The following is a 72089-nucleotide window of genomic DNA, read 5'->3' as shown; positions in this document are numbered from 1 at the left end:
TAAACTCAAAATGGATTAAAGACCTAAATTTAAGGCCAGACGCTATCAAACTCTTAGAGGAAAACATAGGCAGAAACTCTATGACATAAATCACAGTAAGATCCTTTTGGACCCCACTCCTAGAGAAATGGAAATAAAAACAAAACTAAACAAATGGGACCTAATGAAACTTAAAAGCTTTTGCACAGCAAAGGAAACCATAAACAAGATGAAAAAACAACCCTCAGAATGGGAGAAAATATTTGCAAATGAAGCAACTGACAAAGGATTAATCTCCAAAATTTACAAGCAGCTCATGCAGCTCAATATCAAAGAAATAAACAACCCAATCCAAAAATGGGCAGAAGACCTAAATAGACATTTCTCCAAAGAAGATATACAGATTGCCAACAAACACATGAAAGGATGCTCAACATCACTAATCATTAGAGAAATGCAAAACAAAACTACAATGAGGTATCACCTCACACCAGTGAGAATGGCCATCATCAAAAAATCTACAAACAATAAATGCTGGAGAGGGTGTGAAGAAAAGGGAACCCTCTTGCACTCTTGGTGGGAATGTAAATTGATACCACCACTATGGAGAACAGTATAGAGGATCCTTAAAAAATTAAAAATAGAACTACCATATGACCCAACAATCCCACTACTGGGCATATACCCTGAGAAAACCATAATTCAAAAAGAGTCATGTACCACAATGTTCATTGCAGCTCTATTTTCAATAGCCAGGACATGGAAGCAACCTATGTGTCCATCGACAGATGAATGGATAAAGAAGATGTGGCACATATATACAATGGAATACTACTCAGCCATAAAAAGAAAAGAAATTGAGTTATTTGTAGTGAGGTGGATGGACCTAGAGTCTGTCATACAGAGTGAAGTCAGAAAGAGAAAAACAAATACCGTATGCTAACACATACATATGGAATCTAAAAAAAATAAAAAAAATGTTTCTGAAGAACCTAGGGGCAGGACAGGAATAAAGTCGCAGACATAGAGAATGGACTTGAGGACACAGGGATTGGGAAGGGTAAGCTGGGGCAAAGTGAGAGAGTGGCATGGACATATATACACTACCAAATGTAAAATAGATAGCTAGTGGGAAGCAGCTGCATAGCACAGGGAGATAAACTAGGTGCTTTGTGGCCACCTAGAGGGATGGGATAGGGAGGGAAACGCAAGAGGGAGGAGATATGGGGATATATGTATATGTATAGCTGATTCACTTTGTTATAAAGCAGAAACTAACACACCATTGTAAAGCAATTATACTCTATTCAATAAAGATGTTAAAAAAAAAGATAACCAAGTAAACAAAATAAAAAATAAATAAATTACATAAATTAAATGGGGTGGCCAGGAAAGGTGTTGCTGAGAAGACAAGGCACGGAGTCAAGCATCTATCAGCACAATAGGTTTATTTTTTACTCACATGATGATTCTGATCCATATAGTAATTCAGGGCACGTAGTAATTCAGGGTCTTTTCCATCTTGTGGTCCAGCTCTCCCCCAGGTCCTCAGTGTTCTTCTCTGCATTTAGCTGGAGAATGTGGAAAGAGAAAGAGTGTGGGGGGGACACACACTCCTCCACCTGAGGAGGCTGGCCACATCTACTTCCATACCCATGATGAGAACCAGTCATACAGCTCTCCCTGGGTGCCAATTAGACAAGTGCTGTGCCAACCAAGAAGGGAAGAATATGCACCTACATGAGCATTAGCAGCTCCTGCCCGCAACCAGTTAGGAAGCTACTGCAGTTATCCAGGGGGAAGATCGTGCTGACTGGGGCCAGGGCCATGACAGTTGAGCTGGTGAAAACTGAAAGGATTCTGGATATATCCTGCGTTAGAGTTAAGTTTTATGGAGGAGGTGGAGGTGGAGTGCATGAGAATGAGAAGAGTGAAACTTAAAGCCGAGATAGGCGAACTGCTGATGTTTGGACATTCCTGCCCAGGGGCTCCTTGAGAGGACTCAGTTTGCCTGAGTTAACTCCCGTGGGGCTCTTAATTCCCATGTGGCCAGAGGAGGAGGAACACTTTATTCACAAACACCTGGGGAACAGAGGCAGGAAATATTGATAACAAGATGGTGGTGGCTCTCCCTAGACCACAAGTTCTTCTGAGAGATGGATGGAGGACTTGTTTTCCCAAACTGCCCTGGAGACAGAGACATACACAGGTTTTTAAATTCTTCAAATAGTAAAATGTGGCGTGGGAAAGTTGAGTATTCTCTCATGTACATCATAGCATCTAAGGGGGCAGCAGATACCATAGACACCTCTAGTGCATTGGCAGTGCTCTGCTGGGTTGAAGTTTTTGGTGAGGAACATAGACACAGAACATAAGACATACTCAAAGCAATACTTGGTATCAGAGACAGGGCATTTTGGTGACAAGGATCTGAAGTTTTGAAAAATAAATGTCTGGTGTTCCCCATTAAATAGCCTGAAAGAAGAAAGAGAAGAAAGAAAAAGAAAGAGAGAAAGAGAGAAAAAGAAAGAAAGAAAGAAAGAAAGAAAGAAAGAAAGAAAGAAAGAAAGAAAGAAAGAAAGAAAGAAAGAAAGGAAGAAAGAAAGAAAGAAAGAAAGAAAGGGAGGGAGGAAGGAAGGAAGGAAGGAGGGAGAAAGAAAGAAAGAAAGAGGGAGGAGGGAAGGCAGGAAGGAAGGAAGGAAGGAGGGAGGGAGGGAGAAAGGAAGGAGGGAGGGAGGAAGGAAGAAAGAAAGAGGGAAATTAACTTATGGTACCCTATTCCCCCATATACACATGTACACACACACAAACTACACACACACACTCACACATACCTCAGGTAGTAAATTCAATGCTCAGTGACAGAGAGAGGTGTGGCAAATGGAAGAAAATTCAAAGTTGCCCACTAAATACCTTTCTTCATATATTTTGCTTCCATAAGTCTAAGCCCATTTTGGGGATAGGGATAAGAGGAAATACTCCTGAAGAGATCAAATATGCAAGCCAAATATGCAATCGTTATGGCAAAAGGAGTTTTCTTGGATTAAATGAGATTTCTTCAACTAGAAGGCAGGAAGAAAATCCTGTGTTGCTAGAGAGGCTGTATTTCCCACAAAGAGAATGCTTGATGATGAAGGATATACAGATCCTATCTTTCTTTAAAATTTTGATATTGTTCATCATGAATTTTTTGCATTAATTTAGATTTGGGAATTTTGCATTAAAATATGACTTGTGTGGTAGCTGAATTTTGTGGCACCCCCTTAGCCCTAGTCCTGGTGACTTGGTGAAGCACAACACAGAAAGACACAAGTGCTCCAAGCGTCCTACACCACTAGACCCCAAGTGCCATCCTAATGGGAGGGTGGACACACAATGGTAACCTCAGAGGGCAGATGACCTACAAATAAAGAGGTACCTCTGATCCCCCAAATTTTGCATTATGTAACAACTTTGAACTATGGGGCGGGGTTAAGTAAACTGTAAGAAAGATTAGGTTAATAGCAAACTTGAGGTTAGGAATAAAAAATAGTTTGAGTTCAGTTTCTTGCCCATTTGCATTCGTAGAATGATATTCACATCCATTTTACCAATAATTCTCAACTATGGCTGCACATTAGAATCGCCTGGCGTGTTTTAATACATACCAAAGACAGAGCCCCACCACCAGGGGTTCTGACTTAATTGGTATGTTTTAAAAGCTCCGCATATTATTCTAACATGCGGCCAGCACTGAAAACCTCTGCCTTATGCTATTAAGTATCAATTTTTTTTTTTTTTTTTTTAGGAAGAATGAGGAGGCCAAAAGTTGCACATCCTATTTAAGAATAATACATCATGACTGTTTTTTGTTTTTGTTTTTTTTAATTTTATTTTTAACATCTTTATTGGAGTATAATTGCTTTACAATGGTGTGTTATTTTCTGCTTGATAACAAAGTGAATCAGTTATACATATACATATGTTCCCATATCTCTTCCCTCTTGCATCTTCCTCCCTCCCACCTTCCCTATCCCACCCCTCTAGGTGGTCACAAAGCACCGAGCTGATCTCCCTGTGCTATGCGGCTGCTTCCCACTAGCTATCTATTTTACGTTTGGTAGTGTATATATGTCCATGCCACTCTCTCACTTTGTCACAGCTTACCCTTCCCCCTCCCCATATCCTCAAGTCCATTCTCTAGTAGGTCTGTGTCTTTATTCCCGTCTTACCCTTAGGTTCTTCATGACCTTTTTTTTTTTTTCTTAGATTCCATATATATGTGTTAGCATATGGTATTTGTTTTTCTCTTTCTGACTTACTTCACTCTGTATGACAGACTCTAGGTCCATCCACCTCACTACAAATAACTCAATTTCATTTCTTTTTATGGCTGAGTAATATTCCATTGTATATATGTGCCACATCTTCTTTATCCATTCATCTGTCAGTGGACATTTAGGTTGCTTCCATGTCCCGGCTATTGTAAATAGAGCTGCAATGAACATTTTGGTACATGACTCTTTTTGAATTATGGTTTTCTCAGGGTATATGCATCAATGGTGTCTGCAGTGTACCCTCTTGACAGTTGAGCCTAGCAGAGGTCCAGCAGAAAGGCGGCTTCCCCCCCACTGTCTTCCCTATCTTCCCTCTTACATGGCTTCAAAACAAGTCTCAGTGCATACTGCAGTGAACCATAAAACAAAACCAAGCTCACTACAAAAAGTAGGAGGGCTTGAGAACATAATTAAAACAACAAATTTAAAAGAATGCCTTCATCTAAGACTCATAAAGCGTCAATTCTTTAAAAAGTGTGCTTGCACTTATGTGATTATTTCTTTCAAGATGCCAAAGTCATTTTATAGTTAGAGAAGTTAGGCAATAAAGAAAACACATTTAGAATAAAATAGCACAAAACTCATTTTAGTTCTTTTTTATGAAGTTAATTTATTGTCAGAGCTTAAATATTTTCTCTGTGCTACGTGACAGCAACATACACCACACCACCTTTACCTCTTAAAGCCTAGAGGTGAACCATACCTCTCTACCGCGTTGATATGGGCCTGGTTTACATGAGGTTTAACCCTGGTTTTCAAGGTGCTTATAATCTAGTAGACTATTGGTGGTTCAAAATTCAGGATCATGACACCATGATGTCCTGAAAATAGCTCGTAAACCAGGTTACAGCCTCAGACAGCTTTATTAACCCATCTGTTCACTCATAGGAATGAAATCATTCCTCTACAAACTACAAATGACTATCACCTCAAGTGACGGCACTGCACATGAGATGTTCAACTTGAAGAAGTATTTGCCTGCCCCTAGGGAAATGTTACTGCCAGGATAAGTAGAACCAAGAGCAAACTGCAAAAGAACTACTTCCTTCTGTTTGCCAAAGTATGCCTGGCTTATGAGTAGTCAAGAGAAATAGTCAAACAGGAAGCGACTGAAAGGTATCAGGAACAGCCAAATATATCCCTTTACCCATCTCCCCAGGTGCCAAAGAATCCAAAAATCCATCACCGGCACTGGATTCCTTTGGAATAAATAGTGCCTTCTCCCTGTAGACCATATGTAAATATACATACTTAATATGTCCGTGTAAAAGCTAAAGCATTGTCACTAACAATTACATCTAACTGAATGGTTCATATCACTCAGAAGCACGGAGCACCTGACTTGGAGGAAGATTATGTAGAAAGAACAGTGAATGAGCAGAAAAGAAAAACCTTATTACTTTATAATTCGATCTAGGATTCATCTAGCCTATGCTCTTACTGCAATCCTCTGCTAACTCCACTCAGTTCTCCTCCAATGAAGCCACCAGTTTGCCCCCTACTTGAAAATTTATTGGGAATCCCTATTTGAACACCATCCCAGAGAAGCAGGTGAAAAAAGATGACTTAGAAACCCAGAAGTTCTTCACTTTGACCCACAGAGAAGGGCCCAGGGATGGAATTCAAAGGATCTGTGAACTTGAATTTCTTATATTAAATGACATCATTTATTTTCACTAACATCTAACTGAAATTTACTGTTTCATTCAAATATAAATGCAGGTACCAAACCACCGTAGTATCAGCAGTATATGTAACTTTGTTATAGATAGAATATATTGATATTTCTATTTCTTGTTGCAGTCTTTACAGATATACTGAAATACTGTACATGTCACTACCTTGGATTTATGATGATTACTAGGCCAGCCATTAAATTCTGTTATTTAATGCATAAATAAGAAGCACACACATTACTCTGTGACAATTTTTAAATTATTTTGATAACTATTTCAGTGTGATGGGTTTTCCCTGAAGCCTTTGTATTTTATATTGTGCATTTCAAAATTATTCTGAGGAGGAGTGACAAGCTTCACCAGACTGCCAAAGCAGTCACAACACAAAAAAATTTAAGAACCCCTGAAATAAACCTCTCCTTTCATTGTAATTAGACTTTTGTGTATTCTTAACATGTATCCCAAGTGTGTCATTCTAAAATTCATATCAGCAAGGCAGACAAGAAACAAAATATTCTCTACTAGATTCTTTGCTACCCTCTCGGCTAGCCCTCTTGGCTTCATGGTGGGGTAAAGAAGGCAGATAACCTCTATGCTCCATTCCAAATATCACATTAAAGTTATTTTTTGCAGATGACCAAACTTCGATGATATGAAGTGCCCTTCCTTGCATTTCTTATAAAAGAAAAGAAATTGTCCACTACCATACATGGTACTTATCCCATGAATAGCGAATTCTATAGTGACTTGCTAGAGGACTATATCAATTAATTTAACCTTTTGGAACTTCTACTTCTCTATATGTAAAAAGCAAAAAGTTCTAGGTCATTAAACTATATAACTATGTCTAAAGGTTCTCTAGCCATCAAATGCTGCTATTGCTTATAACATATTTTGAGAATTCCAGATGATGAATGCTATACAATCATAACATGCTATAGCACAGAAAAAGAATTCTGGAAGGATAGTGAAGCCTAACTCTTGTCAATTGGCATGTTGGAATGGCTTCACCCTAAATTTGTAGCAGTCAACTTTGTTGGCTTCAGTCCTACCACAAGGTTCTTCATTACCAGCAACTCCTGATACCACAGTGTTGGTTGCTGCCAATGGCTCCGTTGCACTGTCACAAGCTCTGCTACTACCACCGCTAAATCTCCACTGAAGGCCCTGCTAAGTTAAGGAGGAAGAACTGAGTGGAATGACATGACTAGTCCTCAGGTTAATAGGCTTGAGGGAAGGCCTGGTCCTCCAAGAGGAAAAGGGCCCCCTGCAGAAGATTCCTCTTAGGAGGGAGCCATCCACAACTCCCCAGGGCTGTTAGATCTGCTAGAAGTGATCCCACATCTCTTTTTATGGGGGAATCGGTGGATACCTGGTGCCTTAATGGTGGTGGCGAATTGGTAACTGCCTACTGTCACAGGACACTCAGAACACCAAGGGGAACTAAATAAACCCACAGATATCAAATGCACACTTGCACAACTGATGCAATTCAAAAACATCCAACATTTAAATCATTTCTGCAGGAACTCAACACAGGCAGTAATTACATCATCCGAAGAAACAAAACACTCTCTTATAACCAATTAAACTCGTTCAAGTCAATTATTCAAACAATTGCTGCCAATACACAATTTAAACCTTCACATCAAAAGAATTTGTTTATAAACCGACTAATCGCCTCTAGAAACAGCTCTCTGGAAACACTGTAAGGTGCACCAGTCCAGAGCATCACAGCCCTCAAGGGGGGTTTCCAACTGTGCCCCACAATATTCTGCATCTTATAGATGAGCAATCCAGCGACCGAGGAGTTCTAAGGGACTTCTCCAAGACCACAGACTCTTGAGGTAGAAACATAACTGGAATCCCAAGTTGGGCTCTGTGGATTATATTGTTATTTCAGACACACAGGAAAAAATATAAACTGAGCTTTTTAAGAATTACATTAACAGACCAAGAAGTTCACTGTGTACACATGTATTGTGTGGCCCGCATTTTAGATGATAGTTTGATGGTGCAACAATTGGACTATCCCACTTTTAATTTTCCAAGAAATCCAGTTTTTGTTAATTATAGCCATGGCTCACCACTGAAAGAAGAGAGCCTCTCTTCTCACTTTTGATATACCCTGTCACCATTAATTAGGCCAGTAAATGCCCTAATCCCCACCACCTTCCACAAGTACTCTGAAATCCTATCTCTGCAGACACATTGCGCCTAACTCCACAAGCAGAAGAGGAGTTCAAGTTGCAGTGGCAAATTCAGATGTTAACATGCATCATTTTAAAATGTTCAATTCTGCAATAAAAATGCTATTGTACAATCACTTAGGACGTAATTCTCCATTTACTTATTAAAGTCATATGCACATATTAGGTGCAAGATTCTTTCTTACAACCAATGCTAAGACTGATCTACCAAAGTCACATAAACCCATGTAGAGAAACCCATCATGGCTGCGCAGGAGAGGAAAGAAGGGTTTATGCACAATTATAACCTATACTGGGGACAGTTTGTGGGTCAGAGGTAAGTCTATACATATCTCTGAGAATTATTACTGCTAGCAATAAGGCTCCAGTTCTAAGAGATTTCCTAAATGCTATTCAGAGGAGCAGAACAATGCTGATAACACTGTTATGTGCTGATAACACAGTTATGTGCTGATAACACAGCCCAGAGAATGCTGATAACAGCTGAATCACTCCCTAACTGAAGCAGGGCTACATATGAAGTTAAACTTTCTTTCTCTCTTTCTCTTTCTTTTTCCTTTCTTGCTATCTTCCTTCCTCCCTTCCCTCTTTCCTTCCTTCCTCTCTTTCACTCTTAGGATAGTATAAGGAAAAGAAAGTATGACCAAGGTTCTGTGATTGGTTTATGGCTCTGTCTCGCCATTTTATGATGTTTGACTTAAGCTAGATTTCCATATCTTTGATTGCTCCTTATCTAATATTTATTTACTTGCTCCTATGACCTCCACATTGGAAATATCAAAGTGCTAGCAGATAAGTATGCCAGGGAAGGGAAGTCTCTCTCCTGCTCACACGTGAAGTGCAGCAGCCTTCCTTCTGGGTCGCTCCACTGCTGTGGAGTCCATGTGCAGGGAGGATAGTGTTCATTCCTGAGATATGCCGCGAGTGAACCAGTGCCAACACACACGCACCTATACTGCACCCAACAAGAGATGTGCTCTGTCCTCTGAAAGTTCTGTAGCCAGAAATTCAAAGCAAAGTCAACAGCAGTTGAATACCTCACCCCTCAAGTCAAACCAGCCCTGGGTGCAAAGAGGGAAAGGAGGACCCCTTTCCCTTTAAATCCTGGAATAAATATTCTTCAGTCCTAAAAGGTAAATCAGACTAAAGATTTTCTTCTAGGGCTACTTGCTCGGATCCAGGCCTCCTCCAAACTTTCACATCATTCTATAAATTTGCAGCCTAGACCACACAATTTGTCAAATGTTAAAATAATAAGTTTCTTACCAAGCTCTCTAATGAACAAATAGCAATATTTCTTAATAATCTGTTGCATCTTTAATTTCCTAGATTTGTATGAAAGTAAGGATTAGAGGGATATACATGAAAAGTGTGAACCTGCAGTCCACTAAGATTTCTTCTAGATTTGCTAGGAAAATCTCAGTAAACGTACTTGGGCAAATTTTTTCACCTTTTTTTTTCTATAGAACATTAAAAAAATTAAACTTTCCATGATTTTTCTGGCTATTAATTGCAATTATAAATAAAAAAGTAAAAGGGATGAGGGAGTGGGAAAGGGGATGTAGGCACAGTTGTAAACACAAGTTTTAACTCCCAATTCCCAAGGGAAACTTTACTTTCCCAAGAAGAGATCTTTCAGTTATTGTCTGAAAGGTGGGTAGAATTTGTACAGTCACTAATAGATCCGTTGGTTTATTTCTGCTCACATGCACCCTTAATCTCTGAGGGCAATAGTACCTATACACACAAAACAATCACTACCACAGCAGGGCAGCAGGAGTGGATAGAAGGAACAGGCAGCATGCTAATAATGAGACTGTTAGAAAAAGCACAATGTGTCAAGCCCTGGAAACGAAATGTGGTCTTGAGCAATTCAGCCTGCAATCAGAGGCAGGGTTTTTATGGTAAGGGTCTGAATAAGGATGATGGGCCCAGACATACGTTGTCATCCTTCCTCACTTTTCAAATAGAAAGGATGTTTTTGCTTCCACTATGGCACTGGAGACATTATAATAACTCTTTGTGTTGAAAACTAGTTCATCTCCCATCTAAACCAGAGGAGGTGTGTCTTTTCCTCCAACACGAAAGGAAAGGTTCTACCTGTGATCTAACAAACAGTATGATTTAGTCCCGATTTTTTCTTTTCTTTTTCTTTCTTCTCTTTCAACCTTGGAGAATAGCCAACTTGTGCAGCCAAAAAAGAATAATGTAAGCAAGCCAAAGCAAAAGGTTGTCGAGCAAATCAGATATTTAATAAAGAAAGAAAAAGGCCATTTCAATGTAGATTCAATTAGTTTCAAGTCCAAAGGTTTCCCACAGGTCCCCTGTACGGACCCATGAGTTATACTGAGTGAGTTTCAGTTGCTCCTTTTTTTTTAAAGAACTAGGACATATCCCTATGGTCCCTGACACAGGCACGAAAGCTGATTTAATGGCCTAATTCCATTCTCAAAATTTGAAACTCCAGTATTGCATTGGTGCCTTCTGGGCATTTTCCTGACATTTCACTGGTGTTAAACTGTTCTCTATTTGGCTTTTTACAAATTGATATGTATGGCTGGGAGTACAGGCATGTGTAAAGGTAAATTTACTATCCAAACACTTGAATGAGGAAATACAAACTGTGGGGAAAAGAAAACAAAAAAAGAGAAATCAGACTTTGCTTTTAAAAAGGGGGTGGGAAGGTGGGGTGGTGCATCTCAATGTACTAAACAACGCCTAAGATAAACTTAAACATAAAGACAGCAAGTCACTCAAAGAATGCCAGTGCCAAGAGGTGGCTTGGAGGAACATTAATATAATTTCCATCAACTTCCTCATCGTTCATTCCTTCATACACACAATAGACTCTTTTTCTTTCTTAGGTAAAGTTTCTTGCAAATGCAGGTTCAGACAACCCCATTCTGTGTTCCACCCCATAAGACAGCTGCCTGAGCCACTCCCACATACAAATTATAGAGCTGCCACAAAATTCCAATGACTCAGATTGAATCCGTTGTATATTAGGGTCCATGCATGATTTGTACAGCTAGTTGTAAGACATAAGAATGCATATCCCTCTACTGAATATCTAAATGGCTAAGGTCAGAAAGATGACAATAGGCTAGCAGGAAGGAGGTTTGGAGGTGGAGGCACTACACCTGGAGCCACATGAAAGACAAGCGGAGTGGCATGTGGTTCAGTAGATCCTTCTGAGAAAGTAACGTACAGCTTCTTTAAGGAAAAAAGAGGGTAAAAGAAGGTTACGTATATTCTTGAGTTAGACTTGATTTCCAGAAATTTTAACTAGGGACAAACAAAGATGTGCTTCAGTGTACATTTTTGTGTGTGTATAGGGTAGGATTCAGTTAGAGAGTAAGGATTTAAAGCAAGCAAAAACAGTCACAGGCCCTGTGCTTTAGGTGTGGTTCCTGGAAACTGACTCAGAGAGAAACTTGCATGTAAGAAGTTATTGTAGAGTATCCTTTGGAATAAGAGCTGTGAAGAAGAGAGAAGGCAGATTGCAGACTGAGAAGCTGACCCATAATGTAGTCACAATAGAAGCCCTCGCCCATCCCATGGGGAGCTCTGGATCTAAGATGTCCCTTCAGAGTCATCCCAGATTGAAGCAAGGGTTCTGGGCACTTATACTCCCCCAAATGACCAGTCATTAGATGCTCTGCAAAGACAGTGTTAAGAAAATGAGAAGACAAGACACAGCCTGAGATAAAACATTTGCAAATCACATATCTGATAAAGGACTTGTGTCCAGAATATATAAAGAACTCTCAAAACTACTAAGAAAATAAACACCCTAATAAAAAGAGGGGCAAAGGAACTGAACAGACACATCACCAAAATAGACATATGGTTTGCAAGTAAGCATATGAAAAGATGTTTAACAGTGTTAGTAACTGGAAGAATGAAAAATAAAGGCATAATCAGATACTACTGCAAATCCACTAGGACGGCTAAAATTAAAGGACTGAACACACCGTGTGTCAATGAATATGTGGAGGAACTGGAACTCTCATACACTGATGGTGGGAATGAGAAATGGTATAGCCACTTTGGTGAACAGTTCATTCATTTCTTAACGTCAAACATACACTTTACATACTACCCACCCATTCCATTCTTAGGCTTTTACCCAAGAAAAGCAAAAGCGTATACCCTTACAAAGACTTGTACATGCTTCTAGCACTTTTATTTGTAAATAGCCAATAACTGGAGACAACCCAAATGTTCATGAAGAGGTGAATGAAGAAGCAAATTGTGGTATATCCACAGAATAGAATAAAACTGAACAATAAAAAGGATATTGATATATTCAATATGGATAAATCTCAAAATAATTATGCCAGGTGAAAAGAAGGCAGAGTACATACCATATAATTTCATATATATATAATCTAGAAAATGAAATCATTCTAGTACAGAATGATCACCCCTGCTCACTTTTATTTAGCTCACTGCTACACTTCCTTCTAGACTCGTCTCAGGTGTCACCTGCGAGGAAACCTTCCAGGCTCCCCCAGGTTGGGTTAGGTGCTCCAGCTATGATTTCCCACAGTTTCCTGCACATCTTATAGCATAACTTTTATGTAGGTTGTACTCATCTATTTACTTGTTCATCTTCTTACTAGACTGAGATTCTTTAGATCAAACACCACACCTTTTAGTTTTGTATTCCCAAAACCTAGAACACAATAGACGTTCCACAAACATCTACTTGAAATACCTATTTGAAAAGTAAAAGGATGAATAATGAACAAAAGAACCAACAAATGAATCAGAGAGTATAATTTGGAGGCATGTTAGAGGCCCAGCCCTTATACATCCAGGCAGGGCCAAACTTGTGTATAAACCAAATATATGGAAACAGACAATACGTGATTTTTGCAGGCAAGTGTAAAATTTTACCTCCCACCACATACATCTGCATCAGGTTATTTGAACTCTAAATATTCAGAGTGAGAGAAACACAGATTTGGAGCAGAGAGAATAAATAGGAATTTACAAGGAATGGTGGGGGTTATGAGAGGGTCTGAGCAACTGACAGCCAGCACTGGGGCCCTAATGTCAGCAGGGGGCAGGGACGGAAGCACTGAGGGCTGGAGCTGCCTGGGTTGAAGGAGGGGGATAATGTGTGAGCATGCTGGCTCTCCAGTTGGAAGGTCTAGGGCCACCTTGGAAAAGTGTCTTAACTTTGTTAAGTCTTGGTTTCCTTACCTGCAAAAGCAGGATGTTAATAGTAGTGACTACTCGCAAGACTGTTCCGAGTATCAAAGCAAATATCTCAAGTAAACTTCCCAGCACACACTAAAGGCCCTGTATACAGTAGATGTTGTTATTAGGAAGGGGCTGTGGACCCATCTGTCCTTCTTGGCCTTTTTGTAGCCCTGTCAACAACACCAAGTGCTCTGGCAGGTTTATGAGTGACAGCAACTTCCTGGTCCCCTCAGCACTATCTGCCTGGTTCCCAGCTTGATGATTTGGGGCTTTATTAAAGAAAAACAGTAAAATAAATAAATAAATAAATAAATAAACAAACAAACAGAAACTAAAGGTAAAAAAAAAAATCGGCAGAGGTGCAAAACAGACATTTTTTCAAAGAAGTCATCAAGATGGACAACCGATGCATGAAAAGATTCTCAACATCACTAATTACAAATGATTATAAATAATCACTAATTATAAATGAGATTCCATTTTCTAGTATATTTTCTTGCTAGTTTGTATATTTTGTATACTTCCTTGCTAGTTTGTAGATATAAAGGAAAACTCCCATTTTTTCCTTCATATTTTTCTTTGCCTCACCAGTCAGCTCATAAAATCTTATTAAAATTTTTTCACTTTTATGTAGGAATATTTTTCACTTACTTTTCTTGAGAATTTTTTGCTGGAAAAACAAAACAGAAACAACTATTCAACCAGCCAATTAGCAAATAAAAACAAACGTTAAAAAACAGAAAAAAAATAAATAAATTTGGGTGCCCTCCATGCACAAGTACAAACTGATCCTCTAACCATCAGCTTCTTACAATCCAATAAAATCCATGGGATTGACACTTAGGCCGGAAAAAGGTCTGCTGACTCTGCAGACCCCAGAAAGCAGTTTGGAAGTTGCCAATTGTCAGTTGGTCTCTTTAGACCTCTTGCGAATGACACCTTTGGAAAGTCAAGAGGTGGATTGAAAATCTTAAGGGAACTCTCCACTTGTTACACGTTGACTTGTGTCCTTCACAAAACTCATATGTAGAAGTCTTAACTCTCAGTACCTCAGAATATGAGATTGCTGTATTTGGAAACATTTGTTTTTGTGGATATAATTAATTATGATCAGGTCATACTGGAATAAGGTGGGCCCCTAATCCAATATGACTGGTGTCATTTAACAAAGGGAAAATTTGGACACAGAGGCATGCCAAGGAGATGCCATGTGAAGATTGGATTTATGCTGCCACAAGCCAAGGAACTACCAGAAGCCAGGAGAAACCTGGAATAGACCCTTCCCTTAGAGCCTTCAGAGGGAGCATGGCCCCGCAAACAACTTAAGCTCAGACTGCCAGCCTATACAACTGTGAGACAATACATTTCTGTTGCTTAAGTCATTCAGTTTGTGCAACTTTATTATGGGATCCCTAGATCACGAATATACCATTTTTCTTAATTTAAAATATCTTATCAGTTTCTTATTTTCCCTATCCTCAATCTTTCCATTACTTATGGCAGCAAAATTGCCTGAATCTTACAGGCACATACATAAGATTTATTTCTTTATTATATTTTCAAAGAGAATCTTTAACTCTATGGGATCTTCCTAACATTATTCCTTTACTGGCCATTTCATTTGTTTCCCTTTTATATCCCAGGCTCTTATGGATCTGAGGATCATGAAATACCACCTTGAGGGCAGGTAGGATGTGCTGTCACAACAGAGCTAATTATCATCTCTTCAGCACTAAACTATCAATGAGAACAGGGCTGAGGGGATTTCTGCAGTCTAGACTGGAACTCACAATGGATAGAAATGACCTTGCCACTCATGAAGGCAACGGCCCAAGATGGAAGTATCCCAGGCAAGGCTCAGCCTTCCCAGTGCTCTGAGGGACCCACTAGGTGTTTTGTCATTCTTACCCACAGATCCAAAGCACACAGTCCCTCCCAGGGGATGGTTAGAAGGTTTACTCACTTATTTTCCACATTGTGGATTGTGTCAGGCAAAGGCAGATTTCTGGTTTCAGGTAGCAAAAGGAGAACAGGACCAGCAATGATGGGAAAATCTCCATAGATGATCCAGGGCAAGGTGGGTAGATATACCACTAGGGTCATCAAGAGTGGAGCCAGTGTTGCCCCACACCTACTAGCCATCATATCTAATCTTGAAGCTTTTGCCCTGAGGGGTAAATAACAATACATAATAAGTCAGTAAAAATCCACACATGTAACTTATGATCTAATGTTTTGATGTGATTATGGAAGACATAAAACACAATTATTAAATAGATAGGTTTGATGAAAAAATTAAAAATTAAAAAAAATTTTTTTAAAAATAATGAGCTCTTAGATAGCCCCATGACAAAAAGGTGTAAAATGCAATTATCCTGCCTGAAGAAAATCAAGCTAAAGTTTCAAAAAGACTTGTCCTGACCGGTTGTTCTCCACCTTGCTCAAAAGATGTTTCAACTTCTGTTTGAGAGATATGTAGGTTAGATCTAAGACAGAACTCCTGGAAATATAAGGAAGTTAAAAACCCTAATTGGCTGTCAAAAGAAGTTATGAATGCTCCTTTTCTGGAAGGATCTAGGGTGAAATAGCTGCCTGTAAGTGCAGGTTGTATTAGCTTAGAGTGAACAGACATTTCTTTTTCCTTTCTCTCCTTTTTTTCTGGGGGGTGGGGGTTGTTTTTCTGGTTTTTAACAGTAGTCCCAGGAAATATTTAAGGGCTATGATGCATCAAATATAAACTGGAGAGTATGATAATTCACAAAAGTTCAGTCTACTTGTTACCATTTAGCACCATAGTTTTTATATTCTCTCTCTCTCTCACTCTCTCCTCTAGCATTTTTCAAATTTTAGTCTGCAAGAGAATCCTACGGAGAACATTTTTTAAAAATGCAGATTCAACCCCAAACTCCTGAATCAAAATCTCTGGCAGTGAAGTTAGAAAATCTGTATTTTTAATAAGTTCCAAGGTGACACAATATATTGATTGCTCTAGAACTTGCAATTACCTGGGGGGAAAGTTCTGTATAACTCCTTAGACTCCAAGTCCTGTCTCTCAGGGGTAAGGAAATCAGCCTGAGAATGTGCTCCTCGCTTTCTCAGCTGCCTCCAAGAGCAGCTCTGGATCCAGGCTTTGAGGTTCAACCCTGATGTTATGAGGATGGCAAAGGAGCCAGTTCCTCCCTGGGTCTGCAGGCCCTCTCCTCTGTACCAAAGACACTGGCTGACCAGTAATGTGGTCAGTTCCAGATAATCTCATGTGGCAGCAGCAGAGTGAACCAGCTGAATTCTTGAAGTTTCCTCCTAAGTCTGTAAGTTGCATGGCAAAGTTCATATTGCCCTGAAGTAGCAGTTCCTCCCACATTTTGTGTGTTTTTTTTTTAACATCTTTATTAGAGTATAATTGCTTTACAATGGTGTGTTAGTTTCTGCTGTACAATGAAGTGAATCAGCTTCATGTATACAAATATCCCCTCCCTCCTGGACCTCCCTCCTCCTCCCATCCCCCCCCATCTAGGTCATCACAGAGCACTGAGCTGAGCTCCCTGTGCTATCCAGCAGGTTCCCACTAGCTATCTATTTTACACATGGTAGTGTATTTATGTCAAACCTAATCTCCCAATTCATCCCACCCTCCCCTTCCCCCGCCTGTGTCCACAGGGTCTGTCCTCTATGTCTGCATTTCTATTCCTGCCCTGCAAATAGGTGCATCTGTACCATTTTTCTAGATTCTACATTTATGCGTTAATATACGATATCTTTCTCTTTCTGACTTACTTCACTCTGTATGACAGACTCTAGGTTATAAACTAATCTACTCACATAGTTACTCTCTGATCCATTTGAACTCTCTCCTCTTATGGCAAATAGAAAGGAAAAACGAGGTACAAATAACGTGGCTACCAGGCAAGTCAGGAAATTTTAAAGTTTCTCTTTTAAATGATTGAAAAATACCTGCTGTGAGGCAATTCTGAAGCTTAAAAGAAGGACTATATGGGCCGGAATGTCTCTCTGCTGGTTACTTCCCCCACCAGGAAACAGGACTGCCAGATATGCCAAAAGAACACCTTGAAATGGGAAAACATTTTGCAAGGCTTTGATAATAAATCATCTCATTCCATGGGTGGGTTCTGTATGGTTGAGTGGGGAAGGAAGCAAATGTAACCACCTGATTAATGATTCATTGTCGTGAGAAGGTTGCTCTGCTTAGGGACACTTTCCATTGCTACCTTCATTATGCATCTAAAGCATAGAGAGAAATGGGGAGCTGCGTAATTTTAACAACTAGTACAGGTACATATGTTCAGCAATAAAGGGCGAAGCCTCTTTTTTATTTTGCTGGTAAAGACATGGACTAACACTGTTGATCAAGATCCCTTCTCAAACGTTAAGTGTAGAGAGGAAAAGACAGTTTAAATGTTTGTACACTTTTTACCAACTTTCTGTACTCACAGTCTTTAATATCCCAAGAAAACCCCAGTGCACCTGTCTCACATAATAGAGGCTCTCACCCAGCAGGTACATTTAGAGAAAGAAATCTGTCAGCACACTAATAACAGTCCTGACAAGGGAGGGAGGAAATGTTACCAGTACCTTAGGGAATACTCTCTCTGGGAAATTAAAACTGTACCATAGTGCATGTGGTGTACATCTGTTTAGGTTCTTGTTTCCTCCACTGGCAATAGCTCCTGTCAATCCATGAATTCTGTACTGTAAATGAAACAGAAAATTGCTTCAATATTACACAGCCCCAGATGGATGTTAAACCAAGAGCGTGGCGATATTAAACTCAAACTTAGATAATGCTTGTTTTATACTTCTTTGAGCTGAAATGGAAATAGGGTACTCTCCACAAAGATGTAATACTTCAGAGAAAAGTGAAAAAAAGTCATAGCCATCTGCCTGATTTTGCGCATGCATTTCATTTTGTTTTGTTTTGAGACGGGAGAATTTCCTAGAAAAAAGAAAGAATATGGAGTCTTACAATATATCTTCTACCGTAAGTCAGTGACCCAGAAAGTTCAAGGGAATATGCAGGAGGAGACAGAGATGATGTGGTTGCTAGGAGGTCAGAGGAAAAGGGAACACCACAGACATTTAAGCATGTTGCCCCTTTGATGGGAGACACAGTATCAGTTACTAGAGCTTCCATTCTGCATTAGAGACTACTAACTGTCCACCACAGTGAGTCTTCCCTTTCTTTCATTATAGCTGGGCACTCAGCAGCTCAGCAGAAGACTTCATTCCACAGCCTCCCAGGCAGCTGGATTCTTACCAATGGAATAATGTGGGAAGTGATGGATTCCACTTCCTGCTCGGAGGTTGAAGGCATCAGATGTGTACTTCTCTGTATTTTCCTGACCTTCCCACAAGCTGGAAGAAACATGCCTAGGACCAGCATGGATCTTGCAGACGAGGATAGCGCACTAATGGAGGGAAAAACAACAAGATGGAAGGAACCTGTGATCATGAATGGCTGCATGGAGCAAAGCTATGCTCGAGTAAGAGAAAAATAAGTTTCTATTTATGTCAGTGATTGTGTTTTTGAGCCTCTTTATAACTGTAACTTAGCCTTCACCCTAATACACATTATAGCATTTTGAAATTAAGGTCTTAGAAGAGAACTAAGGAGTTCACAGATGTTACATCTTTTCTCAGTTTAATATAAACCTTCCCAGATTTCTAGAGGTATTCTTTTTTAAAGGCAATAATACAATGACTGTTTCCTAAGAGTTCACACAAAACAGATTCACAAATTAAGAGAAAGAACATTAGAATGCTTTTCAAAAAAATTCTATATTTATCAAAAGTGGAATGGTCCTTGAAAAATAATCAACAATCAAAACTATATTAGCCACAAATGTGTGCAGACACCACAGCCATACGTGAAAACATAAGCACTATTAGGGGGTGAACTGTGTCCCCGAAAATTCATTTGTTGAAACCCAACTCCCAGTACCTCAGCACATGGCTAAATTTGAAGATGTAGGTTTTTCAAGGAGCTAATTACAGTGAAATGAGGTCAGTAGGGTAGGCCCTAATCCAATGCGACTGATGTCCTCATAAGAAGAGGAGATTAGGTAGCAGACACATACAAAGAGAAGACCATGTTAGGATACAGGAGAAGACAACCATGTGCAAGCAAAGGAGAGAGGCTTCAGAAGAGATCAAGACTGCCAGCACCTTATCTTGGATTTCCAACATCAGAATTGTGAGACAATAATTTCTGTTGTTTAAGCCACCCAATCTGGTGGTATTTTGTTATGGCTGCCCTAGAAGGCTAATACAAGTATGTCAGTGTCAATCACTTTTCTTCTGAGTCAGAACCAAGGAGAAATTCTTTGGGTTGCTTCTAAAACAAAACAAAACAAAATGAACAAAAGAAATGAATTCTATATGGTTTCCAGTCTTTCAAATCTTTGTGCTTTTCTGATTAACAAAGAGAGGACTTGTCATGCTTTGACTATGTCTGAACTTTCAGAACAACTCTATACCCTTCCAAAATAAGTGTGGATCCATGCCTTACACTATATTCATAAGCAAACTCCAGATAAAGACCTAAACATTAAGAGCAAAAAGCTAATAAAACAAAATGTAAGTCATCTTTGCAGCCTAGGAATGAATAAAGACTTTTTGAACATGAAGCTAAATCCATAAATTGCAATGTTAAAATTGGATGGGTTTTCCTTCATCAAAATGAAGAACTGTGATTCAACGAGGGTTACCTTAGAAAAAGTTAACAGACGAGAAGATATGTACAACATCTAAAGCCAAAGGAGATTAATAGGTAGAATATCCTCTCCCTCCAAAAAAACAAAAAACTGCTACAAATCAACAAGAAAATACTACAATCCCAAAAGAAAAATGGGTAAAAGATATGAGTAGGTAAATCTTAGGGAAAGGTCAGATGTCTAATGAGTATATGAAGAAAAACTCAACACTATTAGCTACAAAAATACTTGAAGTTTAACAATCAATGAGATTCCATGTTGTCCATTAGAATTGCAAAAAATAGAACACTAGATAGTATCAAGTATTGTAGAGGACATGGGAATGACAGAAACTATTAGGTACTATTGGAGCGAATATAAACTTGTTTAGTAGTTCTGGAAAGCAATCTAACAGTACTGGGGAAATTAAGTATGAGGATGTCCTGTGATCCAGCAATCCACTTCTGGTATATATCTCAGGTACAGTCACATCCAGATCCTTCTTAGAACATGTACTTGGATATTCCTGGCTGTATTATTTGTGATGTGGAAGTTAGAAACAATGCCCATCCTCGGGGGAAAGGATAAGTAAAATGAGGTGGAGACATACTATGAAAATATTAAGTATGCAATTATCTAAAACAACCAAGTGTACACAGAGCAACACAAATAGATATAAAACACAAGTTATTTATAGCACTACTCCACTTATTAAAAATGCATACCTACACAACCCATGACATATTTTCCAAAGATTATGTAAATTATACATATTGTGGTGTTTGCCTTCTGGAGGAGAGGAATGGGTGGGAAATGGGAATTAAGGGAAAAATTGAGATAGAATATGGTCTTCCATGTATCTCATTGGTTCACAACCAGAGTCAATTTTGTCCCTCTGTCCTCCCAGGGATATTTGGTATTTGGCAATGTATGGAAACATTTTTAGTTGTCACCACTTAGGGGGGCAAGGTGCTACTGGCATCTAGTGGGCAGGAGCCAGGGATGCTGCTAAACACACACAATGAACAGGACAGCTTCCACACAAAGAAGCATCCCTTCCAGTATCACTCGGATTTTAATTGCTCCAAGATTGTGAATAGGATAAACTGAGAGTAAGCCTTTAATAACTAAAGAAAAATAATTTAAAATGCCTCTCATTCCTTATCCTTTTCTCTCTTATGAGTTTCTCCTCCACATACCCATCTATTAAAATAGGAAGGGTGTCCAACTTAAGATGCACTGAGGGCTTCCACTAAACCTTCATGAATTTGGTGAAGGAGCTAAAAAGTATCCTAGGAGGGCAGCAGTTCAAAAGAACAAATTGAGCCAGAGCAGGGTCAGAAGGAGACTTTGGGATGGCAGCCACAGAGGGACAAGCTTGGGCCAAGGTGGGGGTGGGGTAGGGATCGAGCTTCAACAAGAGGTTTGGGGCTAGGGTCCTTCCTTGAAACAAGAGAGAAGGAAAGAAAAGAGAATGTGACTCTTTCTGACCATTTAACAGAACTTCAAAATTCTCTGAGCAACAGAATGGGCCTAATGCGGACCAGGTGGGATTTAAATTTAAATGAAAGCAAAATTTTTCAAATACTAGAGACTGTTAAACATTGAAATTGATTGCTTTGGTTGTCCTGCTCTATTGGACGTTGTTATCTTTTTAAAGGGCTTGGGTATACAGTATTATAGTCTAATTTAGACTAAGGAGGAGCTTAAAGTTCTTAAGAGCTGTGATTTGTGTTTTCATGTTATTTTCCTTGAAGTTTTGGCAATTGCTGTTTGATACCTTGCCCTTGGCCACTCACATCCACCAAGAGCCTTTGAGGTTAAATTATCATGAATTATCTTCAAAGATTTTTGTCACTGTTGTTGCTGATGGTAGTGGTGGTGTTTTGTTTCATTTGTTTGTCTTTTAAGAAATGAAAGAAAAAGTTTGACAAGTCTCTGGAGAAACATAATCCTCCCCAATTTTATTCAGTTCTAGCGGTAGGACTATGAATATATTCAGATCTCAAAGCAGTCTTTTTTTCTCCTCCAGATTAAAAAAAAAAAAAAATTGAATTCTTATGAATCATCTGGAGTAGTATTAGTTTACTTAACTTTTTTAAAAAAAATTTAAAAGAGAAGAAAGGTAGGAAATATTGGGTACAGCTGCACATTATTCTAAGATATGTCCCCACTCCAGCCCTCAAAGAATTAAATCACCCTGTATTATCCTTTGGAAACCACACTTCTGTCTCTTTAACAAGTGAAAATGAGAAGTGGGCGGGCCTCCGGAGTGGCGCAGGCTCTGATTGGTCCAGCTGGCAGGAAGTGGGCCGTGAAAGCGTCGCTTCTGTTTTTGTCCGGAGGCTGCGGGGTGAGTGGCCCGAGACCGTGCAGGGCTTAGGGGCCCTGGACTGGTAGTTACTTTGAATCTCGAGAGTGCGAACGTGGGGTGCGAAACGGGTCCCATTCATCGCTGTGGGTTCGGGGCCCTGGCAGCCTTTTTGCGGAGGTGCCACGCCCTAGCGGCTGGGCCGCGGTGGGCCCGGGGTCCGCTCGGACCGCCAGGACCAAGCAGTGGTCCGGGAACTGGAAGGAAGGTGTTCCCGGGGCGCTGGCCGCCGCCTTTGCAACTCGGCCGAGGCCCGTATCTCAACGTAGATTTTCTTTTTCTCCTGTTCTGCAGGCTCGTTTCTGGCATCATGGCGCAAAGGGCCTTCCCGAATCCTTATGCCGATTATAACAAATCCCTGGCTGAAGGCTACTTTGATTCTGCTGGGAGGGTGAGTTTGGGAAATATCTGCCTGCATCCCCACCTCCAGCCCCGAGTGTTTGGAAAGTTCAGTTTTGCCTGAAAGAAAGGGATGAGCATCCTTTTTTAAAAAATATAATAGAGTTTCACTATAAACATACAAAATATATTTTAAATATATAAAGTATATGTGAAAATATACAATCTGAGCTCTAACATGTTGAACTTCTGTAAGGAGTCATTGTTAATGTTATCAACAATAATTAATAATTGAAACAGTCTCAAACATTGATATTTAAATTATAAAAATTCGCGGCTCTGCAATTTTCTGTGTAATCTTGCATTTTTGATCACTTTTGGTTTGTTTTTTAAAGAGAGGTGAGAAATCCTGATGGTATTTCATGGGTGCCGTGTTACTGTTTTATGATTGAACAGGAGTACGGACAGGGTAAGAACGAGAGTAAACCAGAATGTGGTGAAGACATCTTTAAACTGAAAGTGCTAAGAGAGATTTGGGACATAGTCCTGAAATCTTTGTATCATTTCCACTCTTCCCAGGACATCCCCACAACTGGAAAATAAATAAATACATAGAACTGGTCAGTTTAACTGGTGAGCACCTCACAAGTCAGTGTAAGAAAGAGAACCTGGACGTGAGATACCAGAAGCCTGTGTTTTCTCATGCCTCTGAATATAATTGTTAAGAGGGAATACAGTTCTTTTTAAGAATACCTAGTTGAGAAATCCTAAGAGTGAGTTAGGTTGGAAGAGTGATATCTTTAAATGTGCACACATTTTTTTTTTTTTAATTTTACCAGTTTATTTCTTCTAAGCTTATCAGCCATATGAAAAGCATTTTGCATGTGATGTAAGGGCCTTAGAGATTTCATATCTGCCAAGTGAGCTTTCAGTGATTCTGTTGTTTCTTTCCTTAAAACACTTGTCATTATAAATTAACTTGGGTGAGTAATGCAGGTAGGAGGAATGAAAGAGATGGAGAAGAGCTGTAAGATAGAAGGCTGCCAAAGTGTGTATGGAGCCAGAATCAATCTGATTCTTTTAAGACCAGAATTGAACTCCCTAAACAAAGCCTGTAATCATTACCTTGAAGTCAGATGGCTTCCTTTTGGCTATTTGGACTTGCATTCTGCCCAGCTCTGCAGATCCTGAAGCTGAAGCATTTGTCTTGTCTTGTTGGAGGAAGACCTGCTGCTTCATGCTTACTTGGCAAAGAGAACACTTGAGGATGGATCCTAATGACAGCAGCCTTCAGTAAAATGTATCTCACTATTTAGGCTGTTTATAAAGTAAATGCTTTTTTATAAATTTAACTCTGTTTCTAAGGGAGAAAAAAAAATGTTCATAAATTTGACCTCAGGCCCCAAAATAATAGTGTAATTTATTGCCTAACACATGGTTTTTGGACCCATCCCAGAAAGAAATTAACCTACCAATTTTAAAATTGTTTAATGTTGAACATCAAGGATGGGACCCTGAAGATCTGTCCTCCTTAATTTGTTAACGCAAAGATTTCAATAAGGAACTGCTCTATTTCCTGGCATCTATCAGAAAAAAGCGTTTTTAGACACTCTTCAAATTATTCCTAGGTTTGAATAATTTTGTGGTCTGCTACAAGCAATTAGTATTTTTAGGCAGCTCACTTTTCTTAAATGCAATTATGTGCCAAATAGAAAGTGACTTCCCTTCTTAAGGCTGAGGCATTCTCATTATTCTTGGTCGCTTACAGTAAGGCCAGGCAAGATGATAAATTATCCATGATCTATGAACAGAATATGACATGTTCTTATGTAGATGCACTCTTCTATCTAGCTGAGATTTATAGACCTTTTATATCAATACTGAAGTATATTTTACCTTACTAAATGTATTTTTAAGGCTTGTTGAAATCTTAACCCCTTGGCAGACATTGTTAAATAAAGGGAGTGTGTCCATCAAACACTGGTTTCTTCTTCAGAGAGTGAAATAATGGATCATAGTGGTGCTTCAGAATAAATAACCCAGATATGGTTAATCGTCTGATTTGTCTTATCAGAGATACTCTTAAGAGTACCGGTAAAACTTAATGTCTTTTATTATTATTAATAATTCTGATACCACCTTTTCTACTTTTTTCGGTTTTTAAATGCCCTTTTAAAAAAATGAGGTTATGATGCTAACAGGTAGTAGTTAGGTTTCTTTTTACAGTCCTTGTGTGATGAAATAAAATGTCTGTGTCCTTGTAATGTTCCCCAACATTGTTTCACAGTTTTACTGCTTTGTGAAATCCAAGTCTGGGAATCACAGCAGATACCTAAAAATATTGAAGGATACATTAAAATGCTCTTTTAAGACACTTCATGATTCAGTGTATACAGAACTTTCAAAATATTTTTCAGTTACTTTTAGAATAAATAACATAATTATTCGGTATGCCTCACCATTTATGCCACATCTGTGGGCCTTTATATGGATGTCACTAACCCCACACCCCAGCCTCAGTGTGCTTTCAATCTATATGCAAATTACTTTTTATAGACCATTGGACTGCTTAAAATAGTAAAAATATCAACATTTACATCCCTGAATGCAAAAGACATGAGAGACACAATCTCATTTGATCCTCAATGCACCTTTTGAAATTGGTGGGACAGGTATTATTATCCTGACTTTACAGAGGCAACTGAAGCGTAAAGGAGTTATGGGTTGAACATGGTCACTCAGCTAATAGTGGATAAGGATGTAGCTGGGCACATTCACTGAGCAGTATTTAGGAGGCCCCAAGCCTTCTGGGCACTGTGCTGGGCATGGGTTTTTGATACTTGGTCTGATGTTCTTTCCACTCTGCTGGAGGCTCCTGATATCTGTGAATTTATTTTGCTTTTCTTATGCTACTTCTACAATTTTTTTAAATGTTTATACATTTTTTATAAATGGATTTTTTATAAATGTTTATCCTCATTTTTCAAATAAGAGAAGCAATTAGAATGTTTCTTTAGGGGATTAACATTGCTGCTGCTTGAATACTAAAACTCCAGTGGCTTGAAAACAGTAGACATTTTCTGATTTGTGCTTAGTTTAATAAAATGACTTTTATTATAATAAAAAATATTGGTTTAAATAATAGATGATTCTTAGTAGGTGGAAATGACTATGATCCAGTTTATCATTGGCAGTCTATTTTAGTATTTAACTAAAAATTTTATGTAAAACGTTTAAGTTACATCAAAAATATTTCCCAGCTTGAGTAAGAAAACACAGTAGTACTTTTAAGTTTTGTTAATTTGTTCTTGTTTAAGAATAAAGTAATTGTCCAGTTCTCTTAGGCAAAAAAAATGTAGCTTAAGTGGAAATGAAGTACCCTCCTATTTTTAATAGCCTATATAGTCCAGGACACCCAGTGCCCCATATTTTTTGATATTTGTTTTCCCTTTAATACCTACAGCTGACTACTGAGTTCTCACAACGCCTGAACAATAAGATTCGAGAGCTTCTTCAGCGAATGGAGAGAGGCCTAAAGTCAGCAGACCCTCGGGATAGCACTGTTTACACTGGCTGGGCAGGTATGGAGTGCTGACTGTGAACTGGCATAAGCGTGGTAGAGGAGAGCTGTCTGGCTGAATGCTGCACCCTTAAATGCTTCCTGCATCTGCAGAGGAGTAATTGCTTCTGGGGAGAATGCTGTGCTCTCAGCCTAACCTGGGTATCTTCTGGATCTTTAACAGTGCTCAGAATTTAGGGCAGGGTAAGCATATTCCTGTAATTCACGCCTGACACAAATTTGGATGGCTGCCATACTTGGGAGAAAAATTGATGTTCAGCATTACATAGTTAATTCAGAGATGGAATTTCAGTGGGAAGAGTTGGGAAGATTCCCAAAATGCAGTGCATGAAACAGAGGAATTTGCCCACGGAAAATAAAACATGTCCAGAATTGTCTTTTTTTTTTAACGTTACCACATAACAGGGATCCATACAGGAACTCAGGGTAGAGTATAGATTCCATGAACTAATCCTCCAGTATAGTTGTTGCTGGTTGGTGTACATTCACTGTTTTACTGGTCATTGAGAGGTTGAGAAAGTTTGGGAGGAAATAGTACATAAATATCAAAAAAGTGAGAGCGAGAGAAACCAAAGGAAAGTTGAATAACTGCAGCTAGCTTACTAATACAGAGAGATAGACAGCTTTCTAATCTTGAAGAAAGCACAATTTAGAGACTTAGTGTTTCCCAGTTACTCTGAAAAGCAGACAAGGAGGAATAGGTTTTCAGCTTAAGGAGTTTGGATTTGATTTTAAGGCAATGATGCTTATCATAAACATGCATGTTCCTGGGCCTCACAGCAAGATTCTGCTTCGGTAGTCTTGAACAGGCCAGGAATCTGCAGTTTGCAAGCCTCAGTGGTCTTGATGTAGATGGTCATCCTTAGAGCATACTTTGAGAGCTTTTCTGAGAGGAATTTACTAACAGCAGTCTCCTAGCAATCCTCTCAGTTATGGCAACTGATTTCTTTCTTACGAGGATGGGGAAGGCAGATACAATCAGTAAAATTATAATCTCTCAGGGACGTTTAAGGTCAGTATTTTATAAAATAAAAGGAATAGACTAAATAGTGTTGGACCCTCCCTTTTATAGTTTAGTTTTATGATTTTTGTAGATCTTAGAAGCTTAACACAAGAAATGTTAAGGTGAGAATAAAATGAAAGTATTTTGCTTCAAGAGACATTATAGCAACAGCTGTCATTTATTGACTAGCTGCTGTGTCCCAATTGAGCAGTAATTGGTAGATGAAACTCATTAATGAGCATTACTGTTCTTTATTTTAAATTATGAGGATTTGAATAAAACAGGACAACTGAGACAGATGGCTAGATTTAATTCCATAACTGATTGTTAAAAGAATGACTTAAATCTCTAACTCACCCGCTTCAGGTGAGCTTATATTATTTATTATATATTATAAGGTACTTGCTTGCTTTAGGAGAAGAAGAAGTGGTGAATGATTTCAAGTTTGAATTGATAGTTTGGCAGTGTAAGGTAAAGCTCCTCTATTGGCAGGGCTAGTTGAGAAACAAAGTTAAAATTTACTTGGAAATAGAAAAAAAAAATGTTACTCCAAAGTAAAATGCAAGTTTGTTTAAATTTTTTTGGCACTATGGAGTTTTTGGCATCATTTTCTTTGAATTGCCCATGTCCTTCAACTTTTTATGCTTCAGTATCTATGATACTTATTGCTGTCTCCTGAAAGCAGCTCTTAGGGGCAATTGGCATACTAAGCAGTTTAGGATGTCTTCAGTTGCTGGTTACTTTATGATGTAGCATAAAATTTTCTAGATAAATTTGCTAATGGCTTTCAAGGCAAGGTTCCTAATGTCTCCCCATCAAGCACTGTTAAAAAGCCACTGTTCCCACGTAAAATGGAGTCTCCTCCAGTGTTTTGATAAGTAAAATGCTTTCCTGTGCAGTGTTCCATCTGAATAGCATAAAACTCTGAGTTGCATGAGAAACTAAAGCTGATTCAACCGCAGAAAATCATAATACCTTTTCCTCCCATTATATTATGTCTTATCAAGTATCATCTATTCATAACTGCTATTTTATTACCAAAAATACATTCACAAACATCTTAACACAATAAAAATACTTGGTGTTATGTCTCACAGCAGTGTTTACATAATTATGTGTGGCTTTGTATATTACTTTTTGTGCCTCATTATCTTTCTTTTTTTAAAAAAATTTATTTATTTATTTATTTATTTTTGGCTGCGTTGGGTCTTCGTTGCCGCGCCTGGGCTTTCTCTGGTTGCGGCGAGCAGGGGCTACTCTTCATTGCAGTGTGTAGGCTTCTCACTGCGGTGGCTTCTCTTGTTGCGGAGCACGGGCTTTAGGCCCACAGGCTTCAGTAGTTGTGGCACGTGGGCTCAGCAGTTGTGGCACACGGGCTTAGTTGCTCCGTGGCATGTGGGATCTTCCCAGACTAGGGCTCGAACCCGTGTCCCCTGCATTGGCAGGCAGATCCTTAACCTCTGCGCCACCAGGGAAGTCCCTTCATTATCTTTCAAAAAGTAATACTTTTGAGGAAAAGGGGATTATATATTTTTAACTTTGTTCCCCAAATTTAGGGTCATATTTCTATAAATATTAACTTATTATTTGCTCTTGTTATTAACTTGTCCAAAATAATATTACTTTGGGAAATACTAATTGTAGAAATCCTTTAAAACTTTATTTTCTTCTTCAGCATTCATGTTTATTAAGCATTTGTTGTCAGTATGCAATGAAAGCTTTTGCATACAACACATAGTTTATTTGAGAAACTACATGACTGTTAACAACTAGAACCTTAAATTACCATCTTATTTTGTTAAGTTTCATTCCCCAGTGGAAGTATGGTCTGATATTTGTGCTGATTCAGATAGGCTTGGTTTTGGAATAGGATTGGGTTCAGTTGCATATACCCAAAATAATCAAAATTACAGTGACTTAAATAAGATAGAAGTTTTTGTTTTGTTTTTTTTTTCCTCTAATATAAAAGAAAGCCAGAGGGAGGGGGTCCAGGGCTGCTATGATGGCCTCAGGATGTCAAAAGGAACCCAGGCTCCTTTCTTTCTGCTACATCATCCCTCAGCCACTGGCTTCTAACCCTCGGCCAAATAGTGACTGAATATCCAGCCATTACATCGGCTTTTCAAGGCTGCAGGGAGTAAAAAGAGGCAAAGACGAATGCATTTCTTCCCTTTAAAAAGACTTCCTGGAAGTCGCACTCAGCATTTCAGTTCTACTTTCTTTGCATTGGCTGGAGCATAGTCACATATTCATACCCCTTAGCAAGAAAGGATGGTGAATGTAGTCTGTTACCTGAGGTTCTGTTACTAAAGGAAAGAGGAGCATGGATTTGGGGGTAAGACCTAGCAATCTCTGCTATAAGTTCTGTATAACAAAAAAAATGATCCTTTTTTGTTCCTATGCTTGCACAGAGTATTTAGACAGCAAGACACAATTTTTTCATCTGCCAAAGGATCTCTAGCTTCTGCCCACTTCGGGGAAATTTTTATAAGGATAAATTTACCAATGTCTATAAATATTTGAAATTTGCTAAGCAATATTTTGCCTGCTCTGTATTTCTAGGGAAATTGATATTTGATTTTGATTGAAAATTTCTTATTCATTTTTAAGTTCATTTGCTTATTGCAGTAAGTAATAGTCTTTTCATAAAGCCTGCCACAGAAAGGAAGTGTTATAGAAATGCCAAATCATAAATAATTTTTGTAGAGCCAAGTGTAATTTCAATTTACAAAGGGGCTACAACAGGTTCTAAATTTGATACTGGGAAACATTATTGTTTTCTCAGCTTGATTAAACAGCTCTCTGCCTCCCCTTCTGCTTCCTCTCAAGTCTTGTTTGCTTCTTGCAGGGATATAAAGTCCTTAATTTGTTTTTTGTTTCTTTTTTTTAGTTATTTCTGAGATGTACATTTTAAAGTAATAACTAGAATTATGACTTATAACATTATACCAGAACATACAAGATTTTTAGAAATTTCATGTAATATCTGAAACATTTATATTAACATATTTCCATACAAATAACCCAAAGGAAGTTTAGTATTAGTTTTTTTTGTTTGTTTTTTTATACTGCAGGTTCTTATTAGTCATCAATTTTATACACATCAGTGTATACATGTCAATCCCAATCGCCCAATTCAGCACACCACCATCCCCACTCCACCGTGGTTTTCCCCCCTTGGTGTCCATATGTTTGTTCTCTACATCTGTGTCTCTACTTCTGCAACTGCAAACCGGTTCATCTGTACCATTTTACTAGGTTCCACATACATGGATTAATATAGAATATTTGTTTTTCCCTTTCTGACTTACTTCACTCTGTATGACAGTCTCTAGGTCCATCCACGTCTCAACAAATGACTCAGTTTCGTTCCTTTTTATGGCTGAGTAATATTCCATTGTATATATGTACCACAGCTCCTTTATCCATTAGTCTGTCGATGGGCATTTAGGTTGCTTCCATGTCCTGGCTATTGTAAATAGAGCTGCAGTGAACATTGGGGTGCATGTGTCTTTTTGAATTATGGTTTTCTCTGGGTATATGCCCAGTAGTGGGATTGCTGGGTCATATGGTAATTCTATTTTTAGTTTTTTAAGGAACCTCCATACTGTTCTCCATAGTGGCTGTATCTATTTACATTCCCACCAACAGTGCAAGAGTGTTCCCTTTTCTCCACACCATCTCCAGCATTTGTTGTTTGTAGATTTTCTGATGATGCCCATTCTAACTGGTGTGAGGTGATACCTCATTGTAGTTTTGATTTGCATTTCTCTAATAATTAGTGACGTTGAGCAGCTTTTCTTGTGCTTCTTGGCCATCTGTATGTCTTTGGAGAAATGTCTATTTAGGTCTTCTGCCCATTTTTGGATTGGGTTGTTTGTTTCTTTAATATTGAGCTGCATGAGCTGTTTATATAATTTGGAGATTAATCCTTTGCCTGTTGATTCATTTGCAAATATTTTCTCCCATTCTGAGTGTTGTCTTTTCGTCTTGTTTATAGTTTCCTTTGCTGTGCAAAAGCTTTGAAGTTTCATTGGGTCCCGTTTATTTTTGTTTTTATTTCCATTACTCTAGGAGGTGGATCAAAAAAGACCTTGCTGTGATTTATGTCAAAGAGTGTTCTTCCTATGTTTTCCTCTAAGAGTTTTATAGTGTTCGGTCTTACATTTAGGTCTCAAATCCATTTTGAGTTTATTTTTGTGTATGGTGTTCTAGTTTCATTCTTTTACATGTAGCTGTCCAGTTTTCCCAGCACCACTTATTGAAGAGACTGTCTTTTCTCCATTTTATATCCTTGCCTCCTTTGTCATAGATTAGTTGACCATAGGTGCGTGGGTTTATCTCTGGGCTTTCTATCTTGTTCCATTGATCTATGTTTCTGTTTTTGTGCCAGTACCATATTGTCTTGATTACCACAGCTTTGTAGTATAGTCTGAAGTCAGGGAGTCTGATTCCTCCAGGTCCGTTTTTTTTCCTCAAGACCGCTTTGGCTATTCGGGTCTTTTGTGTCTTCATACAAATTTTAAGATGATTTGTCCTAGTTCCATAAAAAATGCCGTTGGTAATTTGATAGGGATTGCATTGAATCTGTAGATTGCTTTGGGTAGTATAGTCATTTTCACAATGTTGATTCTTCCAATCCAAGAACATGGTATATCTCTCCATCTCTTTGTTTCATCTTTACTTTCTTTCATCAGTGTCTTATAGTTTTCTGCATACAGATCTTTTGTCTCCCTAGGTAGGTTTATTCCTAGGTATTTTATTCTTTTTGTTGCAATGGTAAATGGGAGTGTTTCCTTAATTTCTCTTTCAGATTTTTCATCATTAGTGTATAGGAATGCAAGAGATTTCTGTGCATTAATTTTGTATCCTGCAACTTTACCAAATTCATTGATTAACTCTAGTAGTTTTCTGGTGGCACTTTTAGGATTCTCTATGTATAGTATCATGTGATCTGCAAACAGTGACAGTTTTACTTCTTCTTTTCCAATTTGTATTCCTTTTATTTCTTTTTCTTCTCTGATTGCCATGGCTAGGACTTCCAAAACTATGTTGAATAATAGTGGTGAGAGTGGACATCCTTGTCTCGTGCCTGATCTTAGAGGAAATGCTTTCAGTTTTTCACCATTGAGAATGATGTTTGCTGTGGGTTTGTCGTATATGGCCTTTATTATGTTGAGGTAGGTTCCCTCTATGCCCACTTTCTGGAGAGTTTTTATCATAAATGGGTGTTGAATTTTGTCAAAAGCTTTTTCTGCATCTATTGAGATGATCATATGGTTTTTATTCTTCAGTTTCTTAATATGGTGTATCACATTGATTCATTTGCGTATATTGAAGAATCCTTGCATCCCTGGGATAAAACCCACTTGATCATGGTGTATGATCCTTTTAATGTGTTGTTGGATTCTGTTTGCTAGTATTTTGTTGAGGATTTTTGCATCTATATTCATCAGTGATATTGGTCTGTAATTTTCTTTTTTTGTAGTATCTTTGTCTGGTTTTGGTATCAGGGTGATGGTGGCCTCATAGAATGAGTTTGGGAGTGTTCCCTCCTCTGCAATTTTTTGGAAGAGTTTGAGAAGGATGGGTGTTAGCTCTTCTCTAAATGTTTGATAGAATTCACCTGTGAAGCCATCTGGTCCTGGACATTTGTTTGTTGGAAGATTTTTAATCACAGTTTCAATTTCATTACTTGTGATTGGTCTGTTCATATTTTCTGTTTCTTCCTGGTTCAGTCTTGGAAGGTTATACCTTTCTAAGAATTTGTCCATTTCTTCCAGGTTGTCCATTTTATTGGCATAGAGTTGCCTGTAGTAGTCTCTTAGGATGTTTTGTATTTCTGTGGTGTCTATTGTAACTTCTCCTTTTCCATTTCTAATTTTATTGGCTTGAGTCCTCTCCCTCTTTTTCTTGATGAGTCTGGCTGATGGTTTATCAATTTTGTTTATCTTCTCAAAGAGCTAGCTTTTAGTTTTATTGATCTTTGCTATTGTTTTCTTTGTTTCTATTTCATTTATTTCTGCTCTGATCGTTATGATTTCTCTCCTTCTGCTAACTTAGGGTTTTGTTTGTTCTTATTTTTCTAGTTCCTTGAGGTGAAAGGTTAGATTGTTTACTTGAGATTTTTCTTGTTTCTTGAGGTAGGCTTTTATAGCTATAAACTTCCGTCTTAGAACTGCTTTTGCTGCATCCCTTAGGTTTTGGATCGTCGTGTTTTCATTGTCATTTGTCTCTAGGTATATTTTGATTTTCTCTTTGATTTCTTCAGTAATCTCTTGGTTGTTTAGTATTGTTTAGCCTCCATGTGTTTGTGTTTTTTACATTTTTTTCCCTGTAATTCATTTCTAATCTCATAGCGTTGTGGTCAGAAAAGATGCTTGATATGATTTCAATTTTCTTAAATTTACTGAGGCTTGATTTGTGACCCAAGATGTGATCTATTCTGGAGAATGTTCCGAGCACACCTGAGAAGAAAGTGTAATCTGCTGTTTTTGGATGGAATGTCCTACAAATATCAATTAAATCTATCTGGTCTATTGTGTCATTTAAAGCTTCTGTTTCCTTATTTATTTTCATTTTGGATGATCTGTCCATTGGTGTAAGTGAGGTGTTAAAGTCCCCCACTATTATTGTGTTACTGTCGATTTCCTCTTTTACAGTTGTTAGCAGTTGCCTTATATATTTAGGTGCTCCTATGTTGGGTGCATAAATATTTACAATTGTTATATCTTCTTCTTGGATTGATCCCTTGATCATTATGTAGTGTCCTTCTTTGTCCCTTGTAATACTCTTTATTTTAAAGTCTATTTTATCTGATATGAGTATTGTTTCTCCAGCTTTCTTTTGATTTCCATTTGCATGGAATATCTTTTTCCATCCCCTCACTTTCAGTCTGTATGTGTCCCTAGGTCTGAAGTGGGTCTCTTACAGACAGCATATATATGGGTCTTGTTTATGTATCCATTCAGTAAGCCTGTGTCTTTTGGTTGGAGCATTTAATCCATTCGTGTTTAAAGTAATTATTGATATGTATGTTCCTATTACCATTTTCTTAATTGTTTGGGGTTTGTTTTTGTAGGTCCTTTTCCTCTCTTGTGTTTCCCACTTACAGAAGTTCCTTTAGCATTTGTTGTAGAGCTGGTTTGGTGGTGCTGAATTGTCTTAGCTTTTGCTTGTCTGTAAAGCTTTTGATTTCTCCATCGAGTCTGAATGAGATCCTTGCTGGGTAGAGTAATGTTGGTTGTAGGTTCTTCCCTTTCATCACTTTAAGTATATCGTGCCACTCCCTTCTGGCTTGTAGAGTTTCTGCTGAGAAATCAGCTGTTAACCTTATGGGAGTTCCCTTGTATGTTATTTGTCACTTTTCCCTTGCTGCTTTCAATAATTTTTCTTTGTCTTTAATTTTTGCCAATTTGATTACTATGTGTCTCGGCATGTTTCTCCTTGGGTTTATCCTGTATGGGACTCTCTGCGCTTCCTGGACTTGGGAGGCTATTTCTTTTCCCATGTTAGGGAAGTTTTCGACTATAATCTCTTCAAATATTTTCTCTGGTCCTTTCTCTCTCTCTTCTCCTTCTGGGACCCCTATAATGCGAATGTTGTTGCGTTTAATGTTGTCCCAGGGGTCTCTTAGGTTGTCTTCATTTCTTTTTATTCTTTTTTCTTTATTCTGTTCCGCAGCAGTGAATTCCACTATTTTGTCTTCCAGGTCACTTTTCCGTTCTTCTGCCTCAGTTATTCTGCTATTGATTCCTTCTAGTGTATTTTTCATTTCAGTTATTGTATTGTTCATCTCTGTTTGTTTGTTCTTTAATTCTTCTAGGTCTTTATTAAACATTTCTTGTATCTTCTCAATCTTTGCCTCCATTCTTTTTCCAAGGTCCTGGGTCATCTTCACTATCTTTATTCTGAATTCTTTTTCTGGAAGGTTGCCTATCTCCACTTCATTTAGTTGTTTTTCTGGGGTTTTATCTTGTTCCTTCATCTGGTACATAGCCCTCTGTCTTGTCATCTTGTCTATGTTTCTGTGAATGTGTTCCACAGGCTGCAGGATTGTAGTTCAAAGTCCTTAATTTGTTTGAAACATTTATCAATCCATAGTACACCCCATAATAATGCATCTGTGTTTCTGGTTCATGACTCTAAAGAAAACTACAGAGCTAGGCTGCCCAACTTCATCATACCTCATTCATGCTATGCCTAGATTTGTCTCAGTTACTCACTTGATCTTGAAAGAGTTTTAGTGAAGAGAGGAAGCATCCATATGTTTTTAATGTTACATATGTACTTCAAACTGAAAAACTGGACTCATGTCATTTTTTTCCATTTTCTGTTTTTTGTTTTTTTCCAGCAAAAATTGAGACAATTAGTGACAGGGTACTTATTGGAATTTCTGCTAGAGCACCTCTGTGTGTCATATGTGCTTTAGAAAACACTATAATGCTTCATTGGTAAGGGTGATACATGCAAGTTTAAGCTGAAATTTAAAAGGAGCAAATCATTGCTTTAGAAAGTTAACATTCATTTCACAAACTATTTTACAGCTGAAATTATCTTGGCTTTTATTTTTAAATGAAGCAGAGGATATAATACAGTGATGAGAGTGGTTAACATAAGTTTTTAATAGGATTCAGACATCATCTTCTCCAAAGCCTGCATATTTATTTATACATGTGGGTTGTCATAGTGCAGTTTTATAAGCCGTATTCTTGGCTTTTACCTTTTTTTTGTTCACAGCAGAGAGGTAAAATGCCTTGACCCTTTGGAAGGAAAGGAAGGAAGAATTTTTAAAACCCCACAGCTGTCTCATATTTGCAAATGAAGCAGTTATTACTGTAAATCCTCTCTGTTATTTATTCAGGAATGAAGTGTCATGAATAATCAATTTTTCAGTTAGTAATTGAGAGTTAACAAATTATTACTATACATTAATGTTCAAAAAACAAGAATTCAATACTTTAATAATAAAATACATTGAATTTTGGCTCCTAAAGGAATGAGGATCATCAGTATGCAGTTTTGTGATCATTTGACTGTGGAAAGACAGGAGTAAAGATTAAAACATGATTCTTGTTAATAAAATGTTAATAGGATTGACATTTGAATGACGGGAGCCAGAGAGTGTGTGCATGTATGCCAGTAACTAATGTTAACGCCAGGCACTGATGTAAGTGCTTTGCATTAAATAACACATCTAAATCTCAAAACAACTCTGGTGTGGATACCATTCACATCCTGATTTCACAGATGAGATAACTGAAGCAAAGTGAAGCTGAGCACCTTGTTCATGGTTACACAGCTAGTAAGTGCCAAAGATAAGATTCGTTGCAGCAAGCCTGGCTTTAGAGCCGTGCTCTTTACCCCATGAGAGTGTGAGTGTGTGTGTGTGTGTGTGTGTTGTTTACTCTCCACTCCTACGTTCTGGTTTACTCCGTGCATTTTATAAGTGAAGAAGATCTACACATAAGCTGTAAGATGGAATAATTTGAGTGATACCTACATGATCATACTTATGCTGTACGAACTTTTTAGAAATGGCTAATGACTAGTCAATTTTAAGTGTTTAAGGAAGAAAAATCAGAATAAGCCCTGCTCAAACATGACAGGAATTTAGAAAGCTAGAGGGAAACATGGCTTGTTAGACAGGCAACAGTAATTACTATTAAAATGTCTACAGGAAAAAGTTGTTTGGGACTGGACATAGAGGAAACCCTAGAAAGATTTATGGGCATTGGCAACTAGAAAAGTGTAATCTCCAGCATTGTTCCATAGAATGTGTTTTTCCCCTTCCTAATCCTGAATTAATATATTCAGTGTGGTTTCAGGATAGAAAATTAACTCGGCCAAAACAGAAGCTTTTCCTCATAATTGCTTGTATTTGAAAAGGCATGTTGAGGATCTTCTTGAGTAAAATATTACCCCTAGTCTGAAAGCAATCAGTAGCTCTCGCAACTGTTAATAAGCGATATTTGAAATGAACAGTCTCAGTTCTTTTCACTGAAATCCTCCTTTATAAAATTTAATACACTGAAGTGCAGTGCATCATGATATTGATGTATGACACACACCAGCAGTAAGCACTTCTTTTTTAGCCTTAATCCTATCCTGGTAGATTTTCAAGAATTCTTTGCTGCGTGATCCCAGTTTGGGGGCTAAGGGAAGCCATTTGGTTCTTTATGCCTGTGCATATAGCAGACAGTGTAGAAAAATAGCAGGCATGGAAGCCCCTTAAGATCAAATCTAAAGGCCAGCTATTAAGTGATGGTAGGTGGTGTCCAGGGATCTCTGGGGACTCACCAGAGAGCATGACGCCCCCTGCCACCTGGGTTTTGTTTGAAGTATATCTGTTCTAGGGTGGAGAAGATTTTAAAGTGCTTTATAAAATGGAAAACATGAAACACTGGTGAGGAATTGCTGTTATAAAGGATTAAATGAGCAGATGAAGTATTCTCGTGTTTGAAGTAAGCATTTAGTAGGAGACATTGCTTCCCTCGCAGATGACAAAGTAGGAAAGTTAAGTAAACCCAAGGGATGGCTGATCTCACTAGTATCTTTAAGAGAGAATGAGGGAAAGTGCCAGCCCTCATTTAATTTCATTTTTTTCCACTCTTAACTATGATAATTCCCAAGGGAAATGATGATCAGCTCACACTTTAAAAATACACACAAGAGGGCTTCCTTGGTGGCGCAGTGGTTGAGAATCTGCCTGCCAATGCAGGGGACACGGGTTCGAGCCCTGGTCTGGGAAGATCCCACATGCCGCGGAGCAACTAAGCCCGTGAGCCACAACTACTGAGCCTGCGCGTGTGGAGCCTGTGCTCCGCAACAAGAGAGGCCGCGACAGTGAGAGGCCCGTGCACCGCGATGAAGAGTGGCCCCCACTTGCCACAACTAGAGAAAGCCCTTGCACAGAAACAAAGACCCAACACAGCCAAAAATAAATAAATAAATAAATAAAAATTTAAAAAAAAAAAAAAATACACACAAGACTCTAGGGGCTTTAGTTCTAGAAGACATGACCCAATCTTCTATAACCAACTCACAAAGTTAATGAGGCTAAGATTGGCATATATTTCCTCTTTTCAAGTATTAGATAACATTTTAAGTGAGAGGATATGCAGCATAATCCCTAGAGTAATATTAACTCACGCGCTAAGTGCAAGTTATTAAAGTGTTTCAAGATGCTGTTCCTCTGATCTGCCAAATGTATAGCCTCTGAGCTACAGCTTTAGCATGTGGGTCTTAGTTTCTACAGATACTAGACTTGTTTGAAAGGAACTGCACTGGCCAGGTGTCTTTTCTTTGCAATTTGATATTCTTATAAGTAGCTCTTCATCAGAGCCAGCATTTCATTGTCTAATTTGAGCCCTGACCAAGTGTCCTTCACCTTCATGAGAAGCACTAAACTGCTAGGACAAACAGAAGGCATCAGTGGCATGGATCTACACCGGGTCTATTAGAGCTCTTCACAGTGACTGCTAGACAGATGAATGCACCAAGAATGTCGCCTGCTTTCTTTGTGCCTGCACTTTATATGGTGCTGATATCACTGTGCTGTCAGTAATCTTAAATGGCTGAGACACAAGCTTGAAACAGCTGGAGGGTTTTGATATCACCAGTGTGCTTGGGTGAAGCACAGAGCAGGATGAGAATGTTTGAAGATAGATCAGAAGAAGTAGGAGGAGGTAAAGAAGGAAGACGTATCTAAGCATTTGACTTCTACGGACAGCACCAGGAGACTGAGTCCATGTCTTGTCATTTTCATTCCATTAACTTCAGCACTTAATACAATGCCAGGTCCATAGTTGGTGCTTAATAAATATCTGTTGAATGAACAACTGAATGAATGAATGGAGAGTGGCCTGCTGTTACTACTCTAGCTACCATCTAAGCAAACTAAAAATAATAACAAACGTAACTAGGTGGAATGGGGAAAGGGTGGGAATCCAACTCATTTCATGTCTTTTAGGATGTAAAAGAGTCAGTCACATCTCTTTCCCTTCAACCTCTGATGCAATTGAGCATGAACTCAGAAATGAGACAGGGCTCAGAATGTTCACTTTACACCTGGTAAAGCAGAATACAGAGCATACTGTTTAGACCTGGACATAAAGTGGGCTTCCTTCTTATTGCACCCAATTTGAATTTACCTCCCTAGACTCAAAGAACATCTGGACAGCCAAAGAATGGGTTATGACATGAGAAACAGGATTGAGACGAGAGAGCGCCTGACGCGGGAAGACTCCCACAAAGCTCAAGATGGCACGTGTACAGGGAACACTTTGCTAATCCTCCCCAGTCTGAGGAGCCAGTGAGGGAGGAGAGCGGCAGGAAATGGGAAGAGGAGGAATATGGTTCCCTCTGTACTTTCTGTCCCTTTAGATCAGGCATCAGTGATGAGACGAAGTGACTCATTCAACACTCACGGAGATTCACAGTCTAATGGGGTTTGGACATTTATTGAGTAGTTACTGTGTGCTAGGGACTATTGTACTGATCAGAATGATGTACAGTAACTGGGAGTAGCTCCTGTTACTTTCATTTTATAGATAAAGATGCTCAGGCACAGAAAGGTTTAGTAAGTGGGGTAAGATCACACAGCAGGGAAGTGGCAGAGCTAGGCTTCAATCCCAGGCAGTGATTCCTGAACCCGTGCTTCTTAATGACTACTATGCTGAAGGAGTTATCACCTATTATGGTAGTCTGAATAAAAGACTAGGAGCACTTCCTAATTTGACAGTTACAAAGCAGTACACTGCAGGGCACTGAGGGAAGGAAGGAGGAAAGTATATATCTCCTTTTTTAAAATTTTAACCTCTTTTCCTATTTAGCTCTGGAAATAGATAACAGAGAAAAGAAGACACATCTTCAGAGTGCTCATCTGCCTTTTTTAAGTTACATTTCCACTTCTTTGTTTGGGCCAATATTATTAAATTAAGGGTGTGGAGTCACAACTGGTTTCCTCCCCAGATTACCTGTATTAAGAGTACTGGAGTATTTGGAAAGGCAGCAGTGTGCCCGGCTTTCATCTGAAGACTGACTGGATGCACTAGTCCCTGTGGTGTTTACACCCAGGCTTTGTGGAGAGTGACTTCAGTGACTAGGAACGGGAGTCCTGCCCTGAAGACCCTGTCGTTTAGCTGAAGAAATGGAAACACACACCCTCAAAACACAAACAAAATTTAGACAGTTACAGAATAACACATTAGAAAGTGCCAACCTGCTTAAAAAGCCGGTGATCATGATGTATGGGGTTAATCAGAGAAAACTTTCATTTCTTACATTTCCATTAATCTGAAAGGAAAACAAAAATTAAGTAATTGATGAGCCTTTAAAGTTTCAACTAGGGAACAGTTTATTTGAAACTTAGGTTGGAACAACCCATGCCCCCGCCTTTAGGAAGTTCTTGTCTCCGTATCACTCAAAACTATTCTTGGGCATTAGCTGAACATCTCTAGTGGCTCCAGCAGTACTCGTTAATCTGAACATGATTTTTCCCACCAGAGTACATGAAGAGAGTCTTCAAAAGCACCTAACCTACAAGGAAATAACTTGCAGATCTGAAGTACCATGGCAAAGGTTTTTACATCAGTGTAGGCTGGTGGTGAAATAAGTGAATAACGTTAAGGAATAATCTCTAAAATGCAGAATTACAGAGAAGTGCTTTGAGAGCTTCATACATCTGTGGAGATTTGTATCATCTCCATATACATTTGAGATGCATCGAGGTCTTGATTGGTCAAGATGAATAGGACTAATGATCCCTCAGAAATCCAAAGGCTTAGTATTAATTACTTCTCAACAGCTGGCTATATTTATAGCACTACTGGAGATAAGGAGCTGAGTAAGGAAACTGCAGATTTAGAAGTGTCCCTAAACAGTTTACCCTCCCTTCCCAGAGTTGTAGCTACAGAAGGAAACAGAACAGAAAAAATCTGGTTCAGAGCTTCCATACTGAAAGCCAGGACATATTCCTGTTACGGCAAAGTTTTATTTGTTTTTGTCTTTCAAGTAAATTAGTTTTCAACATTTCAAAACCAAGAGATTCGTAGGATGAGCTGTGAGGCAGTGCCAGACATTCTGAACTTCTTATAAAGAATGACATCTGTCCCTGGTGTTCCAAACAGTGCTGTCCTTAGACCATTCTGCTGTGATGGATAGTTTCTTTGCTGTCCATGCAGCAGCCACTAGCCACATGTGGCTATCAAGCATTTGAAATGTGGCTAGTGTGACTGAGAAACTGAATTTTAAATGTGTTTACCTTTAACTAACTTAAGTTTCTATAGATACTTATGGTTAGAGTCTGTCACATTGGACACTGCAGTTCTGAGCAACCAAACAGGCTCCAGGAGTTATAAGTTCAAAGTAATAGATATCTGGGTTTCTACCGGCCTCTGAGATCACAGGAGATAAGTAGGTTCTTTTTTTATTTTTTGGAGGACATTTGTCTAGCCTCTCTTCCCCGAACTCAGACTCATATATCCAGCTGCCTACTTGACATCGTCACTTGGATGTCTAATGAACATCTCAAACCTGACCTGTCCAAGGTTTGGCTCCCTCTTTCTGCCACCTCCCTGCCAGGCCCCGTGTTAGGCACTTCTAGTGCTCGTCCATATCGGGTTGTCCCTCTCCTTCTGGGGTCCCGGGAGGATTAGACCTCTCAACTTCATTGTAGTTAGATGAGGCCACCTCTTCTGGTCCAGGGGCTCCGGGTGGACCCCCTGGACCAGAAGAGGTCACTTCCAAGCCAAAGCATGCAATTGCTGGTATGGTGCCCTGCAGTACTCTTCATGTTATATATGTCCCTAATAAAGTCTTATATATTCAGTCCCATCTTAGAGGACCTGGACTAACACATATAGCCACATTTATCTTTGAAAAATGCTGTTTTTGAATACTCCTCCTCTACATAAACTGACAGTAGGTTAACATCAGATCTACATTTCTATGTCTAGTTTTTAATAATTTGAAACCCCAAGGAGTCCAGCCTTACTAACCAGGTCACCCTCTAGTCTCGTCTATGTGGATTCGCTCAGATAATTCCACGTGCTGGGAGTACTCTCTGCCTTTGCTCCATTTCGGGCTTCCCACAAGTGAAGCTCCCCTTTCAGTCCACACCCCACCCATAACTACTTCCTTATGGTGTTTTTTTTCCCCTGGGATACAGCGGATACTCTGCCCACTTGTCTGTTCCTTCTCCACCAAGTCAGCTTCCAAGGCTGTGAATAACTACGGAATTAACATACCATTTCTAAAACAATGACTGACTTCACATGCTTAATTCTAAATGGTGCTTTACTGATATGACTTAAATTTGTCTGGTTTTGCGTGTAAAATAGAGATGATATCCCTATAACAACTTTCCTATACCCTCTGGGAAATAACGTAAGACATCATCCAGAGTAGGAATAATCTCTTGTTCCTGAAGGAAAGTACTCATTACTTAACAGAATTAGGATATTATCCCAAATATTTCTTGTAAAGTCACCTTTAATGACTTGAGAATTAATGGGAAAATAATGGATTCGATTTTGCTTTACTGATTTCTCAGCATATCTCTCTTCAGGTGGATTATTTTCTTTTTTAAATATGTCAGAATGTTTAAGTCATATATATGAGCAAATCTGACAAGATAGTAAAATTAAGACCAAAAAGCATTAGTTTTCATGGCTTAGTGACACTCATTATCATGGAGTGGACCAGCTAAAAAATAAAAGAATATTTAACTTAAATTTTATACCAATGAAAATGTCAAACTTCATCCAGATTCATAAAAGGTAGGGTGGTCTTCCATTTTTTTAACAAAATAATTCTAAAGTCTGAAACAATTTGGAGCATATTTTTACAATTAAATTCAATCAATTTTAAATCTCATTTCAATCTTTTCTGGTCTAGAAGAAGAGGTGAAAGGGGTAGAAGAAGGAAGCAAATCTTGATTAGTCTACCTTTTGCTTAGCAAACAGTATAGAAGGACATTTTATCTGCTGCTCAAATTTAAGCCCAAGAATATTCTTGATTAAGAAACATATTCTATGATTAAAGAAAAAAAAACATTAAAAAGTTTAAACTCCGTTCATCATTCTATATTGAGCCTCATGACCAGTTTTGATGGTTGTTATCCTAGAAGCCAGTAAGAAACATTCTTTCTCATTATATTAAATGTCCTTTAGGGACTGGAATCGTATTTGGAGATGAGTTTATGAATGGATACAACTGTAATCTTCCCTCCCAAACCTGGCCCTCCCCTAGAGGTGTTTGCCATCTCAGAGGATGGCACCATTGCCCATCTAGCTGTTGAAGTTGGGCATCTGGGAGTCATCTTGATTTTTCCTTCTCAGTCGTTCCCCACCAGGTTCTGTTGACTTTTACCTTCCAAGGCAAGTATCTTTCCAGTTCAGTCTCACGTCATCTCTACTGCAGCTACTCTTGTCTCTCGCTTGTGCTCCTGAACTGTCCTCCTAAAATTGCTCCGCCTGCATCCACTGTTCCGTATACACTTTTCCAAACCTTACAGTTCAATTACAGTGAACTTTTAAAAACACAAATTTAATTATGCTCTTAAATGGTGCTTTTCAAATTTACAAGACCCTATGTGGTCTACCTTCAGCCTACCTCCCAAGCTTTGAAGAGAGCTGTATTCCTTAGGATTAGGCTTACTAGCATAAGGGGAATGTGCCTAAAATAACAGTGGCTTTAACACAACAGAATTTCTGTCTTGTGTAAGGCAATCGGTGTGTGGCAGCTTCACAGTCCTTTGGGTTCTAAGCTTCTTTGATCTTGATGCTTTACCATCCTCATCACAGAGCTGCCACTTCATGGTCTAAAATGGCTGCTCCAGCTACACCATCACATCTGCATTCCAGCCAGGAAGGAAGAAATGGCAGGTCCCCTCCCTTCAAGAACATCTTCTGAATTTACCCCCATTATTCCCACTACGTCTTATTGGTCAGAACTTACCCATGCACATGGCCATACCCATCTGCAAAGGAGACTGTTCTGGGCCGCCATGTGCCTAGCTAAAATCCAGGGCAGTATTGTTTAGAGAAGAGGGAGATAGATTTGGGGGGACCACTTAGCAGTGTCTATTATAAGAGCTAAATCCTTATCTTCCAGATTGGAATGTGAATCAAAAATAACTGATAAAGAAAAATCAAGAGAAAGTACATAGCATATTACTAGAAATATGGAGGCAGACACTAGAGGAAATAGATAAAATGATTGAAAGTGGTTGCCTCTGGGAGACAGGAATAGACTGGGGCAGGAGACTGCAAATGCGTATTAAGCCTTATAGTACTGTTTGACTTCTTCCATGAAGGACAAATTTATTTTGATAAAAATTACATTTTGAAAAGAGTTTTTAAAAGCATGGACTGAGGCCAGGGTTGTGAGTACACATAAGGACTGGATGAGTTTACCCTGCAGAGCCCTTGAAGTTGTGTTTTTATTTCCCACCTTGCCAATTATCGCTCAGCCTTCAGTATTTATGCAAAGGTGTTGTTATATGCGTGAATATTGTCAAAGGTTAGATCATAAGAATCAAGTTCAAGATATTTGGTCACAGGCAATTCCCCCACTTTTTCTATTATTAAATTAGGCCACCTGGGGTATAAAATATTGATGAGGCATTAAATGTCTTTCACTTAGGCATTTTGTCTTATTTTCCTGACCTAGACTGATTTGTAATAAGGTTGTCCAGGAGGATTTTTCTGTTTGGCAGCAGCACTCCTCACTTGAAACCCTTTTCATCCTTTAGTGTCTTGTAGCAGGGAAGAAGGTAGGCACTGTAAACTACAACCTACAGAAGATTGCTTAATCAAAATATGCAGACACAGAGGCCCAGAATGAAAAGACAGAGAGAAATAGAACCTGAGGTGATGGAAAGCTAATTCTCTGATCAAAAAGAAAAAAAAAAAAAAAAAAATTTTCATCTAAATGAAATATTGTGAGACTTGAGAAATGATTACCTGTTTTTCATGAGAAATGCATCAAACCTTAAAATTGCACACCTTAATGGGTTTTGTTTGTTAAATGTTTAGACCAAGAGGAATTGCTGATAATAAGAGACAAAGGTCTGAAAAGGAAAACAATCATTGGGCTTGTATTTAATCACTTTTTATTTTCTCAGATCTCAGTCATGTCATTATCTGGCTTCGGTGCCTACATAACTTAATTAGGGGAGTACAGGCAGTGATGGGAACAGGAGGGCAAAATGAAAGGGTAACAATTTAAACGGATTGCCTGCAGATGCCTGGTATGGATGGAGATGAAGCCTATTAAGGACCTAATTCTAGAAGAAGCTCTTGACATTGATCATTTGTGAAAAGGAGAATTTTTTTTCTTACCCACGTACAGGTTTTGTACACTTATGTCTACAAAGCTTAAGTATTGGTACATCTGATCAGCAGCTTGTAGAATTACTAACACCAAGTCACTTTGAAAGAGTAGACGAGGTTATTAACTTTGGCAGAAAATGAAAATTTGGCCTTCATATACATGTGAAATTGAATTGTCTATAGCACAAAGCTTTGGAAATTACCCATGCAAGATAAGAAAACTATCTAAATTTAAAATTGTCCTCAGTACAGTGAAAAGTAATTTTGCAAACTGCATTTTTACTGCATTGAAATCCATAAAGAGATTGGCTCTGTTAATTTAGATTTAAACAGAGGTTCTGTGTCTTCTAAAAATGGTAAACGAGATGGAAAATGTACTTTAAGGGGAGAAACGAGTTTCTGGAAATGCCGCAGGCAGGCAGGCTCCCGACCCCACACCTTTGAGTCTGCCCTGAGACTAGTCAGCTTCAGAGGAAAGGCTCTATCTACTGTGACAGGCATTTGGAATGAGGACATGCAGACAAGCCCTCAATTACATATAGCAGGCTTCAAGAGTAGGATAAGAAGCAAATCAAGTAAAGCCCAACGCAAAAGGCATTGGCAGCTTTTCTGGTATAGTTCCTAAAGCGGCTGGGTCCCTGACAGTGGAAAAAAAAAAAAATTGGGAAACTGAGTATATTTTCTTAGATCTCAAATAACTTAATAGTTTTCTTATAATCCCCTGCCTGGAACAATACTGGGATAGAGGATTTGGTTACTCTACCTATCTTCTCATGCAAAAAATGATCTTCTATATAAAGAAAAATCTAGTTTTTCATTCCCTACTCTTTTAATTTCTTTAGCTCATAAGAACAAACATTTCTTGTTTATTATTAAGTAAATTATTATTTGTAAAATAAATAGGTGATTATTTACCAAAGGTTGATTACCTATCATTTTAACCATCAAAAAGAACACATCAGCACAATAGCCAGAGTGCAACAAGGATTAATATTAAACTTGGGTTTAGAGTTCTTAGAGTTCCTATTTTAATTTAGAGTTGTAATGATGAGGAAACTGAGAACAAGGAAGTGTCTGCCTACTGTTCATAGAGCTGCTTAGTAATAAAGCGGAGTCTAGACTAAGGTCATCTGAACTTCCAGATAATTTACGTATTTGTTATAGCTTATCAAAAATCAACACTGCTGAGTAGACAGTACACCAAAATAATACAGTCAACTGCTCTTTCCTCATCTGCACATGATTTTCTTTTTGCTTTTCAGGTATTGCTGTGCTTTACTTACACCTCTACGATGTGTTTGGGGACCCTGCCTACCTACAGATGGCACATGGCTATGTAAAGCAAAGTCTGAACTGTTTGACCAAGCATTCCATCACCTTCCTGTGTGGGGATGGGGGTCCCCTGGCAGTGGCTGCTGTGGTGCATCACAAGATGAACAATGAGAAGCGGGCAGAAGACTGCATCACCCGGTAATCATGTTTCTTTCCGAGAATTATTATCTAAACATTATGCCTTAATTCTGTGTGTGTTAGCAAAAGAACACTTTATTGAATTTACTTTTCTCTCAGCAGTAAATCTTACTGCTGTCATTTGATCAATCACATTATTCCTGAGTTGTAGTTAAGGAACAACCATTATAATCCTTATTTTATTGCAAGGTATAATGACACTGGGCTTCCCTGGTGGCGCAGTGGTTAAGAATCCGCCTGCCAAGGCAGGGGACACGGGTTTGAGCCCTGGTCTGGGAAGATCCCACATGCTGCAGAGCAACTAAGCCCATGCGCCACAACTACTGAGCCTGCGCTCTAGAGCTCGCAAGCCACAACTACTGAGCCTGCGCTCTAGAGCCCACAAGCCACAACTACTGAAGCCTGCACTCCCTAGAGCACGTGCTCCGCAACAAGAGAAGCCACTGCAATGAGAAGCCCGTGCACCGCAACCAAGAGTAGTCCCAACTCGCCACAACTAGAGAAAGCCCACGTGCAGCAAGGAATACCCAACGCAGCCAAAAAATAAATAAATTAAATTAAAAAATTAAAAAAAAAAAAAGATATAATGACACTGACATGTTCCAGATCAAACATCAGTTCCTTAGCATAAATGAGATCAAAAGCCTAATCATGTGATTACTAATCCAAGGTGCTATCCAGGATCAATAATTTGAAGAAACATGGTGCACGTGCTGCAGTGGGCTGGGACAGGCCTCCGAAGGGAACACAGAGTCAAAACTGCTTTGCTTACAGGCAAATGACATGCAAATCCAGATTTTCATTTTTAATATAAATCAGGGCAACCCACTAGAAGTTTGTGAATCATGAAGAATTATGAAAGTTTTGTACAAATAAACTACAGTTTTTGCTTTAGTAGAGTTTACTGAACACTCTTTCAGAATTCTACTAAGAAATCTGGCTGCCATGCAACTCTGCATGCCGTGCTGTTAGGCTCCCCATAAGTATGCCAACACACAGATAGTTGCAGTTACAGCAGAGGTTTCTTTGTTTTGTTGTTTAACAGACTTGACTTTTTAGAGCAGTTTTCAATTCACAGCAAAACTGAGAGGAAGGTACAGAGATTTCCCATACACCCCCTGACCCACACATGCATAGCCTCCCCTGTTATCAACATCCTCCACCAGAGTACACTTGGCTGCAAGCGATAAACCTGCATTGACCCATCATAATCACCCAAAGTCTGTAGTTCATTCTTGGCATTGTACATTTCATGGGTTTGGATAAATGTGTAATGACATGTATCCAACATTATAGTATCATATAGAGTAGTTTCACTGCCCTAAAAATCTTCTGCGCTCTACCTATTAATCCCTCCTCTCTTCTTCCTAACCCCTGGCAACTATTGGTCTTTTGACTGTCTCCATAGTTTTGCCTTTTCCAGAATGTCACAGAGTTGGAATCGTATAGTATGTAGCCTTTTCAGATTGGCTTCTTTCACTTAGTAATATGCATTTAGATTTCTCCATGTCTTCTCATGGCTTGATAGCTCATTTTTTTTTTAGAGCTGAATAATATTCCATTGTCTGGATGTACCACAGTTTATGTATTCATTCACCTACTGAAGGACACCTTAGTTTCTTCCAAGTTTTGGCAATTATAAACAAAGCTGTTAAAAACATCCATTTGCAGGTTTTTGTGTGGACATATGTTTCCAGCTCTTTCTGGTAAATACCAAGGAGCATGATTGCTGGATTGTATGATAAGACTATGTTTAGTTTTAAGAGAAACTTATAAACTGTCTTCAAAAGTGGCTGTACTATTTTGCATTCCCACCAGCAGTGAATGAGAGTTCCTGTTGCTCCACATCTTTGTCAGTATTTGGTGTTGTCAGTGTTCCAGATTTTGGCCATTTTAATAGATGTGTACTCGTATCTCATTGTTAGCTTAATTTGCATTTCTCTGATGACATGTCTCGGGGCATCTTTTCATATACTTATTTGCCATTTGTATATCTTTTTTGGTGAAGTGTCTGTTAAAGTTTAGCCCATTTTTTAAGTGGGTCTGGCAACATTTTAAGTAGTGATCATCTCTGAGCTGACCATGGTTTTTGATTCCCACTATTCATTCTTGTAAATTACTGTTAGAATAGCATTATCAGCTCTGATTTTATTTGTTGAGGATCCCTCTGCTTCAGAGGTTCACAAGCAAGTCTCATTCAATGAGTCACTCTTAACTTTCATAAAAATAAATTGTAGTGGCCTTTATAGTCTATATATAATGTCAGCCTCTCTCAAAATATGTACAGCCAAATAGTAATAGTTTGGTATGTGAAGAATGTTAATAGGTATTAAATGAAAACAAGAGTTGTGTATTCAGACACAGTGGGGAAACACTAATTAAACAAAGTTAAATATGTGCCTTTACTGACTGCTGAGAGTCTTCACTAGCTTTTACACTTGGGGGGAACCCAGGTGACTCTAGGGAACAGAATTTGCCACGCTTGTCATGTAGGCAACCCTTTTTCCTCAGGACATCTTCAGGCCTGTTGTTCTAACACTCTTTGGGGAATAATACCATATATTAATACTGGTTTATTATAAAACACTCTTAAGAGAGTAAACTAAAATTTCTTTTTTTTTTGATACCTTGGTATTGAAGGTGTTTTTGTTATTTATATCTTTTTTTGTTTTATTACATTTCAACAGTATTTTATTTATAGACTTGCTAAGGTTAAAAATATAAAATGCGGGTATATGATAGGAAATAGCCTGTTTGTGGATGCAGATTTAATTTTTTAGATTTCTAGAGTTCATGGCAGACCAGAAAGAAAAAAAGAATTATTTGTAAATTACTTTCACATCTCTTCCCTTTTAAGGGAAAAATTTCTAAGTCTTTTCAGTTCAACTTCAGGAAATCCAAAATTACTTGATGTCATCAATTATTTAATAAACCTACTTACTTGTTTTACTTTTTACCTCACCTTTTTCCTCACATCACACAGCCCTTTTATATCACAGACACTCATATTCTCCGTGTGGTGTCTGTGTTGTGCTCTACTGCCACCATAGTATTTCAGCTTACCATTCCTGTATTTGCTTAATATAGTGGTCTTTCAGAATCATAATCTTGAGTTTTAGAAACCAAAAGGACCTTTGGGATTAATGAAAGTCTAATCCTTAGACAAACTGAAATCCAAAGAAATCAGTTTCCCTAAGGTAGGGGTTCTTTGCTTTGGAATTTTGAGAATCTTAGGGCTTCCAGAGGTATATAGAAAACCCCCAAATTGTATTCAACATGGAGAGAACATTTACACTTTTCTCGGAGGGGTCTGTGACTCCCCAAAAGGAGTGTGTGTGCACGTGTGTGCGTTCATGTTCAAATTGTCCTGCAGTTGTCTGAAGCAAGTGTTGGGGAAGATAATAAACAGCACTAGTTCTTCCTACTGCTTGATTTATACTGTGGCTGTTTTCTCACTTCCTTCTGTACAGAGATAGTTGGTGTCACTACACAAATAAAGAGCATTGCCTGTTTTGTGCCCAGTTAAGTGACTACAGCATATAGCGTGCTTTGGGGCCAGCACTTAGAGTGATGAAGAACTTTGGCTTTCTGGTCAGAAAATGTTATATCCTGTCTCTTTTGTAATGTGATGAGTAAGAAAAGGACTTCTTTTTAAAAAGTTACAAACTTTTTATGACAAAAGGCAAAAACTCTCCCAGTAACACCCTGGGGAAATATTGCTAGGAGTGGAACAAAATTATCCTGTTTTTATATGTCTTTTTTCTTCCTTCAGTGACTTGCCTCTTCTAAAGATAAGTTGCTATTAATATCAACATAGCAAAACAAATAAATGGAGCTGCAATGATATGGGTTTGAGAGTTTCTGAAAACATATAAAATAACCATTTGATTGATAAATGCTGTCATTTCTTCATTTTATCTTAAGAATATAGCATGTAAAACATGGAGTTTAAAGTCCTGCTTTTAGTAATTGTCAGATCCAACTAGTAAGTTTTATTTTTTATTTTTTTAGGGAACATACCAACAGTTTTTTTCCTTTGTCTTTCTCTTTCTGACTTTGTTTTTAATTTTTATTGAAATACGGTTGATTTACAATATTGTGTTTCAGGTGTACAATAAAGTGATTCAGTTATATATATATAATATATATATATTCTTTTTTAGAATCTTTTCTATTATAGGTTATTATAAGATATTGAGTACAGTTCCCTGTGCTACACAGTAGGTCCTTGTTGATTATCTATTTTATATGTAGTAGGGTGTATATATTTTAATCCCAAACTCCTAATTAATCCCTCCCCCCACCCTTTCCCCTTTGGTAACCGTAAGTTTGTTTTCTCTGTCTGTGAGACTATTTCTATTTTGTAAATAAGTTCATTTGTATCATTTTTTTAAATTCCATATATCATATATATATGATATTTGTCCTTCTCTGCCTGACTTACTTCATTTATAATAATAATCTCTAGGTCCAGCCATGTTGCTGCAAATTGCATTATTTCATTCTTTTTTATGGCTGAGTAGTATTCCATTGTATATATATACCACATCTTCTTTATCCATTCATCTGTCACTGGGCTCTTAGGTTGCTTGGTTGCTTCCATGTCTTGGCTATTGTATTTTAAATAGTGCACTATGAACACTGGGTTAGATACATGCAACTAATGAGTTTTAATGAATTGAATTCAAATCCAGAAAAAATGGAATACTTCTTTCTTAAGTATTATTATAATGAGATGCACTGAACAATACTTTATTTTCGAGTATTTGAAAGGTACTTGCTATCAACTTCCCAGATGCAAATGTGTTTGGTTGCAAAATAATTGGTATGCTAGTTATATACCGCCACCTAGTGGTAATGCAGGTCATAGCATTGGCAAATAAAGGGTGTTTTCTAATTCAGTGGTTCAAACACATTTTATTTAGGTGATAACATCACTGGAGTTAATGCAATATGCAATAATTGTTTTTAGTAACTCCCATAGAGCAGTGTTTGTTTAAAAAATTGATAGTCGTTTCCCTCTTTGAATAGTTCTTTCAATACCCTTTACAAAAATCAAGAGTGCTTTTCTATCTCTAAATTCTATAGTTTGATACATTTGTATTAAAACTCGATAATAAATTCTTATGAAAACTCTGAGATGTTCATTCTGTTTACTACAACAGTTGAGTCTGTATCTAGTAACAGATTTTATTTTCTTAAGTTCTCAACATTACTGAACTGCCAGTTCTGGTGTGAGAAAAAAATAGAATTTTTCTTAATAAATGTTTTTAAGTTATTTAAAAATATTAGGGGGTATTGTGTGTGTGAGTGTGTGTCTGTGTGTGTGTGTGTGTGTGTGTGTGTGTGGTATTGAAGTAGAAAAAAATGGTCCATAACCACCCAGATAACTCTGTTGGCATTGGGGGGAAAAGAGTCAATCAAGGTATTACAAGAAAATTGAAAGCAACCTCTGACCACTGTGTCCCTATTCCTAACATAACCACTGTTCCACTGTGAGTTAAATGCCTGTGTTTGTCATAGAGAAAAATGCATGAGCCAGCATTTGCATATTTAACCAATTTGATCGAGATGCCTCCGTTTGTCGAGGTGTAATACAGACAAATTTAACTTTGTCAGGAACTGCAACCAGCCAAGCTTTTTCAAACCCCTCTTTCCTGTTGGGGAGTAAGTTCCCTTAAGGATGCTTTCATAACTTTTTCTCAGTCATTGTTTCATAACTGTCAGCCCTTTTTACTCACTAAAATCATCTCATTCTGCTTATTTAAACATGTCTTCTTCATTTTTAACCCTAAGTGTTCCCCTCCCACCACAGGCTTGTGGAAGTGGGGAGGGAGGGGTTGGGAGAGGAGGACTGTTTTCTCTTTCACAAGTACCTTCCTTTCAGAGTTAGGACACTCTGCCTACTGATGTATATAGCCTGGTGGTAGCAATTGTTAGGTTTTTGTTTTCTTGTTTGTAGATACTGGTTGCCTCCAGAGATTAGAGGTAGGGGCTATATACCCTCTCAGCTATCACCTTACCACTGAGTAAATGAAGGCACAAGCAGTTAACCAAACTCTACCAAATGTACAAACATTTATTAGGAAGAAGACACACACACACACACACACACACACACACGATTAGTCCTCTGCCCTGTTCTTGTGGCTCAGAGAAAGCCACATCATCCTTTGACCCTCCTTAGATCTTACTCATCAAACGGTGCTAGAGCCCGTACCATCTCCCAAACGTCCCACCCATCTTCACCGCTCATTCCACCAATGAAATCCATTTTCTAACATTCCTTACTGCACTTATTATCAACTCCTCTGATGTAAATTTTGACAAAGTTATTTGAAGTGCCAAGTCTCTCTGAATGTTGATTCCTTACTAGAATACTTCAGATATAACCAATCACTCCAGGGATATGATTTTTGATACTTCAAATGCTTATTAACCATTCTTAGTATATAAAGTTAAATAATATACATACACAGGCATTGTTTATATGTAACTACTTTAAAAATAAATTTTTAAATCAGAAGGGACCATTCATTTTATAGATGAGAAATTTAAAGTATAGAGATTAAATAGCATGTTTAGTGTCATAAGCTACCTGGTGACAAGGTTATTTTTTTGGTAAGGCTAATTGTCCTCTCATTACTACTCTTTTCCAGAAATTCCCTGACTCTCTCTACCCCCATACTTTTTTAGTATACCAATATCATTTTGTCCAGTTTCACCAAAAATTAAATTGTTTTAATAATTTAAATGGCCTCACATTGAATTTATAGAATAATTTAAGGATAATTGAGATGTGCTTTCAAAATTTCATGAAAAATGTATGTGATGAAAAATGTAGAATAGCAAGGACATTTTCCCTACCTATCATATTTCCGGCCCCCCCCCCACCAAAAAAAAAAAAAAAGGTTCATTCTCAGAGTTCAGACTACAAGTACAGTTGCGTCCCTGAGCTCTTATCCCTCTGTGAGCTCCACCTACTTTCTGGTTCCCTGGGACTTCCCTTGTTGGTTCTCTGGAAAGAAATCTGAGGCTCTGGTTATCCTACTCAGGCACACACCTCCCACGAATGTGCCTGCATCTTGGGGGTCAAGTGATGGGGAGGCTAGAAGGAGAAGTGAGGCAGTGGGCCTTCCCTCACTCCCTCACCCCCTCACCCCCTCACCCCCTTCACCCCCCTCACCCCCTCAACCCCCTCACCCCCTCAACCCCCTCACCCCCTCACCCCCTCATCCCTGGGACCACAGCCCCTCACCCCCTCGACCACAGCCCCTCACCCCCTCACCCCCGGGACCACAGCCCCTCACCCCCTCACCCCCGGGATCACAGCCCCTCACCCTCTCACCCCCGGGACCACAGCCCCTCACCCCCTACCCCCCGGGACCACAGCCCCTTCAGTCAGTGAGGACAGGTCCCTCCCTCAGAGTTTTGGCTCCTGTTGCCTTGGCTTCTGCTGCCACCATGAGATTGCTTGTGGCCTAGGGAGTGAAAGAACAGAAAAACGAAAATAAAGAAAAATGAGGTGTTTTACCCACTCTCTCTGATATTAAGAGTTCCCCTTCCTGGTCTTTCTTGAGATATAACTAAAGGGCTCTTTCCGGGACTGTCTCTGTCAGCACTTGGATGCCCACTTCCGGGTTTCAGGCGGCACTGAGTTCAGGCCAGGGAAATACCAGAGGGGAGAATGTGGTAAACTCACCACTGATGTGGCAGTACTTCAGATTCCGGTCATCCCCATTGTGCCGGCTGCTGTGTAGTTTTCAGGGTTCTCAGTAGCCGCTTCACACATTCTCTCTAGGTTTTGGGGCTACGTATACTGACTGGGAGAGGCAGGCTGGCATATGCTTACCCCACCTTACCTGGAACCAGAACCGAAAACAACTTTTTTTTTTTGAGAAGCTGAACTGAGTTTATCAATAGGGAGCTAATAAATTATAATACATTCATTCAGTGGAATACTGTACAACCGTGATAAAGAATGAGATCACTCTGTATGTGATGATAAGGAATGGTTGTTAAGATGTATTGTTAAATAACAAAGCCACAAAACACTTGGGAAAATATGTTTATAAATAAGTATATGTATTCTTATATGTGCATAAAACAGTTCTAGGAATATACAAGATATTGGTAACCATGGTTATTTCTAAAAAGAAGGACTAGGAGCTGGGAGACTGACTGATCCCTCTGTGCTGTTTGTATGTGCTACCGTTTGTGGTAAATCAGGCTGCTATACAAACACTTCAGCTAGGCCAGATGACACATTTAAGAAATAAATCAAGCAAGGAGATAACTGGGGTGCAGCAGGCATTTCATTTTATGGAAATAGGCCCTTTGAGTGTTGACTTAGTCCTTTCCTCAGACTGAATGTTATAATAGCCAGTAGTTCTTGGCTTCTCTGACCCCAACTGCTGGTCTCAGAGCATGCCGCCATGAGGGGCTAGGGAGGCTGCAGGTGGTCCCAGCCACACTCACGTATTCCTTCATTCTTTGGATTTCTTATTTGTCAGTTCCATTGTGAGCTGAAGAAAAGAAATGTAGTTGATGGTTGATCTTTGAACCCTGATTACCCTTTGTGGTCTGGCCCAGCCCTCTTAATATTTAAAGTGTAACAATATATATAGGTTATAATATGTAAGTATATTTAAATATTTATATTTTATATATTTTATTATTATATATTTAAAATAATATAATAATTCCATATATGTGTATATATGTAACTTTATATATATTTGTGTGTGTGTGTTTTAAACATATCATTTTTAAGTATATATCTCTACCTGATCCCTTTTACATTCTCTTAAGCATGTATTTTTATTCCCAGGCTAATTCACCTAAATAAGATTGATCCCCACGCTCCAAATGAAATGCTCTATGGACGAATGGGCTACATCTGTGCTCTTCTCTTTGTGAATAAGAACTTTGGAGTGGAAAAGATTCCTCAAAGCCATATTCAGCAGGTACCACGTTTTTGTGCTTTTTGGAGTCTTTTTAGGATCCCACCTACTATCTGCCTAAACTATTGGTTTTGTTTCCCTAGTTGGCACATCCCAAGTAGCTGGGAGGTAAGGTGTATCTTTCTTAACCTCTGAAGGTCAGGCATGATCAGAGAACCAGCAGCTGCACTTGGAGTGCTGTTGCAAACTGTGTAGAGAGTGACTTGGAGTAAGAAGTCCAGCTGCTCCATTTGGAGTTTAGAGGCCATTCAGAGGAAAATAAGGGCCAGATTTCACCTCCAAGGTGCAGGTGTTCCTCTTGTATCTGAAGGAGTTTTGCTTTCCTTTGACAGGTGAATTCTTGTGAGCTGTAGTAAAAGTTCAAAATCTTCCAGACTCTCCCTCTTTTAGGCAGAATAATCCCATGTGCTTCTCTGAGTACAGAATCAAACTGTGCCCGTCCATGGCCATCAGGTGGTGTCGAATTTGCCATGTTCTCCAGTACTTCTTAGCAAAAAGTTCCTTGGCTCCATTCTAATTCTTTCCTCATTTCGGTCGATTTCTCCCTGCAGATTTGTGAAACAGTCTTAACCTCTGGAGAAGACCTAGCTAGAAAGAGAAACTTCACAGGAAAGACTCCACTGTTGTATGAATGGTACCAAGAATATTACGTGGGGGCCGCTCATGGCCTGGCAGGAATTTACTACTACCTGATGCAGGTAAGAGGGGATGATGATGGAGCTAGAATGTGATTCCTGACTGTACTATCTAGGGTGAGAAGACAGGTGCTCCAGCTCTATTTGTTCATTCTGCCAACCACTGCATCACTCTCCTGGTAATCACCTGGCCTAGGTAAACAGGGACAGTGCTTGTGAAAGTGCATTTACAGTGTGTAAACATAAAAGCCAGTGTGCTTTGAGATGATTGATTTGTAGGTGAGCACACTTGCCCATCTCATGCCGCTTGTGCAGACTGAAGTGTTTTGACCTATTCTTTTAGATGAAGTGCCTCTGCTCTGCTCTTCTCTTTCAGCAGATGCCTTGAATTAGTATTATTCCACACTATAAGGCACAACCCATTGAAACAAATTTCAGGAGTAAGAGCAAAATCAGTAGAAAAAAAAAGGAGAATATGCTGCCTAAAGCTCAGTTAGAGAGCAAAACTAAGGAGCCTTTTCAATGGGTTTTGTGTAACTTACCTGAAAAATAGCTGAATATGCCATGCTCAACGGTTCTTCGGATCTAAAACTATTGGGGGACATCAGCCAAAGCCAAATAGACTAAGGGCAAATAGAGTTTACTGCATCAAGCATAACCTGGAAAGGGAGGTCAGAAGAGGGCTTCTCATGAGAGCATCATTTCCAGGGGCTTGTTTAACTCTCCTTAAGGAGAAATAGGCACTTTGTGTAAGAATAAGAATTCATGGTAAAAGAATATTGAAATTTAAATGATGGTAAAAGGTGCCCCCCCTCAACTTTCCAAAGTACAATGTGGCATAAAGAAAAGTGTTTCACTGATATGTTCTACAAGAGTGGTTGGATATAAATACCAATAGCTGGTTGAGTAGCTGGCTATAGTAATGCAAAACCAACATCACACCTATCCTCTCCCTATAACTAAACAAGGACAACAAAGCTGAAAAACACAAGGTTATTATTGCTTTTCAATGCAGAGTCACTCTTCGAATGTTAGTGGCAGTAGGAGACCAACTCTTGTACTTATTCTGCACTTCTCAATTCAGAGTCTTATAATTAGGGGTTTTGACAATTCAGACTTAAACTCCTTTACTTTTCTGGCACACTCCCTCGTTGGCTCTCTATTTCCAGAAGTAAATATAGATCCTTGAAAGTTTTCAGGAAAGAAGAAAAACCTTGAAGTTTGAAGGTGAATTAGAATCAGACATGTTAATGACTGGATGGCCTCATGACCTTTCTTTGAAGCAGACCATCAGGAGGTGTCTTACCCTCTGCCTCCATGTGTTGGTTGTAGTAAGAAACCTGGAAACCCAAGTACTGAATTTTCCATTTGCACATAATTATCTATTTGAAATGATTTAATTTTTAATCCTAAAAGTGCATTCTGGTAGGTGCCTATGTATCAGCATAAAACATTATTTTTAGGCCATTTTGGATAACTTCTGCAAGTTTGAGGAGAATCCAGTCATTCAACTCTAGCATTTTAAACTGAGCTTGAACAATATTCTTTGGGTAAAGTGAAATCTAAATGTGCCCTAAAGAACTTCGTTGCGTGTTCAGTATCTGTGAGTGCCTTATGGTCGGTATCTCCTTGTTCCCTGCCGCCTCTGCCTGTGCTTCACAGCACTGCCTCCCTCTCATCCCAGGTGCTCACCCCCTGCCTGGCAAAGACAACACTGAATTTGTTGTTTAAAGAAGTGTGAGGTGCATTGAATTAAGACCAGGACCAAAACGAGAAACTAAAAATTGTATCAAAAATGAAGGCTCATATGCCATATGGCAACGAGTCCTATAAATCCACACATTGTTGTATCAAAATAATCCTTCATAAGTATCAGTCCCAAATCTTTTGCAGAAAGGCTTAATCTAGAGTCACACCAATTCGGGATCTAGATCCCAGGGCTCCCAACTTGTTAGCATCCTCTCCTATTGGAAATATCACCTGTCACTTCTCTAAATGCAAGTTGTGCCTGGTTTGTCTAATGCATCTCTTTGTGGTCTTTAAAGTGTATTTAAGGTATTAAAACCTTAGGAAACTTCTCATACACTCACATTCGTAAGCATTGGCTTTGGAAAATTATTTATATGTATATAGATAATAAATATCGAAAAATAATATGTACATAAGGCTCCAAGTATTAACTGATAGCCTAATTTTAGTTTGGATCAGTAGGTGAAAAAATTGGATGGAATCCAGAACCTCTTAATGACTTTCAGTTCATTTTGGTCATGTTTTCCTTCTTATTTAAAACTCATCCCTGAGCCTTAGGAAGGTCTGTTTGTTTCTGCAGAACTGATAATTCCCTTTCTTGTTTTTAGCCCAGCCTTCAAGTGAGCCATGGGAAGTTATATAGTTTGGTCAAGCCCAGTGTAGACTACGTCTGCCAGCTGAAATTCCCTTCCGGCAATTACCCTCCTTGTGTGGACGACACTCGGGATCTGCTAGTCCATTGGTGCCACGGTTCTCCTGGGGTAATCTACATGCTCATTCAGGCCTATAAGGTACTGTGAATTTTCTCGTTTTTAGAAATAAATTGGAAAACATAATATAAAATTCTATAATTTAAAATTAGTTTTCTGTATAATTCTTGAACAATATATAGACAAACCATTTGTTGGACCTAAAATCACTTTGCTGTATGGATTATAATTCATTTTCACAGTATCCATCTGTACCACAGCACACATTATTTCATAGAACAGGGGACTGCTTCACGGACAGGTAGAGTAGCCAAGATTAGCATCAGTGGCAGAGCCAAGATAAATATCCCAGGAGCTCAATTAAAAAGAGAAAGAATCGCCTTGGGCATTGCTGGTGGGAATGTAAAATGGTAAAGGTACTGTAGAAAGCAGTTTGGCGGTTCCTCAAAAAATGAAACACAACTAACATATGATCCAGCAATTCTACTCCTAGGTATATATACCCAAAAGAAGTAAAAACAAGGTTTCAAACAGATACTTGTACACCAGTGTTCCATAGCAGCATTATTCACAGTAGCCAAAAAGTAGAAACAATCCAAGTGTCCATCAACAGATGAATGGATGGACAAAATATGGTGTATACCTACAATGGAATATTATTTAGCCATAAAAAAGAATTAACTTCTGATCCATACGACAACATGCACGAACCTTGTAAACATTATGCCAAGCGAAATAAGCCAGATACAAAAGGACAAATACTGTAGGATTCCACTTATATGATGTGATGGTTAATATGAGGTATCTAGAATAGGCAAATTCATAGAGAGTAGAATAAAAGTTACCAGGGGCTGGGAGGGTGAGAATTATTGCTTAATGGGTACGAAGTTTCTGTTTGGAATGTTGAAAAAGTTTTGGAAATAGATAATAGTGATGGTTATACAACATTGGGAATGTAATTAATACCACTGAATGGTCCACTTTAAATGATTAAGATGGTAACTTTTATATATGTATTTTACCGTAATTTTAAAAATTCAAATATCACTTCTAAAAAGCATGCTATGTCAGAGCCATAATCAAAGAAGAAAAGGTTTTTCTTTGAGGGGAAAAAAATGGAAGTAAACCAAGATATCTATGTTCATTGGTACCTGTTCTACAAATTACAAATCTATAGACTCTAAATAGGGACTGGCATCTCATGGTCTAAATAAGCGTTTAGTATATCAAATTTTGCATTCAGGAAGTTAAATATAATGCACAAACTTTTAAAACTGTCTTATTCTACTTCTCTACTGCAATGAGATATTAAAAATGTCGGGAATTCCCAGGCGGTCCAGTGGTTAGGACTCCATGCTTCCACTCTAGGGGGCATAGGTTCCATCCCTGGTCAGGGAACTAAGATCCCACAAGCCATGCAGTGTGGCCAAAAATAATAATAATAATAATAATAATATTTTTTAAACCTTTGATCAAGATATAGGAGGCCACAATAGATTGTAAAGATGTATCTCTATTTTTCTGAAAAGTATAGTGTTTTACTTTTCAAATCAGTTTTTATAATCAATTTTATAAACAGTTTCTTCTCCAGCGTATAAAGAAACTTTCTAGTAGTGAAGGGTATCATTGTTACAGAAAAGACAGTGTTTGTTCTTTGGGAAGTGACTAATGATAACAGCAAGTTGCAAGTAAATAAGGCTACTTCACCAATAACACCCGCATACGCAAACATACATACATATAAAACTTACACCATGCAGACAAGGTCATGCCCAGTTATGTATTTAAAAACAAGAAAAAACTAGTGAATTCTTGTAATTTGTCCCCACCGATATAACACATCTCTCTGTCTCTGAATTCCTACCCTTTTTTGCCGAGGCACCTCCCTGTCTCCTCCCTTATCCTGTCTCCCTTTCTCTTCTATCAGGAAGGAAGGTCAGTGGAGGTTTCTTTTCTATCCCTTGTAATAAAACTATGTCCCTTGACTCTGCAGGTGTTCAAAGAGGAACGGTATCTCAGTGATGCCTATCAGTGTGCTGATGTGATCTGGCAGTATGGCTTGCTGAAGAAGGGGTACGGGCTGTGCCACGGCGCTGCAGGGAATGCCTACGCCTTCCTGTCGCTGTACAACCTCACGCAGGATGCGAAGTACCTGTACAGGGCCTGTAAGGTAGGAGTCAGATTCGCCAAACAGAACGCACCTTTGCCCAGGAGGCTGTAGAAGTGTCTCTAGTTAATCTGATTTAACTCATTTATTTTTTTAAACCGTAAGTCTATAGAACAAACAGTTTAAGAAAAACCTTCAAAAGCTATTCAGTTGGTCATTTGGTAGAGACGTGGATGGACCTAGAGAGTGTCATACAGAGTGAAGTAAGTCAGAAAGAGAAAAGCAAATATCATATAATAATGCATATATGTGGAATCTAGAAAAATGGTACAGATGATCGTATTTGCAAGGCAGAAATAGAGACACAGACGTAGAGAACAAATGTATGGGTACCAAGGGGGAAAGGGGTGGGGAGGGAGGAATTGGGAGACTGGGATTGACACATATACATTATTGATACTATGTATGAAATAGACAACTGATGGGAACATGCTGTATAGCACAGGGAGCTCTGCCTAATGCACTGTGGTAACCTAAATGGGAGGGAAGTCCAAAAGGGAGGGGATGTCTTTATGTGTATGGCTGATTCATTTTGTTGTGCAGTGGAGGCTAACACGACATTGTAAAGCAACCAGACTGCAATAAAAATTTTTTAAAAAGGAAAAGAAAAGAAAATGAGAGAAGAGGGCATTGGTAGGGCAGTTCTATAAACAGGACTGCCTTAGTTGGTGATTTAGAACTTTGTACTACCCATGTGTCATTAAATGTTTTGCTGTGGAAGAAAAAATTTTTTAATTAAAAAATAAAATAAAAATTTAAAAAGCTACTCAGTTGAATTAGCTTTTTTTTTTTTTTTTAAGGACATAAGTCTACTCAGCAGCATTTGTGGTGGGGGTGGGAGAGTGGTGGGAGATGTAAGGTGGTTTTGTTCCTTTCTTTCTTCTTTGATAACCTTGGAGATGAGGCTCAGACAGCCCATTAAGTTCCTCCCATGCTTCATTCGTGCTCTCTTTTAGACCACCCATTTCTCTGCATCAGCCCCTCTCCCTGCCTTGAAGATAGTTTTTGACTTTTCAGAGTAAATGTTAGAGACAATCTCTGTCAACTTTTAGAGGTCTCTAGAAGAAATGGCTTCAGTAATTTAACTTGGTCTCATCTTCAGTTCGCTGAGTGGTGCTTAGATTACGGAGAACACGGATGCAGAACACCAGACACCCCCTTCTCCCTCTTTGAAGGTATTTTTCACACGTTACTTATTCGCCTTATAATATCAGCATCTGCTTCTCTGCTTAGTAATTAATGTATCTTAATTTGAGTTTTGTCAGCAAATTAATTTCATAGTTATTTCTTAAACTGCTTCCTTGTTTCCTAATACAATAACTCAGTATTAAAACTCAGTTAGCGCGCAGACCACCACGGCCCCAACAGGAGTAGTTATTACGGTGACTGCTGTTTATGGAACCAGGCACACGCTGGGCATCTTGCAGATGTCATCATAAATCATCGCAGCAAAAATACACATTATTATCCTCATGTCACAGATGAGGTTCCTGAGGCTCAGACAGGGAAGTGGGGCCACGGTGAAGGAGCTCACATATGGTAAATGGGCAGGGCCGTGCCTTGAACTGGTCTGGCTCCGCTCTCCCTCCCGTCTTCCACCTGGGTAAAGAGGCTGAGCCTCTGACTCGTGATCTTGTCTAATGAGCTGCAACATATATAAACAGGTGCCCACTTCATTTAAATCATTTAAATTAATATCATAATGTTGTTTATGCTACAAAATGAAGCCAGTCTATAATACATCATCATCTGGTGTAATAACTTCTGCCTTTTTCTTTTCCTTCAGGAATGGCTGGAACGATTTATTTCTTGGCTGACCTCCTAGTGCCCATGAAAGCCAGGTTTCCTGCATTTGAACTGTAAGAGGAGAGTCCCCCCCAGTGCAACTCACTGCATGAGCCTTTCTGTGTATCATTCCTGGGCTAAAGCAACAATAGAGTCAAACTGTGTACTTGATTTAGTTGATTTTTTTTTTCAGACTATGTCCTTAATTCAGTTCCTTTTTATTATTTACTTTTATTTTAAAATATCCAGGGAAATCTTAATTAACTTCAGCTTATCCTAAAGGGAGGATAGGTAATATGTACAGTATTTTGAGGGCATATATGCATATATTTCAGAACTTGGAGGCAGTCGTATTCTTACTCGAGCTTATGAATATAACCATCTGTTACAGTTCTAAAAATGTTTTAAAAAAACTAAATGTAGATAAATACATGCTTATCGCTGGATATTGACCTCCACCTCTTCTCTTTAGTATTTTTTTTAATGACAGTTTTATGACTTTGCTTTTCTCTAAGTGGTTGATTATGAAAGGGGACAAAAATATAACTATGCTTCCAAGACGAAAATTGAAAGAGTTGCCAACTGGGCTAGGGACCTAAACACCCTTTTTCAAATTCACAGTGCTTATTTAAACTAGAGATAAACATACTTTCAAATTTGCCTCTTTTTGTTAGTAGAGCATCCAGGCTCTATAATCCAACATCTTTATCAAAAACTTCTGAAATGTGATGGTCGTTATATGAAAATTCTGATTTGAAGGTTATTTCAAGATAAGCTAACAAAAACTTTGTTTTCTCCTAATAAGCTAGTATGTTTTGGAACTACTTATGTATATTTGTTTCTTCTTTGGAATTAGTGTAAGATCAGGAAATGAGATTTCTGTGTGTAAATATATTATGACCTAGGATTTGAGTCCACCCTTTCTGACTGACCTTCTAAATTTTGATTTGTGTTTTACTTATTTTGCGATGACTATGCTTTATAAAGCGTTGGCTGCTTGGTACAAGCCATAAGATATTTTCCTTCCTATCTACCTAGATGTTGATCTTTTCACTAAATAGTAGAGCATTCTACTTGTTAAAAAAGGGGGGAGGGGTGCTATATTGCAAAATCGCTAAGCTTTCCATAGAAATGCTGGTTCCTGAGAAGGTATTATCCAGTGATTATTCTTAGAACAAATGGCTTTTGTCTCTTTGCATAGCCTAGGCGTTAACACTCATCCATTTCTGAGCCCTCAGGATCGGGTACTGATATGGTAGGTGAAGAATCCCTGGTGCTTCAAATTCTACACAAATTGTTTTGACTCATCAGCTCCCATTCCTCCTCCTTCCATTGCTGACTTTCCCAGGCTTGTTTTGTCTTTTCTATGCATTTTGACTGATTTTGAAACATTTTGCAGCTTTTAAGAAAACAGGTTCTAAGAATTTTAAATGTGCCTATTTCACGGCTCTCTCGGTCACAAAAACATGCTATTTTTATTGGAACTCTGAACCAAATCCCCACTGAGTATATAAATCCCCACTGAGTATATGTTGGTTCCTGTGGATAGCAATCCCCTATTATTTTCCATTTAGCACCAAAATAGCTAATATTATTGGAAATTGCCTGACCCTTTAAAGGCTACTGACAGTAGGATCTAAAACACAGCCCACGGCTCAATTCCCAGGATTAGCTTATTCCTCTGTGACTCATGCTAGCTGGGGACAACCTTGTGCCTCTCAGATGTTGAAGTGTTGCTGGCAAGCTGTGTGCAAGCCGTGCCTTTCTCGTGAACGTGTCACACGAACAGTGTCAGCATCCACAGTAAAGCGAATCTGCCTTTGGATGGGTGTCCAGCTTGAAAGAATAGACCCCGTTTGGTTTAGTTAAACGTCTTACTATACTGTACCTGCGCTTTGAGCTACTATAGTTACTAACCAAGGGAAGAAGAACAAACACTTTCTCTTAACCGGAGGAGACTGATCACAGTGCTTCACCAAGCAGCTTAATTAATTTAACCCCAGGAAGACATCAAGGCCGGGAGAAGAACATTTTGAGTAAGATTCTTATTCCTATTTGGATTGCTGTTTAGCTACTGCCATCCCTTAACAAATTTATCAGTGCAAACACAATTCAGTTTTCATTTTTTTCTTTGGCTTTTTAAGTTATTAAACTGGCAGGATTTTATATTTGTGCCATTGTTTGTTTTATTTATGTTTAAGAGCTCAGAAACTTTGATAGGATTTTAAACTCAGGCAAAGGCTATAAAACTCAGACGAATACCCTAACACCATGGTAGAAACTGAAACTTTTACACTAGTTTCTTAGTTTTGAAAGGAAGAGGCATCATTTCAGTTCTATTTCTGTTACATCATTTTTCCCTCAGTTATTTTTCTTTTTGTTAGAAAACAAAACGAAAAACTGCGCAAAACTGCTTCCCAGAAAACTCAAGTATCTTTTATCTCCATGTAAAGACTAGGTAGTGAAACCTTAAAACCTTGTCAAGCAGTATTCGTTTATCCTGTCGTGTGTTTCTATGAAAGTCACGATCAGTTATTTACATCAATCCTATTGGTCCCATCAAGAAGTCAGTCTTTAATCCTTACAGTCATTTGACCCTCTTTTCATCTTTGATGTCACTTACAATTATTTGGCATCAAAAGCCTTCACGGTAGGTAGAGTTTTAGGTAAAAGTGGCCATTTTCTCTTATTACAACTTCCCTGCATAACTTAATTGAGAGGTATACTTTGCTCATAAGTCCTCAGGTTAATTGCTGTCTGATCTTATAATGCCCTGCCTTCTCTTGACTGAGTTTGAAATACAAAACGTGAAGAGTAAGCATTAATTCATCTACTCCTTTGGCTGCTTGAACTCATCTATTATCCTTTGTTATCCATACTCAATTCTGACTTCACTGCTGCTCCCCCTAAATAGGTCAGAGCACCCCACTTCTGTATTGTTAAGCTGTAGAAGAACTGTTTCTCTCCTACAGGTACAAAACAAAGTGGGATATTCAGGGGTCCTACGCCGATGTTATATTGCCATTTACTGGAAAGGGCTGGAATTGTATGGATTTCTGTGTTCCGTAAAGGATTTGACTTAACTGGTTCTCAATAAAATTTTATTAGGACTCTATATTGTCAAGTGCTTCTTGTTTGCTTTGGTTTAAACTTAAGAAATATATTTCTTCAATGGCTTTTTCTTTATGCACTCATTCCCTAGGGTTTGTCCCCGACTTTTTCTTCATTGTTGGGTCAAACAAGATTTGAAGTACTTCATGAAGGTAAAAATTTATGAGAGGAAAATATTTAAAAATCTGATCATTATAGAATTATGAAGAATCTACTAGGCTTCAAGCAGAGCAGTATATCAGCCATCTCACACATATGAGAATCCACTCTGAGGTTAGTAACTAAAGGTCTCATTCTAGAAATCGATTTCCCTGCTGACCAGTTCTCAAAGGAACTTTGACTAGAGGGGGAGATTAAGTGGGGCATAATTATAAAGTATATGTGCAGATGTTGGAAAGGAGTTCTGCTGAATCACCTGGCATGACTGTACTACTTCTTTTCATGACACAGCTATTTAGTGTCACTTAGCACACCAAAATTTGCCAAATGATAAAATACTTGTCTCCATCCCCATATTACATTTTGTCCCCTGGTCCATATGATTAAAATGCCTTTCATTCCCCTTGTCTATTGTCTGAATGACTCAGTACTGAGGATAAATGCACAGTTATTTTTATTTTGCTCCTTTGAGTAAAGGTATAGATGATGGCATCACATCTTTAGATGTGGGCAAGGGGGTGTGGAGAGGACAGGGCTTTGTAGAGGCCACCCAGAAACTCCAAAGTGATGCTTGGAGCATTCCCCCTAACTCTCCACAGGATTACATTTCAGTTGGTAAGGACAGCTAGCTCTGTTCTCAGGTTTACCATTCCCTGGCTCATCTTCCTACCAGAAGAAAAATAATGACAAGCACTTTAAGTTGCACCACAGTTGTAACCTCATGAGCAAAAACAAAACTTGAAAAAGTAATTCATCTCCTGCAACTTACCTATAGTAGTTTATTTTTTCCTAAACTTTGCATTAGAAAAGGCCTTTGCCTCCCTGCTTCTCATACTCTCTAAATAGAATAATAATTGTTGTGTCATTTCTTCTTTCCCAAGACAGTTCCCACTGTGGATTCAGTGTCATTATAAAGCCTCATGTATTCTCTACTCTTAGAAGCATCATTTAAAGTGAGAAACATCTACAAGTCAGTCCCCTGATAATTTCCTTTCTCATTCTGTTTCCCATTCAAATTCGCCCTCTTACTTCTGAAGCTGAGGGTCAATTAACAAGGCAAGAGAACCCTGGGCTTTTTTACAGTGGAGAGCATGTTGGCTTCATTGGTCCCATTATGTAAGCTTTTCAAACACTATTTTCTAGAAGCCGTGTGCTAGTGCATCCTCTGGGACTTACTCGACAGTTTTGTGAGTAATGGAAGAAAGCAGCAAACACAATAAGCCAAGAGGTGAAGTAATGAGGATAGATGAATGGATGTTAGCAGGACTGCTGCTCATAGCCAACCAGTTTAATTTCACATTTCTACATTGTGTTAACTTTTCATCCACATGCAAATTAAACCATGGTGACATTAAATCTGCAGCTAACGTTCTGTGAGGCACTTAGTCATTATGCAGGGAAAGGCAGGACTCTTTTGATAAATCAGTTTATAAAGTAGTGTCACAGTTACCTAATTTCTCTTCTCTAATGGAGCTGGGATATTAAGAAAGGTATTTGTAACCGGAAAAACCCTGATATGGCTCACGGTGAAAGCTGATGGTTAAAATTGATTGTTCTCTGAGGATCTGGCATTCAGGAATTAACATCACCCCCTTGCTGGTATTATAATCCGAACTGCTGGCACTGTTAATATGCTGCAGACATGCCATTTTATTTAATAATGCCATGAGCAATGCTTTAAAACCATTTTATCCCCCAAATTCAATGAACGTGTATGTTGCATGCGAGACACCTGGCAGGGGATTCTGTGTGCCTAAGATACACATCCCCACTCTGACAGCTCAGAGCCTGGTGAAGAAGACAGGTGAAGAGACAAGCAATTACAAGGAAATGTTTTCTAATATTCCTGTTAACTCCCCAGCTAGTCTTTCCCTTGTTCCACAAATGTCAAGTACATCCAAGTCTCCTGTGACCCATGTTTTCCGGCTGTATTTGCAGATACTGGAGTTCAGTACTCCTTCAGAGAGAAGACACTTAAAAGCCACTCAGTGCAGAAGCACTCAAGAGTTCTTTCATGTAGACCACCTCGGTGATGAGCAAGGTGGAGGGAAATCTGAGAACAAAAAGTCACTTGCCCCCAAAATTACTTGCGCTTAGTTGAATGACTTCTCAAAAACTCCCAGCATTAGGTTAGTTAATGATTTAGGTTAAATCCACTTCCTTTAGGAATCCTGTAAAAATGCAGGTATTTTTGAAGAGAGAGTTCATCCATCTGCGATAGCACCTGAGTAAATGGTTCATGACCTACGTAGCAATTAACTTGAAGAACTTTAATCCAAACAATGTTAATTGTACTGCTAGAATATGATAGGTACATCATTTAGCTAGGATTAGGAAGATAAGGTGATGCATGCTTTCAACAAAAGACTCAAACAAAAGACTGTTGAAATCGAGAGATAAATATAAACAAGGGATTTCAATGAGATACTGAACCTCATCAGGACTGGCTTTTAGTGAGTAATCAAAGGGGGAAGATAGTGTGTGAGAGTCACTGTAAACTTGTTTAAAGAAACATTGAGGTCAGGGCTTCACCACCATCTATGCATACAAATCACTGGGAATCTTGTTAAAATGATTCTAAAATGCCAGTGTGATGGGGCCTAGGAGTCTGCATTTCTAACAAGCTCCCAGATGATGCCCATGCTGCTGGCCACAGAGCCTTTGATACCACGGGACTAGACAGTGCATCATGGAATCCCGACTCAGTAGAGAAGAAGGAAGGAAAGTCAGGAGTTGGATGATGAGTCGAGAGAATTGATTGATGTTTGTGATCAAAGGGCACATGCACTAGTAGCAAGAGCATGAAAGAGCTGGAATGACTGGAGTCTGATTTCTGATGTGACACAATTCCAGATAATGTCAAGGCAAAGAGTACAGTCTTGAGGTGGTCAATTTTCTGTGATGGCGACTGTAGCAAGTGAAAGAAATGGACTTGGGACAAATATGTGTTTATAATTTTAATGGAAAAATTGCCAAGGATTTGGAATCTTTCAATCCGAAGAGTCATAAGCTTCTGGTAATATGAGAATCATGTGGAAGATAATCTAGACTAAATAATTAATTTGAGTCATCTGGAATCAATGCTTGTATGAGGAAAATTAGACCCTTCTGCCCTTGTTTAGAATTTAGAAGGAGCCATGATTAGCCAGCCAATTGTTAAAGGTGTTTGAATACAAAAGCAGATCAATCCCATTTCTTTCTCCCGTTTTTTTTCTTAGCATGTTCTGAATAGTAAATGTACACCAGAGGTGTCATTTACCCTTACTTGCCATCATCTGTCATTTGCCATGTTTCCTAAATGAGAATTTCATAAAGTGATGTGGGTCTATAGTGCCGCACAGGTCATCTACACAGGGCTACTTCAGTGCGTAAGAACAGGGCTCAACCAGGAAGCTTAGAAACATCATTAGAAATAGGAAAAACCCATTAGTTCTCAACTCCTAAACTGAAAGGCTTATACAAGTGAGTCTGGTCAGATAACTCTTGTTCACATAATCGTATTCCCTGCATGTTCTATACTAGGAATTGATCCGAGATTAGATGACTCACATAACCAATTCATTTTCTACCACTTATTTCAGTGAATGGACAGCATGTTTTATTTTATCTTTCACCAGTTCTCACCTGCCCAGTTAAAAATGTTTCATTCACACATAACCAATGCATTTTCTACCACTTATTTCAGTGAATGGACAGCATGTTTTATCTTTCACCAGTTCTCACCTGCCCAGTTAAAAATTAGTTTCATTCACACATTATTGAAATATGTTAAAAGAACCTCTGTAGGTCTGGCTTTGATGGTCTTTTCTTCCGTTTCCTTGAAAAAGCCAAATTTATCATCTTTCTACCTGTCATTTCTTCAAGTTGACCCTTCTGCTGAGTTTCCTAATTCAGTTAATGATGTTACTAACTACCAGGGTGCTCAAGTCAAAAAACGTGAATTATTCTCAGACCGTTGGTTTCCAAAGTGCCATCTCTGGCCCAGCAATGTTAATTAGCATTACCTGGAACTTGTTAGAAATGCAAATTCCAGGACCCAACAAAGACCAACCAAGTCAGATATGCTGGTATAGAAAGCAATCTGCTTTCACAGCCCCAGGTGATTCTGATCACAGGCAAGTTTGAGAAAAATTACATTTAAAAATAATGAGGTTAACATTATATATTCTGTAGACATTTAATTTAAAATTTAGTGGTTTCAATTTTCTGTTTTCTTGCATTTTAGAACACACACACCCTATCTGTAGGCCCATGAAAAATACCTAGGCCCAAGGCACTGTGTTATTACCTAATGGGCAAAATGACACTGCTCTGGTTGATTCCCTCCACAAAGATGTTCTTGGAACAATGGGTACCCCATGATGTACCATGCACAATAGATAGGTCTATTGTGCATGTACCCACATTAATGGGTACAATGGGTACCCCATGGGTACCCCCTGATGTACCATCCACAATAGATAGGTCTTGCTGCTGAAAGAGGAAGCACTCTGGATAGAATACTTTCTGAAATAACCTGTTTAGATATATGTCTTCCCCCACCAGACTCTCCACTCCTTGCAAAGGGCCCTGTCCAAGTACTGAACCCACTGTGCATATAAAGAGGGTGACACATAGAGGGCACTCAGAAAGTGCGTGTTTACCAAACTGAATATGGCTCGACCAGCGGGAGAAATGGACTTAGAAGCCTTTTCTTAGATTTATTACATGCTGATTAATGATCTTATGTTTAACTTAGTTCTGTTTTCTGTTTTGTTTAGTACAGCTTTGCTAGATTGATTTAACAGTAAGTCTAGTTAGTAAAACCTGAGTATTAATGAGTTGATAATATAATGAAAAACAAGATTTTGTCCAGCAGATGTCAGTAGAGCTCAGTTTAATAATTTCAACTGTTAATGAACTTAAAAAATTAATGGAGGGCTTCCCTGGTGGCGCAGTGGTTGAGAATCTGCCTGCTAATGCAGGGCACACGGGTTCGAGCCCTGGTCTGGGAAGATCCCACATGCCGCGGGAACAACTGGGCCCGTGAGCCACAGCTACTGAGTCTGTGCGTCTGGAGCCTGTGCTCCGCAACAAGAGAGGCCACGATAGTGAGAGGCCCGCGCACCGCGATGAAGAGTGGCCCCCGCTTGCCGCAACTAGAGAAAGCCCTCGCACAGAAACGAAGACCCAACATAGCCAAAAATCAATCAATCAATCAATAAATTAATTAATTAAAAAAAAAATAACCAAAAAAAAAAAAAAAGAAGAAAAAAAAAAAAAAATTAATGGAGATGATGGGAGGGAGAAAATACTTGCAGCCAGAATAGCACTTTTTTTGTTGACATTTGAGGAAATGGCATCTACGTCAAAAAATCCACAGGATTTCAGGCATCTTGGAAATGCTGCAAGTATTACCTTTAAAACAAACATGGCCTTAATGGTAAATTTCTTCCACTTCAAAGTTCAAAGCAGTTTAAATTGGACATTAAGTTATTGTTTACCAGAGCCAAAATCGTGAGACATGAAGCAAGTGCAAGGCTGTATATTTATGATTATATAAATGTGGTTATGATGCCGGCTGAGGCTCTGAAGATCAGACTTCATTTCACTTCACTAGTTATTTGGATCACT

General features: G+C 38.7%; 1 protein-coding gene across 3 annotated transcripts; it reads left to right on the top strand.

Moving 5' to 3' along the window:
• The first annotated feature begins 22396 nt into the window (after positions 1–22396).
• On the top strand, positions 22397–66321 carry LANCL1 (LanC like 1). 3 transcript variants are annotated; one of them, XM_036858349.1, is made up of 10 exons: positions 22397–22452; positions 22765–22861; positions 26273–26390; positions 46990–47197; positions 56028–56163; positions 56712–56858; positions 59153–59335; positions 61248–61424; positions 62524–62596; positions 63208–66321. In XM_036858349.1, the coding sequence occupies exons 2-10, from the start codon at positions 22781–22783 to the stop codon at positions 63282–63284; spliced, it is 1200 nt and encodes a 399-aa protein (XP_036714244.1). In that variant the 5' UTR covers positions 22397–22452; positions 22765–22780; the 3' UTR covers positions 63285–66321. The 3 variants fall into 3 exon arrangements, with proteins under 3 accessions (XP_036714244.1, XP_036714246.1, XP_036714245.1); XM_036858351.1 differs by lacking the exon at positions 22397–22452 and adding an exon at positions 22468–22495; XM_036858350.1 differs by lacking the exon at positions 22397–22452 and adding an exon at positions 22470–22530.
• The last annotated feature ends 5768 nt before the right edge of the window (positions 66322–72089 follow it).

This window comes from Balaenoptera musculus, chromosome 7 (genome assembly GCF_009873245.2).
Source record: "Balaenoptera musculus isolate JJ_BM4_2016_0621 chromosome 7, mBalMus1.pri.v3, whole genome shotgun sequence".
In the NCBI taxonomy this organism is placed as follows: Eukaryota; Metazoa; Chordata; class Mammalia; order Artiodactyla; family Balaenopteridae; genus Balaenoptera; species Balaenoptera musculus.
This window is presented reverse-complemented; position numbering and strand designations above follow the sequence as displayed.

Excerpts from the sequence above, each read along its gene's own strand:
- LANCL1 (XM_036858349.1), top strand. The coding sequence starts at position 22,781 with ATGGCGCAAAGGGCCTTCCCGAATCCTTATGCCGATTATAACAAATCC. Across the intron at positions 47,198-56,027 it reads GCAGAAGACTGCATCACCCG|GCTAATTCACCTAAATAAGA; the intron begins GTAATCATGTTT and ends TTTTATTCCCAG. Across the intron at positions 61,425-62,523 it reads ACCTGTACAGGGCCTGTAAG|TTCGCTGAGTGGTGCTTAGA; the intron begins GTAGGAGTCAGA and ends TCTCATCTTCAG.